This window comes from Diadema antillarum, unplaced genomic scaffold (genome assembly GCF_040938485.1).
Source record: "Diadema antillarum isolate AM-2024a unplaced genomic scaffold, OU_Dant_1.0 scf00000033, whole genome shotgun sequence".
Lineage (NCBI taxonomy): Eukaryota > Metazoa > Echinodermata > Echinoidea > Diadematoida > Diadematidae > Diadema > Diadema antillarum.
In genome coordinates, this window is record NW_027270922.1 from 2,422,568 (window position 1) to 2,494,656 (window position 72,089).

A 72,089-nucleotide genomic window follows, 5' to 3' on the forward strand; every position below is an offset into this window, starting at 1 on the left:
TATCCCCTACCCCATCAGACAGCTGATGCTGTTGCAAGCTGCCTCTTCGACAAATTCATTTGCCATCATGGCATCCCTGAATCCATCTACTCCGATCAGGGTCGTCAATTTGAGTCCCGGGTTATGAGTACATTGTGTCAAAAGCTTGACATCTCTAAGACTCGCACCACCCCATACCATCCTCAGTCTGATGGCATGGTGGAGCGACACAACCGGACCTTGAAACTGGAAATTGGTAAGCGCCTCTCCTCCGCCCTCACTGACTGGGACCTTGTCCTCAGTCAACATCAATTCACATGCAATACGACACATCACTCCACTACTGGCTTCACCCCCTTCTTTCTAGTCCACGGTCGTGAGGCAAGGCTGCCTCTCTCCCTCTTCACATCATCAGACCCCGTTGTCCCTTCTCATACACCAGATGATTATGCGAAGACTCTCCTCATCCGCCTGCACTCTGCATTTGAGCATGCTGACGCCAAAACAGCAAAAGCGCGGAACTCACAAAAGTCCCACTATGACAAGTCAGTGCAATTTGTGCCATACAACATAGGTGATAAGGTACTAATGACAAATCCAACTGCATCACGAGACAAGCTAGGTGAAAAATGGAAAGGCCCATATTGCATTGTGCGTAGAGATGAGCAAGGCATCATATACCACCTTTCGTGCATGTCTTACCCAAACTCCCGTCCAAAGGGCATTCACTACAATCGTCTCAAGCCTTATCTTGAGCCTCCACCATCCCCACCTCAACCTGAAAACCAAGTACCACCAACTACCAATGATCAATCGACATCTGTCCTTGTCCCGGTTTTCACAGACACCACTTTACCATCTCAGGAGTTGCCTACAACCCCTACCCCACCTTCCCCCTCCCAGGATGCTCACTCTCGAAACCATGACCCCAGATATCAAACCTAATCAGGCCGAGTTATGTACGACCGCCTGATTATTTTGGCAATCCAGTTCCCTCCGATTTATAATGTTATTTTTCGTCTATTTCCTTGTATCCCCAGGTAACTTTTTCCTTGGAGTCTCACTTACTAACCTCTTTTCTATAATGTGTCACCCTCTTATTACCTTTCTTTCCCCTTTTTTCTATTTATCCTTACATTCCTATTTCTCATCACACCTTGCAATTCACGTCGACCATTTTTTGATGCTTTATGATTTTTGTAATTGTTTGTGAAGAGCTTTACTTCCAATGTTTTGCATCTCTTTTGAGTTGGTGCAGTAATTGTGTATTTTGGTTATATGAATTTTAATTGATCATACCCATATTATTCGCTGAAGCGCTCATTTCCTCCTGTTTGTTTTTTTGTCAATGGACTAGTGATTAGTACTTTTGTTATGTATAATGTATATATTACATGACTTCACTTTCTCTCATATTTGTACGATAATATTGTTGTGATGTAGGCTTAGAGCACTGTGCATTTTATCATATGATAACAATATTTTTTTTTTCACCAATGCATTGCATTTTTTTTTTGAAGTTATTACAGGCATGCTTTCCTTTGTTGGATTTGCCTGTGTCTTTCATTCGGTGTGATACACACGGACAACATAGTTTGAAAGTTGATTGTTGAACATGTGATATCAACATAATTTATGTTTGAACTGTATCCCACCAAATTTAGTGTCTATCATTTGCCACCACACAACTTCATAATTATATGCTACATATATTTACATTAAACTCTATTTAGAAGTTTTATCTAATAATCATATTATATTTGAGCCTCACCATCTGTCTCGTTTCCATGATACTTTAAGAAGCTGACCTTGCCCAGTACAACTAACCTTTCATTGCTACCTCCTCATGTTTTACCTTTGCCAAGTGATCACAATATGTCTGTTAGTTTACACTGATTTTTTTAATGAATTTTAAGGCAAATCCAGTACTTTTTATTTTTTTGATAACATGAGTACCATATGATTTCTTGTTTCTATTGACTAATTGTTAATAGTTTAATGATGACAATGTTTGTTCTGTAGTTTTTCATTTTAATCACAGTTGATGTTATTTTTTTTTTTTAGTTGAGTATTTTGGTTGTTGGTATTTCTCTCCTGAGAATTCTCATGAATTTTGATATTGCGTTTTAATGTATCCTTTAGTGTTTACCATTTTTTTTAAAAATTCTATATGAGCATTTTCCTCACACTGTTTTTTCCGTCTTGCTACAGACAGTTATTGCCCCAATCTATTCCACTTTTGGTTTTCCTTAGTCCACCAAAGTGATTACCTTCAGTGTTTAATTTCATTTTCGACATTCGTGGATATCTTGGGTTCGTCTGCTTGCGTTCTGTATATCTACATTCATTGCATTCCCTTAATAGGTTGATGGAATGTCTCATAATTATATATACTACATCGGATTCAATTGAATCCTAATTTCTCATAATTTTTATGATTTTAGTTGTGTTTTGTATTTTCCACATCTCCTGTTAATATGTTTTTTTTATTTATTTCCGTTCCTAGTTAGATTTCTTTTGGGCAATGCCCTTATTAAGCGATTTTTTTTCTTCAATATCCATCAGTTTGTAATCATGAAACGAGGACGTTTCTTTTTGAAAGATGGAACGAATGTAAGACGGAACGATGGTACCCTAAACATAGGTTCATTTAGAAATCCAGTCCATCCCAAATCCTGTTTACAATTCCCACAGTTGCAAAGTTCATATATCCTTTCATTAGCAATGTCATGGAACTTCTCAGTAAACTCCTGTTTACAATTCCCACAGTTTAAAAGTTACTATATTCTTTCATTAGCAATGTCAGTGAATTTCCCAACAAACTTGTCAAGTAATAGTCCACCATCACAATATACCATTTCCTCTAGTAAACCCCCATTAAACTGATTCTTAATCCTTTCCTTTGTTCTCCCGGTCAAGCCAAGTCAATCCAGACTCCTGTATTTACAATTCCCACAGTCAGTCCTTTGTCTCATAGTTTTATTACAGGTAACCAAAGTAATTCTTACATCACAGACCCCTTGCTTACTGAACCTGATATATCTGACCCTCACATGTTGAGAGGGATCATTCTGGACGCCCCCGTCTTGGGCAGAAGTCCTCAACTCTGATTCTCCCTGGCCATCAGATATATGGCTTTGTTGTAACCTTATAGGGAGTGCTCTTATATATTCGCTGTCATTTTACGCTGGATATACAGATTGTGTATATCTACTATCAATAAATATACATACGTTATGAACTGAATATCGAACTGTGTACTTCGCATTTCTTCGCGTCTGAATGTACAGTAAGAGTTGTGATTGTACCACGCTACATCACCCGACAAGGGACTCACAATTCACGCTCTTACAGTAATATGTTAGAATGTACTTTACGATACGTTACCCACATACTCAGTTCGCAGCCCTTTACACAGCCTTTGTACAGTGCCAAGATACATAATATACCTTTACTCGTAGTATTGCGATAGCTTATTATTATATTTCATGTTGCGACATTGCATATAAAACCCGCCGCACACTATACGACTCACGACTATACAACCTTAAAGGACAAGTTCACCTTCATAAACATAAGGATTGAGAAAATGCAACAACATTAGTAGAACACATCAGTGAAAGTTTGAGGAAAATTGGACAATCGATGCAAAAGTTATGAATTTTTAAAATTTTTGTGTTGGAACCGCTGGATGAGGAGACTACTACAGCTTGTGAGTCATATGCGTACAACAGGATAAAGAAAATGTAAAGAAAATTCAACATATTTTCACTTTTTTCGCATAATAAAAGAGCACTTGACTTGTCTCTTTCTAAAAGCAGGGGGGATAATATTACCCCTAACATATGTCGGTAACGAGTCAAGGGAATATGTACTTTTTTCAAAAGATGGAATTTTGTGAAATTCTCTTTATATTTTCCTTATATTGTTGTACGCATGTGACATCTGAGTTATTCATACACTGCAGTACTCTTCTCATCCAGCGGTTACTACACAAAAACTTCAAAAATTCATAACTTTTGAACGGGTTGTCCGATTTTCCTCAAACTTTCAATGACGTGTTCTCCTAATATTGCTACATTCTCTCAATCCTTATGTTTATGAGGGTGAACTTGTCCTTTAAGACCATGAGACCCGGTCGTACGACCTAGCAACGCTCTATACGATCAGACCACACAACGAGGCTTACGACCTTTCTGGCTTCATTTTTTTTTTTTTAAACCAATGAATATGGAAGAGTACGCAGTGCCCATTGCGTGCGCTTTTATATTCATTGCATAATACTGTATCGTGACTGGCTGAAAGTCCATGACCGGTCGTGGAAATTCAACATGTCAAATCTCTACGACTGGCGCTAAGACCCAGTCGTACGACTGAAACGGGCAACGCTGGTTACGTCACACTTCCGGTCTTAAGGTCGTACAACCGATCCGAAGCGTCAGATACATATCTCGACCTATTGAAAAGAAACAAAGAAACAAACATTGTACAGATGGACAGTTTACTACTGCGCGCGTAAAAGGTGACCTTACCTCTTTCACTTGACTTCCTCGTCGAAAATCAAATTGTGTGCGCTCAATGGGGCTAGATCTACCGTAACAACATGCATAGTGGAAAACTGTCCATCTGTACAACATTTGTTTGTTTGTTTCTTTTCAATAGGTCGAGATATGTATCTGTATTGTCCGTAGCCTATAGGATGTGGGAAAAAATATACTCGCTTTGATTTCTTTTTATCTATTTATTTTAGTGAATTAATTCATTTATTCATCTATTTATTCATTTATTTATTCATTTATCTATTTATTTATTTATCTATCTATCTATCTATCTATCTATCTATCTATCTATCTATCTATCTATCTATCTATTATCATTATCATTGCAGTGCAAGCACGCGTTATAGCGCATGCGCAAAACGGCCCGCATAATGTTATAGGTGCTGACCTTGGAATGCTTCCCGGGATTTTACCAGCGATGCCTATCATACTACTGCGTCACCCGACAATTCCCGCGAGATCTTGGGTAAAATTTGCGAAGACTGAAAGAGGTGTTAGAGGGCAACGGGCACCAATCGCATTTAATTTGCGGAAGAACAACAATGATTGCCAACAACTGTCAGAGTCGCAAAAAAAAAAAAAACACGGAAAAACCTAAACTATGAGGAACGTAGACGCGCCGGAACACTAGTCAAATTTACCCGAGTGATCTCCCGTAGTGCAGTAGGGATATCATTAGTCTTCATTATCTTAATACCTTACGTCAAACAAACTTAAATTTTCGGTTACCTCTCAAATAAATGATATCGATTATTTTTTCTCTAGTCCAGAAATCAATCATACGTTGCATATACCCAATGTCTGGACTAAACCGCATGCTGAAAACCTATCTGCACACACGTAGACAAGAAATTAAAACCTCTATTGTTGCCTTTCCCTTGCTTAATATATAATTAACCGGGGTAATAATTCTAATGAATATGCAATAAACGGTATACTCCCAGGGAGTATGACCCCAGCTTGAGAAGGATGGGCTTAATCTTAGACTTTTAGTGACTGTATAAGATCTCGATCTCCTGTAGTGTTTTTCTCTCTTGATTGTGTATGGTCATAATATGCAAAGTCGCTACTTTCGTAGATGTTATGACTAGAACATTACTTTTTTTGTTATAGCATTGGCATTTACATCTCGTTTATCTGTTTGTATCTTTTTTTCTGACATACTATGTATCCATTTTCATACAGAATAAAACAAGTCAAATCAAATCAAATCAAACGTAATTTTTATAGAATGTAAGTGTGCCAAACCACTCCTTATATCACCTTATCGTGGTTAAAGCGCATGACATTGAAAAGTTTTACACAATCATTGTATCAAGTCTATGACATCACTGAAGAGTCAGATATTGTCTTGTACGGCAACGAGGAAAAATGAAAACGCTTTATTCAGAGAGCTCTCCATCCAATAAAAGATATGGATTTTCCATGTTATTGATGAAGGGTTGTTTAATGTTTGCCATTAAATCTGGAGCAATCGTTCGTCTTCAAAGGGGCTACATGTGATATTGATTGTTCTTCTGTGCGATGTGTCATTTGGTTACTAATAAAAAAAAATCTCTAATGATGCAAAGTTTGTATATAATATATGTTCGAGAATCGAGCTGGTCAAAACATACGTTACTATAAATTGTGTTTTCGTACGATATCCGTTGTAACATGACATACAACAATCCATTTTCACAATTGTTATTTTCCCAAGTGAAATAGTCCATAAGTAACCAGTGTACAAGTACATGATATCTTACATGTTTTTATTGGTTCCTGTATCATCATTGTACTTGAGCATACATATACATACACTGTTGGGGCCACACATTGTTTATACATAAACATCAGTTGTTAACAAGATATTTTTCTTCATTGTCTTTACACAATGTTAGTACAGCAGAAACGTATCAGCAATACAACCGTACAATGAATGATATGACTACTTGCGTGCAGCCTTCATACATAATACACCTAGAAAAAATAGGAGGGAGGGATGACTTGCGTAGAGATAGGATAGTAGCATAAAGAAATGGGAAGGAGAGGTCTGTCTGCTTTCACTAAAGGCTTACGCAAATTAGTTCACCTGGATCACTCATCAGTAAGGCATGACAAAATATTTCTCACCGAGGTACAGGTGAACAATATTACAGTTCATGGTTGGTTATATGATTACGCAATAGATGAAATGTGGCGAAATTTCTACGAAAGAATTTCGTATATCATACACTAGCAAAATGACAACGAAGTAACTGATATCCAGAGAGCAACATTGTTTTTACAGCTTTCCTAAAAGAGTACATGGACTTTCATCTTCGAATTTCAGAAGGAAGAGAATTCCAAACATCGGATCCAGTGTGTCTGATAGATTTCAGAGCCATCACTGTTTTAGGATTATAAAAATGAAATTTATCAGATTGTCTTGTGGGATAAGAATGACATTGTATGTCCTTGTTTGATTGAAATAGTGAGAAGAAAGAAGATGGCAACTGACCATTATCTAAGCGAAACATAAAGAGTGAGTTTTGCAAAAAATTAATGTAATTTATCTTGAGTCTTTTTATTTCAGCGAATAAAGGATCTGAATGGTCTCGATAACCTGGGCTGGTGCACATACGTATAGCTTTCTTTTGTAGAAGTAATAGTAATGTGACTTTTTGAAGTTGCCCATACAATGTTGCAGTATGAAATGTACGGTGATATCAACGAGTTACATAGCATGAATAAAATATTCTTAGGGACATAATACTTAAAAGGTTATGGAGTATACCAACGTTACGAGACACTTTATCAGAGATGTATTGCACATGAGTGTTCCATTTCATATTTTCATTTACATGATATTCCGAGAAATTTGATACTTTCTTTTTGTTCCAGTGATATACCATCCACCGTAATATTCAAATGTTGCATTTCATTTTTATGCTTCTTATTATGAAAATAAATAAAATTTGTCTTTTCAAGTTAAGTGATAATCTATTACTCTTAAACCATACAGACAATTTCAGTAATTCAGTATTAAGGGTTCTTAGGAGTAAATGAAAATCAGAATTTGAGCAGAATACATACATATCTGCCTGGTGAAACATGAATCATCTTAAAGCTAAAGAGCTGTAGCAGCAATATCTCCTCTGGCATAGTAGTACTAAAACAGTCGAGTAATGTGACGTACATTATCAACTCTAAGAATCTTAGGCATTCTTTGCATTTTATAAAGACTAATACCTATGAAATGGAATTCCTCAATTGTAAAAATGCAAGAGTCTACACTATAGGCTCCTATCTGAGTACGTGACAAGTGAGTTACGATAACTTTTGGAAGAACTTTTGATTTGCCCCCAAAACCAACGATTCCGTGGGATACTATAGATTTGAACATGATAGTACCATGTAGTGATTTAAAATCTGATAGCATCGTAGTCATGGCTGGAATTCATGTCAACCAAACAAAGGAAAAACAAGGTTACCACTATTCCATTTCTGTAAAACACTTTAATATCTATAGCAATTCACATTTTACGTAATTGTATAGCAAGCGGTTGCTACTTAGGTCTAGTTACCCACTATTTAATGAATCTTACGCGTTCAATGGATTTCGTCATGGCTTAATTATGAACTGCATTTCATCGATTTCAGCTAAGAATGGAGAATTCTGCGCTTTGCAAACCTCAATACGTCTTTCTGAGTATGTGGCAAGTAGATACGACTTTTTAAAGAGCTATTGGTCTGTGCCAGAAACCAACAATTTCATGTAATGATATCTTTGAAAATGATATTAATATGATTTCAAATCTGACAGCATTTTAGTCATGGTCACATTGAAACGTGTCTGGAACTCATGTTTAGCAAACGAAGGATGTAACACTACTTCATTCCTGTAATTCATATTCTACGCTCGTATTATAGGAAATTGTCAAGTGGGGGAAATTACATGCACGAGGAATACCACGATTAATGACGCAAACCTAAGTCAATAAGTTTATTTTCTAGCTGAGGTGTAATTACTGTCCCGAACTTACTAAGGTGTTATTCTAAACTTGTACATTTCCTCGTAGTAGGGCATTTCCTTCTCGGCAACCTCCCTGATATCATTTGTCACCCCATCAAGAGAAGCGGAAGTGGAGGAAGGTTTAAAACAAGTACTCTTAAAGGCGTTGGCAAACCACAGGTTATAACGCGGAGCCTCGAGGACGTTCGAACACACACTGTGCCACTTCAGGACCACATCGGATGAGGCGTCCCAAGTTACGTAATCCTCGGAGTACGGGATACCCAGTGCGCGGAAGAGCAGTGGAAGTATGATTGCCGGATCCTCCATGAGTTCATCGATGTCGACAATGACCGGGTTGTTATCGACGTTTTCTCGAATGTGGCACCACAATTTGTGGATTTCCCTAAAAGCGTAAAACGTTCCTTCCTCCGGGGGTGGTGCAAAATCCATAATATGGAAGTTTTCCGGGTCCACTTTCGGTATGCCCCATGGTAGGTCTTCTGGATCCACTCCTTCTACTGATTTCAGGAATGTCTTCCGAAGAGATTTGTACGCCTTCACAGGATGTCGTATGAGGAAGCAATGTCGAAAACCACTGGATGGATCAGGGAGGTACTTGTATCGGCTCGGAGGCATGCCGGTGGCCATGTCTTTGATGAAGACAAATTTCGTGGTGGGAAGAATTGAGTCGAATTTTTGCTTTAGCCTAACAGGTCTGTGGATAAGGACAGGAGTAATTGTAGTAATGAATCCTCTTTGACTTCTCATACACGATTAAAGATCATTAAAATACAACGCTTAAGATGTTGATTATGCAGAATAAGAATATTTGAAGATGAATAACATTTTCACTGCATCCTAATTGATATCGACTTACTTAAAGGGTAATTGTAATTTAGATCAAGTTCGCTTGGTATAGTTCTTTAGGTTTTGTAAGCCATTGGCTGATTGGCATTGTTTGAGTCTAGGAGGAAAGGGAAGTAGTGAGTATTCTACCTCATTCCTAGTTTTGAATTCAATATTTTTATAAGTTGCTGAACGTACTAAACAGAATCGACGCAATCACGCCATTGTCTATTGCAACAAGTGCTTATTTTCTCCAAGGATTTAGGATTAAGGTTAGGGTTGTGATAACGGTTTAGGTTTGGTTTGATGTAATGATTAGGATTGGATTGAAGATTACGTTGGTGGGAAGGATGTTTGGCTTAGCGTGCAGATATTTTATGGGAGCAATTCTCGCAGGAGTTAATGTCATGGAATCCATACAGACATGGTACGTTTCGTGGAAAAAAAAAACCACTTACGACAATAGATCGAGATTGAAGCTCTGTGTGTCGACGCCCAAATTCAAACTTTTTGCAGCATCCAGGTAAACCTCTTCGTTACCAGCAATATCAAGAGGAAGCGGATCGGATTTATATAGTTCCCTGGCAAACCTGGAAATGACATACGGCTCGAGCCAGACTTCGGCGCCGTCAACGAAGCTCATGCATTTTGTCATCGCTGTCGACACCGAGCGGGGAACGCACCACATGATGACTCGTGCACGCCCGTCTTCGGTCGTTTTGGGGTCAGTAGCCATTTTATTGCTCCTACAAAGAGTTTTAAGCAGTTTCAAGAAGATATTGTTACAGAGAGAAGGAAGTGCCTCAAACGCAGTAATAGAAAGTTAACATTCACTAGACAATATTAATGTTGCAATACTGGTTCCTTCAAATGATCGAATAAGTGGTAACCATTTTCAGCATCTAAACTGCACCTTTCATTATCATAATTCGAATAAAGATGTAGAGTTTCACAAATCTAATGAACGTTAGTGATCTAAATAGATACCAGTTTGATCGGTAGTTTTGTTTCGAGCGGCTGATCTCCCAGTAGCAACATTTAGAATTAGGAACGTATATAAACCTGCAAATACACACACACACACACACACACACACACATATATGTATATATATATATATATATATATATATGTATAAATGTACATTCTGAATCGATGACCGAGCCCCTATATCGTCGCTCAAGAAAAGACGAACTTCATCTGCATAGTTTCAAACAAGTGTATCAAATTCTTTGGTGAAGAAGCAAAACTATCTAATGGATATGTAGCAGTAGCTAAGCTCGATATCGTACCATGCGCTGTAAAGCTTACCAGTGCACGCCCTGTTTGCGGGAAAAATTGTCCCTCTTCCCTTTGGGATCTCTTCGTGTCAGCAAACCTCCGACGAATGGTCCGATGTTAATTGTGTCTAGCGTTTTGAGTACAAGTATGTGTGTTCGATGTCTCGCAGTGGTACCTTCTATCAAATCTTGGCTCTTTGTTGTTGACACACAACGATCTTACAAACTTTGTGAAGTGGTTCGGTCTCACGGTGGCGTGATAGTAAAGTCAACGTGATTAACTTGCGATAGCTACAAAGCATTTTTAGTTGTGTACCTGACCTTCGTCCGACATAACGACATGAATGTGTAAACGTCAAGTTATACGACCTTTTCAGAATTCATTAATCATATTCTTGATGGTAATGACAATATCTGAATATGAATGTTTTATCAAATCCGTTTATTTGACATTACTTGTAATATATTTTAACCCTGATTGCAATATCCGCACTAAATGAGATATTTGAAGCGTAATGGAAACAAAGACAACAGCTCTGCTCGGTTTCTCTTTCTTTGCTTGTCTCTGTGATGCCATTAATATCACTGACATTTTCTTTTTTATTGTGAGATAAGAATATGAATTAGACAAACATAGAGCAGTGATTTGGTTCAGTCGGTAGCGCGTTGTGCCTCCAGATAATGGACCCAGGTTTGATTCCCTATAGTCGATCTGAGCAATGCTGTGTGTCATCATATAGTGTGGGAGGGTCCCAACTCATGCACGTAAAAGATCATGATTTTACTTGTCGCCAAGAGCAGGGTGCGCACAACCCATATATATATATATATATATATATATATATATATATATATACATCCTGAATTGCTGACGGAAAAACGAACTTCACCTGTATAATTTACAGGTGAGGAAGCAAAAGTACTCTCTGCTATTCTCTTGATCTCGTGCCATGCGCTATATAGCTTACCGGTACACGGCCTGTTGCGCTAAAAATTGTCCCTCTTTCCTTTTGAGATCTTTTCGTGTCAGCAACCCTCCGACGAATGGTTCGATGTTAATTGTGTCAAGCGTTTTGAATGCAAGTGTGTGTTGATATCTCGCAGTGGTACTTTCTATAATATCTTGGCTCTCTCTCTCTCTCTCTCTCTCTCTCTCTCTTTTGGGCACAAGGTGATCTTACAAACTTTGTGAAATGGTTGGTCTCACGGTGGCGAGATAGTAGAGTCAACGTGATTGATTTGCGAAAGCTACAAAGCATTTTGAGTTGTGTGTCTGAACTTCGTCCGTCATGATGAGATGAATGTGTAAACTTCAAGGTTACAGGACCTTTTCAGAGTACATTAGTTTTCTTCTTTGTGATAAAACAGTGTGTATGTAGATATGTTTGTCAAATTAAAAAAAAAACCTAGAGACAGATTTGCTTGATGCAAATTTCGCTATATCTGCAAGATGTATAATTCATTTCCAATTGACCAAAACACACCACGTGGATACCCCATCATTTACACATCAGTAACGTAGCGGTGTCGGCCTGTCCCAGCCTGTCCCAGCCTGTCCCAGCCTCTACGTTACTGATGTGAAGAGTCTATATGCCTGAAATCCACACACTGTGTTTGATCAAGTGCAAAGGAATTATGTATTGTTCCAGATATAGCGAAAGTTGCATGAGGAAATTCTGTCTCCGGGATTTTTTGATTTGTTCAAATAACTTCTACGAGTTATGTCTGGCCGAATAAACGGTTTTGAAAAGGCTATCTACTCAACATAAAGAAGATGACTAATGTATTCTGAAAAGGTCGTGCAACCTTGGTGTTTACACATTCAATTCATTATGTTGGACGAAGGTCAGGTACACAATTGAATTTTTTTTTTTTTTTGCTTTCCCTATTACAGTAATCACATTGACTTCACTATCACGCCCCCGTGAGGTTGAACCACTTCACAAAGTTGTTAAGATCGCTTTGTGTCAACAAGAAAAAGACAAGCTATGATAGAAAGTACCACCTCGAGATATAGAACACACTTCCATTCAAGACGCTAAACACAATCTGCATCGAACCATTCGTCGGAGGGTTGCTGACGCGAAAAGCTCTCAACGTGAAAGGGTGGCAATTTTAACGCAACAAGGCGTGTACTGGTAAGCATCATAGCGCATGGTACGAGATCAGTCGAATAGGAAAGGCTACTCTTACATCCATAAGATAGTTTTGCTTCTTGATAAAAAGTAATTTATAAGGAGAGAAACTTTGTAGAGTGATGAAGCAGTGTCGTTCGTCAACGACTAAGAAGTAATCTATCTGATAGGCCACTATATGTTTTATACATGGTTGTGTAACTGAACTTTTTTTTTCGAACTGCAAAAATGTAAGAGGAGGTTAGATTCTTAAAATTGTAATTATTTGATCTTTTGAAGAACCATGTTTGCAACTCAACTCTTGTCGGGTGGATGTTAGCTCTTTTTCATTTCGTTTCAATCACTTTCTTTCCTCTGGAACAATATCGTCTTTAACCCGATGACCACCATTTGCAGAAGGAATAAAATGGCCACTGACCCAAGAACGGCAGAAGACGGGCGCGCACGAGTCATCATGTGGTGCGTTCCCCGCTCGGTGTCGACAGCAATGACAAAATGCATGAGCTTCGTTGACGGGGCCGAAATCTGGCTGGAGTCATACGTCATTTCCAGGATGGCCAGAGAATTCCGTAAACTATATAATTCCGACTCCGACTCGCTTCCTGCTGAATTTGATGGTAACGAAGAGGCTTACCTGGATGCAGCAAAAAATTTGAATTTCGGAGGTGACACACAGAACTTCAAACTCGATCTATTGTCGTAAGTGTTATGTTTTATTAAACTTACCATGTCTGTTTGGCAGTGTTTGTGTCAAATTTGTTTAATATACTCAGTAATGAAATAAAGAAACAATATAATGAAAAATAGGAGTGAGGACGAATACTTACGACTTGCCTTTCCTCCTAGACTCAAACAATGTCCAATGGCTTGCAAAACGTAAAGAGCTATGCCAAGTAAACTTGAACTCTTGATCTAAATTACAATTGCTTAATGGTTTTGTTTATCCTATTCGAGAAGTCAATAAAAAACAACAATAACAAAGCATGTCTATGATATCTTTTGTTCTTATCCACAGACCTGTTAGACTGAAGCAAATATTCGACTCGATTCCTCCCACCACGAAATTTGTCTTCGTCAAAGACATGGCCTTTGGTATGCCACCAAGCCGATACCAGTATCTGCCTGATCCATCCAGTGGTTTTCGACATTGCTTCCTTATACGACATCCTGTGAAGGCGTACAAATCCTTTCGGAAGACATTGCTGAAATCAGTAGAAGGAGTGGATCCCAAGGATCTACCACAGGGTATGCCGAAACCAGACCCAGAAAAATTTGATGTTATGGATTTTGCACCGGCACCGGAGGAAGGAACGTTTTACTTTTTCAGGGAAATCCACGAATTGTGGTGCCACATTCGAGAAAACGCCGATAACAACCCGGTCATTGTCGATATCGATGAACTCATGGAGGATCCGGCAACCATACTTCCACTGCTCTTCCGCGCACTCGGTATCCCGTACTCCGAGGATTACCTAACTTGGGACGCCTCATCCGATGTGGTCCTGAAGTGGCATAGTGTCTGTTCGAATGTCCTCGAGGCTCCGCGCTATAAACTGTGGTTTGCCAACGCCTTTAAGAGTACTTGTTTTAAACCTTCCTCTACTTCCGCTTCTCTTGACGGGGTAACAAAGGATATCAGGGATATTGCAGAGAAGGAAATGCCGTACTACGAGGAAATGTACAAGTTTAGAATAACCCCTTAGTAAATTTGGTACACCAATCAAACCCCTACCAGAAGGTCCTCTTTTTGGCGTAAGTTTGCATTAAAAAAAAATCACTGTAATAATATTATGATCGTCCTCGTGTATGCAATTTCAACCACTTGCCACAGAAAATTTCAGTTAGTGTGAACTTAAAATGCAATTTACAGGCATGAAATTGTGGTAACCTGCTGTATCCTTTGTTGACTAGAAGTAAATTCCAGACACTTTTCAATGTGACCATGACTAAAGTGCTGTCAGATTTGAATTCACAAATGTCATTTTCAAATCCATTATCACAGGAAATTGTTTGCTTCCGGAGCAGATCAATAGCTCTTTAGAAAGCTATCGTAACCTACTTGTTCTCATACTCAGACACACGAACTGGCCGTAGGCACAGACTCTTCTATTTTTCACTGAAATCGATGAAATTCAGTTCATAATTCCGTCATTGTGAAATTCTTGAATGCATGCAGTTTATAGAGTTGATAATGTACGTAGCTTTACTCAACCTGAAGGACTAAGAGGAGAAGTTGTTATAAATTAATTTAGAAAGCTTAGCGTGCTCTTTAACTTCGATATGAAATGTATAGAATGCATACATTTCATGGAGTTGAAAATGTACATCACATTACTCAACTATATGAGTACTAACATATCAGAGAAGATGATGCTTTTACAACTTTTAATTTGATAGACATAACATTTTATAATTTTATAGTATTTATGATATAGTATTTATGATACGACGAGTGCCAGGTGACTTTTCACAACTCGTTGAACCATTCCCGGCAAACTCCCCAGTTTCCCCGGAATGCAAAATCGAACTTAATGCTAAACATTTTCGCCCAAAATGAATCGACCCTAAATGTATTACTTTTAAGTCTTACCCCCTGTTCAGACACAAAATTTTCATACCGAAACGTGATAAAGAAACGTCGTATAATTTTTAACCGTAGAGGTAACGGACCATTCGAACACATATCTCGACCTATTAGGGGGGAAAAGAAATTGTATAGATGCTTAGTTTGTCATTTATCATGTTGTCATGGTCGCTGTCACCCCGTGGAGATAAATATGATATCGAACATAAATGTATTAACCTTAGTAAACCCTTAATTTTATACATTTTAACCCTGAATGATTTTTGTGTTTTGTCTCTGTTTGGAAGGGAAGGAAATCTGAGGTCAAATGATATGTTCGGAAAGCTGAGATGAGATTATTGTTATACACTGTATATGAAGAATGGATCGTGGGTGAATGGGCAACTGAAAAGGTAGAATTTTCTGCTTATAATTTTTGTTTTATGTTGAAAATGGTTTATGATATATTTGCAAAGATGGCTTTTGATTATTAATAGGTGGTTGGGGGGGGGGGTATGGGGCACAGAGCCAAATAAAGATTTAAGTTGGTGAAGATGTGATGAGATGATGATGATGATGATGATGATGATAAGGCTTATTTATCATATGTTTGCATTATTTCATCATTTTTAATGAGGATTATTGTATTAATATAAAATTGTGGAATATAATTACACCACTGTTGTTATCATAACGCAGGAACATTATATGTATTGATATTTGATTGACTGATTAATATTTGACTGTTTGTGTGTGATATATGTATATTTTGTGTTGCAGTAATGTAAACTTCAATAGTGTTTTTTTTTTTTGTACACCATGTAGGTGCATTAACCTGCCATTCGTTTTGAATGAAACGATGGACCTGGTTTTTTGTATACATGTCATTCTAACACTTCCTTGAACTCGAATAAAGTCATGATTAAACAAACCTGAGACAACCCTATAAATGTAAGACATTTCACCGCATTAACATCTAAAGAACCATCAATGTAATTAAAAGACAAGGTACCATTTTATAATGTTCTGTTATTGGATTCTTTTTACCCTTTTTTCAGTTTTGGTAATTACAGGCAGCTGTTTTACATGACAGTATTAAAACACGAATATTGTAGTTGGACATATAGGCAACCTTCAAAGGACCTACCGTATGAATTAAAGAAGAATCCGTTGAGTGAAAGAAAAAACCTGCTAGAAAGAACACTGTCCCACAGTGAGAAACACAATGTGAAACACGGAGTGAATATAGAACGAACACAGTGTGGAATCTCGTCACATTCTGTTAAATTAGAGCGTTTTAACGTCATGAGCACATTGTGAATCATCCTTTCACAGTACGGATTCACAGTGTGAAACAACATTACTATGTGAGCTTTCTGTGCAAAAGTACACCACAATTCGCAATCATCTTCACACTGTTGTATTCGAGCGTTTTCGCATAACAGTCGACCATGTAAACACATTGTGAACACACTGTACCGGTAAAACTTACCGGTACGCGGTCTGTTGCGCTAAAAATGTCCCTCTTTCCTTTTGAGATCGTTTTGTGTCAGCAACCCTCCGACGAATGGTTCGATGTTAACTGTGTCTAGCGTTTTGAGTGTAAGTATGTGTTCGATATCTCGCAGTGGTACTTTCTATCATATCTTGGCTCTCTCTTTGTTTTGTTTTGTTTTTTGTTGTTGACACAAGGCGATTTTACAAACTTTGTGAAATGGTTGGTCTCACGGTGGCGAGATAGTAAAGTCAACGTGATTGATTTGCGAGAGCTACAGAGCATTTTCAATAATTGTGTGTCTGAAGTTCGTCCGACATGATGAGATGAATGTGTAAACTTCAAGGTTACACGACCTTTTCAGATATAGTTTTCTCCTTAGTGGTAAAGACAGTGTGTCAGTAGATATGTTTGTCAAATATGGCAAAACCCTAGAGACAGATTTGCTTAATACAAATTTGGCTATATCTGGATGATGTATATTTCATTTCCAATTGACCAAACACACCATGTGGGTAGAAAACTATCCCCTCTACACATCAGTAACGTAGCCGTGTTGCCCAGTTCCACCCATTGAGTCCCGCTCGTTGGGGGCACAATTTCGTGAAAATGACTATGCATCCGCATTTGGGCCAACAGTGAAAAGCGAAGTCACAAGTGTTGCACATTCAGTTCAGTCATTTTCGAGAAATTGTGCTCAACGAATAGAACTCGTTTAAATGGATGGGACAGGCCGACACTTCTACGTTTCTGACGTGAAGAGTGTATATGCCTCAAACCCACACCCTGTGTTTCATCAATTGCAAAGGAATTATGCATGTTCCAGATATAGCGAAAGTTGAATGAGGAAATTCTGTCTCCGGGATTTTTTGATTCGTTCAAATAACTTCTACGAGTTATGTCTGGCCGAATAATCTACTCATACACTGTCATTACCATAACGAAGATGACTAATGCATTCTGAAAAGGTCGTGAAACCTTGGTGTTTACACATTCAATTCATTATGTCGGACAAAGGTCAGGTACACAATTCAAAATATTTTTGTTGCTTTCGCTATTAAAGTAATCACATTGACTTCACTATCACGCCACCGTGAGGTCGAACCACTTCACAAAGTTGTTAAGATCGCTTTGTGTCAACAAGAAAAAGACAAGCTATGATAGAAAGTACCACCTCGAGATGTAGAACACACTTCCATTCAAGACGCTAAACACAATCTGCATCGAACCATTAGTCGGAGGGTTGCTGACGGTCTCAAAAAGGTCTCAAAGTGAAAGAGGGGCAATTTTAACGCAACAAGGCGTGTACTGGTAAGCATCATACCGCATGGTACGAGATCAAGCGAAAAGGAAAGGCTACTATTACATCCATAAGATAGTTTTGCTTCTTGATAATATATATATATATATATATATATGTATATATATATATATATATATATGTATATATACATATATATATGTATGTATGTATATATATATATATATGTATATAAATTATATACTCGTTTTGCATATAAGTAATCTATAAGGAGAGAAACTTACTTGAGTGATGAAGCAGTGTCGTCCGTCAAAGACTAAGAAGTAATCTACCTGATAGGCCCCCATATGCTTTTACTTGATTGTGTAGCTTAACTTCTTTGTTTTTTCAAACTGCAAAAATGCAAAAGCAGTTTAGATGCTGAAAATTGTAATAATTTGATAATAAATTGAAGAATATATTTGCAACATAACTCTTGTTGAGCGGATGTTAGCTCTTTTTCATTTCGTTTCAATCACTTTCTTCCCTCTGGAACAATAATATCGTCTTTAACCGGCTGACCACACTTTGCAGGAGGAATAAAATGGCCACTGCAGAAGACGGGCGTGCACGAGTCATCATGTGGTGCGTTCCCCGCTCGGTGTCGACAGCAATGACAAAATGCATGAGCTTCGTTGACGGGGCCGAAATCTGGCTGGAGTCATATGTCATTTCCAAGATGGCCAGAGAACTCCGTAAACTATATAATTCCGACTCCGACCCGCTTCCTGCTGAATTTGATGGTAACGAAGAGGCTTACATGGATGCAGCAAAAAATTTGAATTTTGGAGGTGACACGCAGAACTTCAAACTCGATCTATTGTCGTAAGTGTTATGTTTCATTAAACGTACCATGTCTGTATGGCAGTGTTTGTGTCATATTTGTTTAATATACTCAGGAATGAATTACAGAAAAAAAGAAGATGTAGTTTAAAAGTAGAAATGAGGACGAATAATTACGATTTGACTTTCCTCCTATGTCAATGTCAATGGCTCGCAAAAGGTAAAGAGCTTTACCAAGTAAACTTGGAACTCTTGATCTAAATTACAATTACACTTAAGTAAAGTGATCGCATACCTACGTTCATACAGGTATATGCTCGTCATTATCCTTCTGTAGTGTTACTCTTTTAAGTCAATTAGGATTTGGTGAAAGGTTCTTCATTTTCACATAAAAAAATCTGTGTAACCAACATCTTTAGCGTGTCATCTTAATTGTTTTGTTAATCGTATATTAGAAGTCAATTTAAAAAAACACACACAATACTATGATATCTTTTGTCCTTATCCACAGACCTGTTAGACTGAAGCAAATATTCGACTCGATTCCTCAAACCACGAAATTTGTCTTTGTCAAAGACATGGCCTTCGGTATGCCACCAAGCCGATACCAGTATCTGCCTGATCCATCCAGTGGTTTTCGACATTGCTTCCTCATACGACATCCTGTGAAGGCATACAAATCCTATCGGAAGACAATGCTGAAAGCAGTAGAAGGAGTGGATCCCAAGGATCTACCACAGGGTCTTCCGAAAGTGGACCCAGAAAACTTCGATGTTATGGATTTCGTGCCGCCACCGGAGGAAGGAACGTTTTACTTTTTCAGGGAAATCCACGAATTGTGGTGCCACATTCGAGAAAACGTCGATAAAAACCCAGTAATTGTCGACATCGATGAACTCATGGAGGATCCGGCAACCTTACTTCCACTGCTCTTCCGGGCACTCGGTATCCCGTACTCCGAGGATTACGTAACTTGGGACGCCTCATCCGATGTGGTCCGTAAGTGGCACAGTGTCTGCTCGAACGTCCTCGACGCTCCACGCTATAACCTGTGGTTTGCCGACGCCTTTAAGAGTACTTGTTTCAAACCTTCCTCTACTTCCGCTTCTCTTGACGGGGCGACAAAGGATATCATCGAGGTTGCCGAGAAGGAAATGCCATACTACGAGGAAATGTACAAGTTTAGAATAACACCTTAGTAAGTTCGGTACACCAATCAATCTTCTGCCAGAGGGTCCGCTTTTTGACTTAAGTTTGCGTTAAAAAATCACTTTAATGATATTATGGTCGTCCTCGTGTATGCAATTTCAACCAATTGCCACAGAAAATTTCATAAGTATGAACTTAAAATCCAATTTACAGGAATGGAAGTGTGGTAACCTGCTATATACTTTGTTTAATAGGAGAAAATTCCAGACACGTTTCAGTGTGACCACGACTAAAGTGCTGCCAGATTTGAATTCACAAATATCATTTTCAAATCTATTTTCACAGGAAATTGTTTGTTTTCGGAGCAGATCAATAACTCTTAAAAAAGATGTCGTAACCTATATACTTGTTCTCATACTCAGACACAAGAACTGGCAGTATTAGCACAGACTCTTCTATTCAAATCGATGAAACTCAGTTCATAATTCCGTCATCGTGAAATTCTTGAATGCATGCCATTTATAGAGTTGATAATGTACGTAGCTTTACTGAACTATTTGAGTACTGGAAGAACTAGGGGAGAAGTTGTTATAACTTTAGTTTAGATAACTTAGCGTGCTCTTTAACTTCGGTATGAAATGTATAGAATGCATACATGTACATGAGTTGAAAATGTACGTCATATTACTCAACTATTTGAGTACTAACATATTAGAGAAGATGATGCTTTTACAACTTTTGATTTGATAGACATAATATTTTATAATTTTATAGTATTTATAATACGAACAGTGCCTGGTGACTTTTCAGAACTCGTTGAACAATTCTTGGCAAACTCCCCAATATCCCCGGGAATGCAATATCGAACGTAATGCTAAACATTTTCACCCAAAATGAATCGACCCTAAATGTATTACATAAGTAAGTCTTACTACTGTTCAGACACAAAATTTTCATACCGAAACTCGATAAAGAAACGTCGTTTAAATTTTAAACGAAGAGGTAACGAACCTTTCAAACACATATATCGACCTATTAAGGAAAAAAGAAATTGTATAGATGCACAGTTTGTCATTTTTCATGTTGTCATGGTCGCTGTCGCCCCATGGAGATAAATAAGATATCGAACATAAATGTATAAACCTTAGTCCACCCTTATTACACATTTTAACCCTGAATGTTATAACCGGAGACAACGCTATAAATGTAAGACATTTCACCTCATTGATATCTAAAGAATCATCAATATGTAATTGAAAAACAAGGTATCATTTTATGATGTTCTATTGTTGGATTCTTTTTTTTCAGTTTTGGTAGTTACAGGCAGCTGGTTTACTTGACAGTATTAAAACAAGAATATTGTAGCTGGACATATAGGCAACCTTCGTAGGACCTACCGTATGAATTAAAGAAGAATCCGTTGAGTGGAAAAAAAAACCTGCTAGAAAGAACACTGTCCCACAGTGAGAAACACCATGTGAAGCACGGAGTGAACATAGAACGAACACAGTGTGGAATCTCGTCACACTCTGTTAAATTAGAGCGTTTTAACGTCATGAGTACATTGCGAATCATCCTTTCACAGTACGGATTCACAGTGTGAAACAACATTACTATGTGAGTTTTCTGTGCAAAAGTACACCACAATGTGCAATCATCTTCACACTGTTGTATTTGAGCGTTTTCACATAATAGTCGACCATGTAACCTCATCGTGAACACCCTGTGGGACACTGTTTTCTTTCCAGCAAGGAATGAGGCTGTTTAACTGATATATCACTTTTCTGCATTAGCAGAATACGGAATTTGGATTGAAGCAAGGCATGATAGATTTATGTCTCCAATATTGCAAACATCGTTAATGTAGCAGAAAAAGTGGGAAGCATTAGTCTATAGCAAAGGAATTGTAGTGATGATTTAGGTGCGTTAACCTGCGGGGGCTAAATAAAAAAAGAAATTAATAGTGCCGTGTTATGTGATATAAATGATCAGGACGTAAAATTTGGAATGATTTTATATCAGAGGGGCTGTAGTACTGGTCAGATTACGTCTCTATATGATTTGTAATTGTAATGCAATGGGCTTACGATGTGCGGTCTGCTTTATTTTCCCGTCCTGAACATTCCTTTTATTTGAAATTGATTAATAACAAACTTGAAAGTTCCATTTTCATTGTATATTCTGATGTTTGAAATATTATTGAAAATGATCAAGCTTTATTTCTTATAGGGATGTTGAAAATACAAAAATAAAACCAAACCACAGCAAATCAATACATGGGCAAGGGAATGAGATTTTGTAGTTTGTCCTTATTTTTTCTGGTACATTTTGTTTTTCCTTCCAATATAATCAGCAATGCATGTATTTAACTTGTGATTCACGTTGAGCTTGTTGGGCAATGTATCGAGACAACAATTCAGACTTCACTCAAAGTCAGTATGTTTGTTTATCTATTTATTTATTTATTTATCTATTTATTTATTTATTTATTTATTTATTTATTTATTCCATGTGAGAAGATGACTGGATAACCAATATTCAGTTGCACTAGCTGGTCTTCCATGGGGTCCAGTTGGATGTGAGGCGGGACCACTTCACCAGGTTATGCACCCTGCTCTTTGCGATGATTGATCTTTTACGTGCCTGAGTTGTGACCCTCTCATACTGTTTGATGACAAGCATCATTGTTCAATTCGACTTGGGAAACAAACCTGGGTCCATTATCTGGAGGCACACGCGCATCCTACCGACTGAACGAAATCACCGCTCTATGTTTGTCTAATTTATATTCTTATCTCACACTATGGTAACACAGAGACAAGCAAAGAAAGAAAAAAAAACGAGGATAGTTCTTGTCTTTGTTTCCTGATACGCTGCCTTTATCACATTATGTGTTGATATTGCAATTAGGATAAATTGTTTTACAAGTAAAGTCAAATGAACGTATTTGATAAAACATTCCTACTCAGAAACTGTCATTACCATGAAAATATGATTAATATAGTCTGAAAAGGACGTATAACCCTTATACGCTACACATTCATGTCATTATATGGGACGAAGGTCAGGTTCACAACTTAAGATGCTTTGTAGCTATCGCAAGTTAATCACGTCGACTTTACTATCACGCCACCGTGAGACAGATCCACTTCACAATGTTTTTAAGATCGCTTTGTGTCAATAAGAAAGAGACAAGCTATGGCAGAAAATGCCACTGCGAGATATCGAACACAATCTGTATACTTGCACTCAAAACAGAGACACAATTAACATCGAACCATTCGTCGGAGAGTTGCTGACACGAAAGGATCTCAAAAGGAAAGAGGAACAATTTTCGCGGAACAAGACGAGCACTGGTAAGCTTTACAGCGCATGGTACGAGATCAAGCATAGCTACTGCTACATATCCATTAGACAGCTTTATTCCTTCTTCACCAAAGAAATTGATACACTTGTTTTGAAACTATGCAGATGAAGTTCGTCTTTCCTTGAGCGACGACATAGGGGCTCGGTCATCGATTCAGAATGTATGTACATGTATATTATACAAATAGTGAATGGTTACGAGTGCGATGGTACAAGATTTCACCGAGTGCGAAATCTTGTTCCATTGCACGAGTAAAGACCATACTATATAGGCCTATATATAGTGTGTGTGTGTAATTTTAAATGTTGCTACGTGGAGATCAGCTGCTCTCAACAAAACTACCATTCAAAATGGTATCTATTTAAATCGCTAACGTTCGTTAGATTTTGTGAAACTCTACATTTTTATTCGAACTACTATAATGAAAGACCAGTTTAGATGCTGAAAACGGTTACCACTTGTTTGATCATTTTGAAGGAACCAGTATATATTGCAATATACCTCTTGTCTAATGAATATTAGCTTTCTATTATTGCGTTTGAGTCACTTCCTTCCCTCTGTAATATTGTCTTCTTTAACCTGCCTAAAAAAAAAAAAATTGTAGGAGGAATAAAATGGCATGTGACGCGAACGTGGCAGGAGGTGACGGAAACGCACGCATCATCATGTGGTGCGTTCCCCGCTCGGTGTCGACAGCAATGACAAAATGCATGAGCTTCGTTGACGGCGCCGAAATCTGGCTAGAGCCGTACGTCTTTTCAAGGATGGCCAGGGAACTATACCATTCCGACTCGCTTCCTCTTGATATTGATGGTAACGAAGAGGTTTACCTGGATGCAGCGAAAAACTTGAATATGGGAGGTGACACACAAAACTTCAAACTCGATCTATTGTCGTAAGTCTTATGTTTTCGAAACGTACCATGTCTGAATGGGTTCCATGACATTAGCTCCTGCGACAATACCCCCCCCCCCATTAAATTCCTGCATGCTAAGCCAAACATAAATTATGTCTACAAACATAACCTAAACCTAAATCTTAATCCTCATATCAAAGTAAACCTAAGCCCCTATCATATCCCTAACTCTAACACTAAGTCATGTTAGAGAAAATAAGACCGGAATAATTGTCGCAGGAGCAAATGCCGTGTCACCATAGTCACTGTCTGTATAAACAGTGTTTTAGTTGCATTTGCTTATTACAGTCAGTAGATATTAAGAGAAAAACTTAATTAAAGATAGGAATGAGGGTGATTCCTTGCGACTTGCCTTAACTATCAATGCCTTAGAAAACTTCAAGAGCTATGCCGAGTAACCTTGAACTCTTGATCTGAACTGCAATTCCCCTTTAAGTAAGTCCATGGTATACACATTTCCATTCGGACGTGGTGAAATGTAGTTGATCTCCATGATTTGTTTTTAAATTCTATCTAGCCAACATCTTAAACCAAGGATTTCATTCATTTTCATTCGTGTATGAGAAGTCAAATAAGATACATCACTGTAATCACTTCTGTCCTTATCCACAGACCTGTTAGACTAAAGCAAATATTCGACTCGATTCCTCCCACCACGAAATTTGTCTTCATCAAAGACATGGCCTTTGGCATGCCACCAAGCCGATACCAGTATCTGCCTGATCCATCCAGTGGTTTTCGACATTGCTTCCTCATACGACATCCTGTGAAGGCATACAAATCCTTTCGGAAGACACTGCAGAAATCAGTAGAAGGAGTGGATCCCAAGGATCTACCACAGGATATGCCGAAACCAGACCCAGAAAACTTCAATGTTATGGATTATGCACAGCCACCGGAGGAAGGAACGCTTTACTTTTTCAGGGAAATCCACAAATTGTGGAGCCACATTCGAGAAAACGTCGATAACGACCCGGTCATTGTCGATATCGATGAACTCATGGAGGATCCGGCAACCTTACTTCCACTGCTCTTCCAGGCACTGGGTATTCCGTACTCCGAAGATTACTTAACTTGGGACGCCTCATCCGATGTGGTCCGTCAGTGGCAAAGTTTCTGTTCGAACGTCCTCGACGCTCCGCGCTATAATATGTGGTTTGCCGACGCCTTTCAGAGTACTTGTTTTAAATCTTCCTCTACTTCCGCTTCTCTTGACGGGGCGACAAAGGATATCAGGGAGGTTGCCGAGATGGAAATGCCGTACTACGAGGAAATGCACAGGTTTAGAATAGCCCCTCCGTAAATTCGGGACACTAATCAAACCTCGGCTAGAAGAGTCAATTTATTGACTTAGATTTGCGTTAAAAAAATCATTACAATAATCATGATAATCTTCCTGTATGCAAGTTTCTCCACTTGCCAAAGAAAATTTGAGTTAATGCATGTATGAACTAAAAATGAGATTTACAGGGATGAAATAGGGATAACCTGCTGCATCCTTTGTTTACTGGAAATAAATTCCAGACACGTTTCAATTTGACCACGACTAAAGTGGTGCCAGATTTGAATTCATAAATTTCATTTTCAAATCTATTATCACAGGCATAATTCCGGAGCAGATCAATAACTCTTTAAAACGCTATCGTAACCTACTTTTCACATATTCAGAAACACATACCGGCGTTAAGCAGAGACTCGTCCATTTTCACTAAAATTGATGAAGTTCAGATCATAATTCTGTCATTGTGAAATGCATTGAATACATGCGATTTATAGATTTGATAGTTTATTAATTTTGATAACGTAACATCACTCAATTATTTGGGCAATAAAGAACTAGGGAGCTGTTGCCATAACTTTTGTTTAGATAGGCTTTGCCTGCTCTTTAACTTTGGTATGAAATGTATAGAATGCCTAAGTTTCATATAAAGTTGAAAACGTACATCACATTACTCAACTACGTGAGTGCTGATATACCTAAATTGTTGCTGTTACAACTTTTGTTTGGATAGACTTATTGAGCTCTTTAGCTTTGAGATGATCCGTGTTTCATCAGTCAGATATGCAAAATATTCTACTTGTATACTTACCTGTATCACTTTTGGACTATTTTAGAAAAGGGATTGTTTTTATATGTCATGTTACAAAGAATACCATACTAAGATACAACTTACAGTATATTTCGGCCAGCTCGATCCTTAAGCAAACTTAATTTGCGATAGTGAGGGAATGACACATCTCAGACAAACAATCAACATGTACCCACCTAATGACAACGATGGCTCCAGTCTTAATGGCAATCATTTACACAATAACCGCTAGACACTCATAACATAGCAAATTCATATCCTAAATAGATGGAAGCTCTTTAAATGACGCGTTTTCGGTTTTGTATATCTCGTTGCCGACATGGTCAAAGTCAACCAAACCACCCGAAGAGAATGACTCTTCACTGATATCATAGACATGACATAATAATGTTCTAAAACTATTCAGTGTTATGACAAGTTGACATTGAAAGTAGATTGCCACACTTACATTTCATACAAATTAAATTTGATTTGATTTGACCTTCTTTTATTTCTGTATAAAAATATATACAAAGTTTTTTTTTTCTAAGAAAAAAAAAATATAAACAGATATATTTACGAGTGGGGCCCATCCTAGTCAAGTTGGGGTTATACTTCCTGATGGGAGTATACTGTTTATTGCATATTCATTTTGAATTATCATCCCTCACAAGTGTAAGGGAAAGACGACCAAATAAGTGGTTTTTATTTTCTTCTTGCTTGTTTCTACAGTTAGGTTTTGGGCGCATCGTTTGTTCCAGACTAGAAAATGTAGATATCGATACCATTCGAATGAGAGGTATACGAAAATTGCAGTTTGTTTGAGATAAGACTTTAAGAAATAAGGCTAATTATATTTCATACTGTCCAACGGGCAATCATTCAGTCCAATTCGACCATCCTTCGTCCGTGCCTACATTAAAAGCGATCGGCACCAGTCGCACTCAAATACCTCTTTGAGGGTGACGATGTGGTATGAAAGGTAAATCCCCAGGTAGCATTCAAGTTTGTATATACTAACAACGTCTTGCGGACCGTGTCGCGCCTGTGCCATAACGTGTGCTTGTACTGCAGAAGACCTGACAAGAAACTCAATCCGGGATTAATTCCCTGTTATATATATATATATATATAAATATATATATATATATATATATATATATATATATATATATATATATATATATTGCAGGTGTTCAAAGTTTGTTTCCCCGGGGAATCCCCCGGGTTATCACCCGAGTAATTAACATGGAAGCGGTCCCGTTATAATTTTCTTGGGACACGGTATAAATACTGACACATACACTAGCTGCCTGTAATTACCAAATATAAAAAAGAGAAATATAATCCAACAATAGTACATTATGATGGTACCTTGTCTTTGATTGTCATTGATTGTTCATTAGATATTGATGATGTAAACGTCTTACTTTATATGGTTGTCTACGGTTATAACATTAAGGGTTAAAATGTGTAACATTAAGGATTGGCTATGGTTAATACATTTATGTTTGATATCTTATTTAGCTCCATGGGACGACAGCGACCATGACAACATGCACAATGGAAAACTGTGCATTCATACAATGCTCTTTTCCCCCTAATCGGTCGAAATATGAATGTGTTTGAATGGTTCGTAGGCTCTTTATTTACGGTGAAAGTTTATACGACGTTTCTTTATCGCTTGGTCGATCTCAACATAGATCTCCCGATAACTCCCGGTTGTAGCTGTAGTACGAAAGGAAACGTGGTATAAAGTGCTGGGTGACTTTTCAGAACTTTCGAACTATTCCTGGCAAACTCCCCAGTATCCTCGGGAATGCAATATCGAACCTAATGCTGAACATTCTTACCCAAAATGCGTCGACCCTTGTAAATATAATGCATTTTAACTGAAAACACCTGTTCAGACACAAAATAATTAGTTCCAAAGCTCGATAGAGAAACGTCGTATAAACTTTAACCGCAAAGTCTACGAACAATGCAAACGCATATCTCAACCCGATTAGGAAAGAAAAAAACATTGTATGTATGCACAGTTGTCCATTGTGCATCAATGTCTTTCTGAAATAAACTTTAAAATTGAAAGAAAAAATGAAATTAATGATAAAGCTGCAATAGCCTGCGGGAGGTTTATTCAGAAATTCGTAGTGCTGTGTTATGTGACGTAAATTATCAGAACGTAATTTTATATCAGAGGGGCTGTAGTACTGGTCAGATTACGTGTCTATATGACTTGTAATGCAACAGGCCTCCGATATGTGCAGCTTGCTACATTTCCCCTTCATGAATATTCCCTATATTTAAAACTGTTTGATAACAAAATTGCAAGTTCCGAAAACATTGTATATTATGTTTCTCGTAATGTTAAGAATGCATTGTAATAATCAATGCTTTTATCTTGTATAGAGATGTTGAAAACGCAAAATCAAATCAATCCAAATCAAAACAATAAATAGGCAATGGCTTGAGAGTTTTGAGTTTGTCCTTGGTTTTCTGGTGTACTTGTTTGTCCGTCCAAGGTGATCATCAGTGCATTTACCTTGAGATTCGCGTTGAGCTTGCTGGGCTACATAACGACGCAACAATTCAGACTTCGCTCACAGCAAGGAGGTTCTAGAGCTGGAGTTCCAACTGAATTATTCAAACAGTTGCCAGATTTCTATGGATGTACAAAAAAAAAAAAATCCACATGTGCATTTTTACATCAGATGTTTGATGTTTGAAGCCGCCATTATTCTGGGCAATAAGAAGAATAATTTTGAACTCTCACATTATATCGGGTATATTTTGCTTGTTTATTCATCAAATGACATGAAATTTCTCCTGATGATAAAACATTTAAAACAAAAATCAAATTCGTCCAGAAATACATGCAAAAGTGTAAATGGGAGCTGTATGTTGTGAAAGTATTTGAAAGTACACCCTCCTTTGATGCCGATTTTATTTTTTTTCGATAGATTCCGACAAATGAAACTGATATGGAATAATCTTCGATAATAGTTCTTTATAAATCAATATATCAGATTTGTGCCCGGACATGCCCATGTCCAGTAAACTTGATTTTCATTTCATCAATTTCTTAGTGATTTCTATGCGCGCATCCCGTGGCCATACCTTTTTGTCCTGCTCATATTCCATAAGTATGGATGGCGAAATGTTATTGCAATCATAATAGTCAAGGCGCAGGGACCCAGAAAAAATGACTTCGTTCAACCCACCCCGCAGAAAAGGTTTGACTGCATGGGGTGGTTGGTTGGACCCTCTGGAACACCCCTATGTAGTATGTGACTCCAAATTGTGGTATCAATAAACTAGTTTCTAGACGTTTTTATTTCGTGTTTATTTCTCCGAGTTGAAGTAAGCAGAGTGAGTGCGCATACCCAGTGATTGCGACGCCACAACCGTTTTTGTCGCAATCACTGGGTATATGCACCCTCACTTGGCTTAGCGCAATACAGCGGGCTTCTGCACAATACACAAGCTGCAACTCAGAGAAATAAAGACGAAATAAAAGCGGCTAGAAATTAAGACTAGGGTCAGTAATGCTTGTCGCTATTGGGGCACTGAAAATGACAAACTTATCACAGTTCTTGCACTTATTTCATGAAAAATTCATCAAAACTGCATAAAACTATATATTTACACGTTGCTAGAGATGTCAGCAAAACAGTGGGATTCATTGTAAGTTATAATATTGTGCATGGTAACCATGGTAACGGGATGCCTACAGGTGATTGGTAACCCCCCCCCCCCAAAAAAAAAAATATATATATATATGTATATACATTATATATATCTGGAATTCAGACAGATTTGTTTCTTTTGCCTTTCGTGCACATCACCCATTGTAGACCTACCTCAACACTGTTAAATTAGCCTGCATAAAAGGGAAAAGACGCCCAAGAGTTTTCCCTCATTGTCTCCTTAGCATTAATTCATTACTGCACGTTTTGATACAAATTTACATATCATGATTTTTTTTTCATTTTATTCTATATATATATATATATATATATATATATATATATGAAGAGTTTGTTTGCAAAAACCAATAAGTCCATATTTGTCAAATGGAGATATTTGCGATTAAAGGTCAAGAAAAATAAAGAGAATAATAAGAAATGTTTTGCTTCTTTTGACCATAACTTCAAAAATATACCTTTATATGTAGTGACCAATATATCATTTGAAAGGTATTATTTTGTACTTTATGACAGAGACCGTATACTTCAAAATCTTCAAAAATGGACTATTCGGTTTTTGCAAACAAACTCTTCATATATATATGTATGTATATATATATATATATATATATATATATATATATATATATATATATATACAAAAGCTAACGAACACAAAAGTACGTTTAATTCTTTGGTGGATAATCCAGCGCACGTGTGTATTCCTTCTTTACAAAGAAATTTATCTGCATTCTTGAATAAACTTCCTTTACGAACATGAACAATTATTGCTTTCCTCTGCTCTCCTCCAGGATTGTTTTGCATAACCATCGCTCTGTTAATGCTCAAAAGAGCTAACATTAGAATATAATTGGCTTTGCTCTCTGTATTCACCTATATTTTTAAGGGAAATTTGTGTCCATACATTACTAAAAACTACATTTGCCTATGTACTTTGAAGTCAAATTTGTGTTGAAAGTACGACGGATGCAACTTTTTCATGCATTTTACTATTCGAAAATAATATCTTTCTTTCAACGGCCCTTTATTATGCCTTTGTTTACAAATATTGCTGTAACTTGAGAATGCTTCAGTATATTCTTCACATAAGTTGTACAAAAAATATGCAAAAGGAAGGACATGCTCATTCAGCTTTTTGAAATTATGGGCTTTAGTTCTTGAGTTATTGACAGCTGAATCATGATTGGATAATAGTTGCCTTGGCAGCAGAAGATTTTTTTTTTTTTTACAATAGTCAATATTTTTTTGTATTGCATCTATAAAATAAAAAAAATCAAAGTTTGCAGCAGTAGGAGGCATTTTGGGGGTTACCAATCACCTGTAGGCATCCGGTTACCATGGTAACCATGTACAATATTATAACTTACATTGAATCCTACTGTATTGCCGATATCTCTAGCAACGTGTACATATAAAGTTTTATGCAGGTTTGATGAATTCTTCATGAAATAAATGCAAAAACTGTGATAAGTTTGGTATTTTCAGTGCCCCAATAGCGACAAGCGTTACCGACCCTAGTCTTTATTCCTAGTCGTTTTTATTTCGTCTTTATTTCTCTGAGTTGCAACTTGTGTATTGGGCAGAAGCCCGCTGTATTGCGCTAAGCCGGGTGAGGGCACATACCCAGTGATTGTGATTCGGGCGTCGCAATCACTGGGTATGCGCTCTCACTCTGCTAACTTCAACTCGGAGAAATAAAGACGAAATAAAAACGTCTAGAAACTACACTATACCGACCCCCAGCTTGGTGTGAAAAGTTAGTTTGCAGGCAAAACCCTTGTTTGTCGAAGAAAAAGTATGCGTGTGCTAAGACTACTACACGCACCACTGCACTGGCGCACGTAGCAGTGCTAATGGTGAGTGTAATAGTCTTGGCGTGCGCAGACCCCTTTGCGTTTGTTCCAACAAATAATGATGAAAAATGGCCTGTAAAATTCTACTGACACAACAATTTGGAACCACATACTGTAAAACATGATATATTCGCGGCACGAAAATTTCGCGAATTGGAGCCGACGGCCTTTTTTGTGGCAAGAAATTTTCGCGAATTGCCTCTTGCGTTCAATGCATATAGTGTAGATAAGAAATTTCGCGTGCATTTTAATTTCGCGAATCTTGGCGCTCGCGAAATTCGCGAAATTAAAATGCACGCGAACATTTCTCGTTTTACAGTACTACCTGGGGATGTTCATGGAGGTCCCATCTACCACCCTGTCTGGTCAAACCTTTTCTGCGGGATGGGTTGAACGAACTCCTTAATTAAGCCTCCTACAGGAATTAGCGCCTTGACTATAAAGACACATCTTTCCTAGAAGGTAGCTGGTCGTTATGCAATGACACATGAATCAAATGTCTTCCTATCTGTGGGCAGCTCCTGTTTGGTACATACTTCAAATGTTTTTGAGTGGGAATCATGCACCCTGTTTTTCGCGATGAATGAACGATCTTTTATTTTCATGAGTTATGACTCACTCACATTTTATGACGACATGCAGTCTTGCTCAGCTAGACTTGCAAAAATCAAATGACATGTTTGTCACAATTAATGTGGTGATTGATTATTTTCCTTGAAGTAGGTCTAATTGGATGTATGGCTATATTGTTTAAGAGAGCAGGTATTAGGGGATTTGACGATTGTTACTTGACCTTTAACCCTTTTACATGCAATGAATAATTTCCAAAGTACGGAGAAAAAAAGTGTAATTTCAGCATTAAATGTTAAAATTTTAGCATTTTAACCTGGCCTTTGACCCTTGACCTTTGACCCCTTAACCCTAAAATTACCCAGAGAATCACTGATAGGCAGTACCTGCATAGATATGTGCGAAGTTTTGTGATGATAACTCGAGCCACTTCCCAGTATGGAGGAAAAAGTGAAATGTAGCCTTTTCACGTGACCTTTAGCCAATTGGCCTTTGATCGTTTGGCCAAAAACTTTCCCAGAGAATTTTTCTAGTTGCTAATACATGTATATACACTGAGTTTCAAGAAAAGTCTTCAACGCATTGCATAGACAAGAGGGAAACTTAGTGAGATTTTAAGGAGTTGGCCTTGACCTTATACTCCCGACCTTTGAACCCGTGACTCAAAAAATTCGGACGGACGGACGGACGGACGGAAAGACGCATGGAAGGACGGACGGAAGGACGGACGGACGGAAAGACGTACGGAAGGACGGACAACCTAAAAACATAATGCCTCTGGCGACACTTTATGGCGGAGGCATAAAACATCGTGCAGCATTAATGTTTACACATTCAATTCAACATATCGGACGAAGGTCAGGTAAACATTTCAAAATATTTTGCTGCTTTAGCTGAGTCATCACGTTGACTTCACTATCACGCCACCGTGAGACCAAACCACTTTACAAAGTTTGTAAGATCGCTGTGTGTCAACAAGAAAGAGCCAAGATTCGATAGAAAGTACCACTGCAAGATATCGAACACATACTTGTACTCAAAACGCTAGACACAATTAACATCGAACCATTCGTCGGAGGGCTGCTGTCTTGAAAAGGTCTCATAGCGAAAGAGGGGTAATTTTAACGCAACAGGGCGTGTATTGGTAAGCTTAATAGCGCATGGTCGGAGATCATGCGAATAGTAAAGACTACTGCTACTTATCCAGAAGACAGTTTTGCTTTTTCACCAATGACATTTATACGCTTGTTTGGAAACTATGTAGATGAAGTTCGTCTTTCTTCGAGCGACGGCGTAGGGGCTCGGTTAGACTATACAATACATACAAGTATATATATGTGCGTGTGTGTGTGTGTGTAATTTCAAATGTTGCTATTGGGAGATCAGCTGCTCCTAACAAAAGCACGGATCAGAATGCCATCTATCTATTCAATGATATCTATATCAATAGCGTTCATTAGATTTGTGAAACTCTACATCATTTACTTAAGCTACAATTATGGAATAATGATAAATGACAAAATAAATAAATGATGAAAGATCAGTTTAGGTGCTGAAAATTGCAATTATTTGATCATTTTGAGGGAATCAGTATTGCAACGTTACTCTTGTCTAATGAATGTTAGATTTCTATTACTGCGTTTGAGGCACTTCCTTCCCTCTGTAACAATATCTTCTTGAAACTGCTTAAAACTCTTTGTAGGAGCAATAAAATGGCCACTGACGCAAACATGGCAGGAGGTGACGGAAACGCACGAGTCATCATGTGGTGCGTTCCCCGTTCGGTATCGACAGCAATGACAAAATGTATGAGCTTCGTTGACGGAGCCGAAATCTGGCTCGAGCCGTATGTCATTTCCAGGTTTGCCAGAGAACTATATAATTCCGATCCGCTTCCTCTTGAAATTGATGGTAACGAAGAGGTTTACCTGGATGCAGCGAAAAATTTGAATATGGGAGGTGACACACAGAACTTCAAACTCGATCTATTGTCGTAAGTCTTACGTTTTTGAAGCGTACCATGTCTGTATGGGTTTTATGACATTTGCTTCTGCGACAATTGCTCCCATGAAATATCTGCACGGTAAGCCAAACATAAATTCTATCCACAAACAAAACCTAAACCTAACCCTAATCTTCATATCAAACTATACCGAAACCCCTATCATAATCCTAATTCTAGCGCTAAGTCTTTAGAGATAATAAGACCGGAATAATTGTCGCAGGAGCAAATGACGACTCACCTTCTGAATGACAGTGCTTTCGTACCATTTGTTTATTAAACTCAGTAGAAATTAAAGAGAAAAAAACAAATTGAAAATAGGAATGAGGGCGAATACTCTCGACTTGATTATCCTCCTAGACTCAAACAATGTCAGTGTCTTGCAATACTTAAAGAGCTATGCCAAGTAAACTAGAACTCTTGATGTAAATTACAATTTTTACACTTTGAGTAGGTAATATGTATGTCAATTATAATGCGGTGAAATGTTATGAATCTTCACATTTCTTTTTAAATTCTATGTAGCTAACATCTAAAAAAAGCATTTCATCTTTTTAATCGTGTATGAGAAGTCAAAGGAGATACGTAACTATAATCACTTCTCCCCTTATCCACAGACCTGTTAGACTAAAGCAAATATTCGACTCGATTCCTCAAACCACGAAATTTGTCTTCGTCAAAGACATGGCCTTCGGCATGCCACCGAGCCGATACAAGTACCTGCCTGATCCATCCAGTGGTTTTCGGCATTGCTTCCTCATACGACATCCTGTGAAGGCGTACAAATCCTTTCGGAAGACTTTGCTGAAATCAGTAGAAGGAGTGGATCCCAAGGATCTACCACAAGGTATGCCGAAACCAGACCCAGAAAACTTCAATGTTATGGATTATGCACAGCCACCGGAGGAAGGAACGCTTTACTTTTTCAAGGAAATCCACGAATTGTGGAGCCACATTCGAGAAAACATCGATAACAACCCGGTCATTGTCGATATCGATGAACTCATGGAGGATCCGGCAACCATACTTCCACCGCTCTTCCGCGCACTGGGTATCCCGTACTCCGAGGATTACGTAACTTGGGACGCCTCATCCGATGTGGTCCTAAAGTGGCACAGTGTGTGTTCGAACGTCCTCGAGGCTCCGCGTTATAACCTGTGGTTTGCCAACGCCTTTAAGAGTACTTGTTTCAAACCTTCCTCCACTTCCGCTTCTCTTGACGGGGCGACAAAAGATATCAAGGAGGTTGCCGAGAAGGAAATGCCGTACTACGAGGAAATGTACAAGTTTAGAGTAACCCCTTCGTAAATTCGGGACACTAATTGAACTTCAGCTAGTGAACCTATATACTCATTGACTAGGTTTGGGTTGAAAATTTATTATAGTGATCTTTGTGTATGCTAACCCCCCCCCCCCCCCCAAAAAAAAAAAACAAACAAACAAACAAACAAACAAACAAACAACAACAACAACAAAACAAAACAAAACAAAGCAAAAAACAAAAACAAAAACAAAACAAAGAAGAACAATTTTCAATCATATTATTGATATGAACTTAGAATATGATTTACGGGATTAGAATAGTAGTAACCTGTTGAATCTTTTTGTTTGTTAGACGTGAGATTCAGACATGTTTTAGCGTAGCCAGACTAAAATGATTTCAGATTAAAAATCACCAACATCATTTTCGAATCCAGCATCACATGAATTTGTTGGTTTCTGGAGCAGAACAAAAGCTCTTTGAAAGGTTATTGTTATCTTTAGGCCTACTTGTCATATACTTAATAGAAAGACGTATACTAGCCCTATAGTTAAAGGTATTGCTTACTATGCATTGGGAGCAATATGTGATTTGAAAAAAAAAAGTTTAAGTTATCACATTTTTATGCATACGTTTAGGTCAGTTGTATCACAAAACATCCTGCCATATAAAATTTTTACAATAAAGCCTGAACTATAATAAGATATCACTATTTTTGTCAATAATTCATAACTGTAGACAGCTTAATCGTTCTAGAATCAATTTCATCGCAACTATATTGTTTATATAATTATCAAATACGTAACAATGACTATGCTGATAAACAATTTTACAATGTTTGTTTCTATCTCTAACCCATATTCTAGAACTATTTTGAAGCACTAAAACTGGGTGTTTGTTTCAACTGCAAACGGTAAATAATGCTTTTAAGCGCAGACTCTTCCATTTTATCTGAATTCAATGAAATTCAGTTCGCGATTCATAAAAATCGTTATAAAATGCATTGGATACATAAAATTCATAGATTTGATACTGAACTATTTGAATACTGAAGTACCACAGGAGGCATTGCCGTTATAACTCCTGTTTGGATATAGACCAATAGCTTGCTCTTTAACTTTTGTATGGGCTGCATGGAATGAATGAGATTCATAGAGTTAATAATGTACGTCACATTGCTCAACTACTTGAGTACACTGAAGTACAAGAGGAGATATTGCTGCAATATCTTTTGTTAGAATGAGCCTGCTCTTTAGCTTAGGGATGAATGATGTGTTATGAGCCACATACTTAATAAGGTATGCTATCTGGTACACTTGTCAATGGTGCATGTACTTTTTTTTTTTAATTGAATTAGGAATAAGTACATGTATAATGTTCTGTCATGTGACACAGAAGACCGTACTAAAATACAGGTTACGTAGATAGTCACGTATGTTTTGTCCAAATTGATACCGAAGAGTAAACATTTTGCATTATTTTTTGAATAAGTAATCCAATCACAAAACCGTAAGAAAAATAATCAATACAACATGTGTCACATTTAATAATGGCTCCAGATATATCAAAAAAAGAATACCCCCTAAACAATATACCGTGGCAAATACCTAGTCAAAGTGAAAGATATTTGACTGGCGCGCTTTCACTTTTGTCTCCCTATAGTAGCATCACATTGCAATGCCATTCAAATCGCGAACAGAATGACTCTTCATAAATAGTTTTACTCACATTGAATAAATAAAATGATGATGGTTTCATGGAATTATTCAATGTTACGCGAATTTACCACCATGAGGTGACATCAGCCATGGTTTGACGCTGTAACATTCCTTGCAAAATAATTGAAATTGAATTTCATTTGAGTTTGCCTCGTTTTATTTCTATGAAATAGGTACAAAATAGCTCTATGCATGAATACAAAAATAAATTATATGAATACCGATACGAGTTGTCGCTTCCGTAACAAAACTGTCCCTTGTCACAAAACACGTAGGAAAATAGTGAATTGGCATAATACGTACATTTATAACCACATAAAATCAAGGGAGAAAACACAACAGGGGACTGCCATCATATTCTAAGAAGATCTCTACTATGGTGGGCTCGATGTTTTACTAAATGTACATTCAGTGAAGATGGGGCCATATCCTATTCAAACTAGTTATACATCCAAGGACAATTCCGTAGCTTGTTCATTTGAATCATAGATTTTTCCTGTCTGATTTGTAAGCTCGCCAGTCGAGCTGATGTGCCAATCATTAAATTCAGGTTTTGACCAGACGTGATGGCTTTATTTCTGTGAAATGTATTTATTGATAACTCTCGGCTGTGTTCATTGGAATCAAATCTGAAATGTTTGTCAGATTCAGAAAAAAAAAGTAATCGGCGAAGCGGTCATTCAAAGTCCGCTTTTCGGTATTAAGTTTCTTTCTATGCACGTTTTGTTCGCAAAAGTTGCCCTAAGCAAGCAAAAAGATTGTCGGGAGCTAGCTCTACCCAGCAACAACTGAGTGAACTGAGTCGATTTCTGCCTAAGGGGCTTAAGATGAAGGGACACGTAAATGAAAGGCCTCGTTACTAAGCTCTATGATCAGAAATATCCACGAACATGATGTGTGTTGTCATACATTGCATAAACGGTGCATTTGTAAAGAAGATAATGTGATTACACAGAACGCAAGTGATACATGGATACGGAAGAGTATACCGGCTATTCAACGGGATGCCTACGGGATGTGCAGCTGTGAAAATAATAATGTATCAAAAAAACAAACAACAAAACAAAACGGAAAATGTGAAAAAAAAACCCAACAGACGTCTAAGAGTAACGAGATCACAGCTAGCTACTAAATCATTTAGGAAAACATGACTTTCATTACTTGAATATACACTCTTAAAACATCCGGTCAGAACTGACCCGGAACTGGGTCCGTTGGGGTCACACACCGTTCCGGGTCAGAAATGACAAGGAATGGGGACAGATATGACCCATTCAGAGTCATGAATTGGGTCAGGGTGACCCCATTCGGGGTCTTCATGACCAAATTCCAAGTCATTTTTGACCCGGAACGGCGTTTGACCCCAACGGACCCAGTTCCGGGTCAGTTCTGACTCGGATATTTTAAGAGTGTAATATTAGAATTTTACGAACGCAAGCAGTTTTTCCATTTCTAGAAATATGGTAACGTTTGAAAAGTCCTACATTATCAGAAGTATTCACAGGGATACCCATGCAGGTACAGCACACGAAATCAGTTAGAATGCCAGATGTATTACCAGCACATTACAATGAAGATGGAGAGGAAACAGACAATCTTTTCAAAAGTACTGATTTTTTTAAAGTTTAATGTTTATGTAAAGAAGATAATCCTTTGATATCCCATATACAAAATGTTTAGAGTAATATCATCCCTCCTGTTTTTCTGAAAGAGTCAAGCCAAGTGCTCTTTCATCATGCAAGAAAATGAAAATAATAAATGTGTTGAAGTAACCGCGTATAGGTTCATGACCCTGGGTGCTATAAAACGTGTGATCCCCTCTGAGTAAGAACAAACAAACAAGCAAACATACAAACAAAACAAATATCATGTGGTACTCTTTCTCCGAAGAGCGGTTGAACGTTCCAAATATGGCATGATATGGTGTCACATTGGCTGCTTTGGTTCGCTTTTGAGAGCTCGACGCGACCTGTGTCCGACTTTAATCCATCTCAGAAAACAAAGGATGTAAAATTCCAAAGAATCGGAGATGATATCCTCAGTGGCTAAATGTGGTATGTAGAGTAAAAAAATGCGACATAGTCGCAAAAGATGTCAGGAACATTGTTAGACGATAATCCTAAGTGGAATAACTTGCATGGTCGAAGGATTTGGGGCAGCTGGAAGCTGTGCCCACCAAGGCAAAAAGTATCAATACCCACTGCCCAGGTTACAGACCTTGTAGAGTTGTGATTTGTCTCAGTCGATAACGCGTCTGTCTCCAAATCTAAGGACCAGGGTTCGATTCCCAGTTGTAACTGTGCGATGTTGTGTGTGATAGTCTCATCAAGTAAGATGCCAAACACCCCAATATAAAATGGAGGTCCGATGTGAGCAACAGTCACAACTCATGTATAGGCCTACATGAAAACATCCCGCTTCATTTATCGCATAGAGGAAGGTGTCTATAAACCGATGAAGTGGTCCCGCTTCATATCCAACTAGATCCCATGGAAGACCAGCTAGAACAGCTAAATATGGGCTGTCTAGCCATCTTCCTAGATGGAAAATGAAAAAAAAAATAGATAAAAAATATCTAACCCCAGGAATCAAGGATCTGCAGTGAGCGGATATCATGATTCAAGTTGTTGAATAAAGTCCGGAAATTACTTTATTCAGAAACCCTGTGTTGTAGCAATTTAGGAACCCTTATAGAAAACAACAAGATTTGCCATCCAGAATATGCTGTCATTATCTTGGCAAAAATGTACCCAGCCAATGGAGTTCATTGGGTAGAACAGTTTGACATCTACTCGTTAAATTGTTACTGCCTATAATACGTAGAGTGGATATGCCCACCGGATATGCCCACCGGTGCTTTGTGGTCAGTTAAAAAGAATGATAGATATTACAGAATTTCGGACAAAGTTCAGGTAAACAGAGATCAAACTTTATCAGCGGCGAAGCCAGGACATGGGGGGGGGGGGGGGTTAGGATGGGTCGTCCGTCTCCTACAGTTAAAACTTTTTGATAGAAATAGAAATATCTAATTTTCAAACCACTTTTCTTTCTTCTTCTTCTTTTTTTTTTGGCCAATTTGATTGCAGGGAGGAACAGTATTAAAACATTTTCATTTCCATATTAATTTCCTTTAATTAATGCTTGTACATTGTATCTCTTTGTTGAAAATAAAATAAAAGAAACGAAACGAAAGACCGAGAAAAGGAAAGGATTCATGCAAGGACATGTATGTGTGTATATTCCTCCAGTGTGTGTGTGTGTGTGTGTGTGTGTGTGTGTGTGTATGTGCTTTCTTGTCAGAAACATGCAATTGATATATAAGGTCCAATTAACGTAAAAATTAATATGAGCTCAAAATATTACAATCGTCTGGCGTCAATCCGTTTTCATAATTGTCATTCCAAAAAATGTACTAACTCTATACAGAGGACCAACTAATATCTCTCCCGTATCAATTTTGAGGGAGCTTTTGTACTGAAATTCAACGATCTGGCCAACACGTTTTAGTTGAATATTGAGAAAGTTTTCAATGAAGAACAGTAAGTCTGTGGAGGGAGACCAAGCAGCAGAAAGATGGCAGGAGGTAAACGCTGTTCCCCTCCCACAAGAGGGAGATTATTTGTAATTCAATTCAATGATCTGGTGCATACATTTTGTGGAATATTTGGAAAATTGTCAATCTTCAGAGTGTAGCCTTATAGTGTATAGATGGAGGGGGACGAGTATACAGGGGGACGCTGTGGGGAGGGCTATCAGCAAACCTTCCAATACGAGGGGTACGTGTGTACATACGAACGCACGCGTAATACTCAGGATAGGCTTAACACGCGGGGTCTGCTAAACTTGTCACCGTAGTTTGATCACTTCTCACTTAATTTTATTTCATCCTGAAAATAAAAAAGAATGAAAAATTCTAACAGGGAAAAAAAAAGGAGGAAAGGGTTTCAAATATCTCTGGGATTTCTTCTTGTATCTAAAGTTTATGGGATAATCTCACTTCTAAATCCTGGGGGTTAGGGGCGAGCCCACCCCCCCCCCCCCCGGCTACGCCGGTGAATTCTATTGTAAGCTTTGGAAAAACGACTTAACTATCACGCCATCACGAGACCGACCTACTTTACAAAGTTTGTAAAATCTCTTTGTGTCAACAAAAGAGAGGTTTAGATAGATAGATAATAGTGGCAAGATATCGAATACACACTGGCATTTACAACACGACACGCATAAGATTTGAACTAAATTCGGGTTGCTAACACGAAAAACGTATCGAAGGGTATAGAGGGTCCGTTTTCAGCTAAATGCTACGTGTATAGGTAAGCACCAACTATTATATTACGCGTAAGACATTGCTACTGTTGACCTAGTACCGAACTGCTCTGCAAGTATAATGTTTGTACTTGTACAAAAAAAATTCAGAAATTTGTTTCCGATATTTCAAAGTCAAAACATTACATAACTAAATACTTAAAGCTCGCTTTTCAATGATAGATAACTATAATGGATGGATCCGTCATTGCCTAATGCTATTGTACTTTGCCTTGAGAGTTTCTGTTTAAAACTTTGGGCAGAGGTGACGCCAAAATAATACTATTCACTGAAGGGCACACCCCCGAAGTAAAGAATATTTTTGGAGGCACCGAGGCTTAAAGTTGTGACGAGAATACCTTAAATGGAGTTTATACTTGTATATATATATATATATATATATATATATATATATAGTTAACAACAACATTATTATTCCTACCCTGAGAAATTATTAGTTTTGAGCCGATTTCTTACAAGTGAAGGATGGAGTGATGGTGATGGGGTGTTAACTTTTTACTCTTATTCGTCCTCTATAAATTGACATTAATTACAGTTTCACATCATTTGTATAACAATAGAAATGTTAGGATATAACACCCAATCACATCATTCAATCCTTTACTTGGGAGAAATCTGCTCAAAACTAAACATTTCCCAGGGGTATGACTAATGTTGTTGTTAACTGTATATATATATATATATCTATATATATATTTCGGATCTGATACTTTAACAAAAGAAGAGAAAAGTGATAGGCGAGAAGTCGTGTGGTTGATGTGATGTTGCGGAGGGATCCTACACTGACCGTACGCAGCAGCCAACGATGTCAGTATTGCTTTTTTATGTCGCTTTTTTTTGTGCGAAATTGTAACAATTCACAGAGTGACGTTACGAAGCAGCACACAATGTCATCATTGCTTTGTTATGCCCCATTGTTTTTTTTCCGAAATTGTACATTTCATAGAGGGACGTTTCGGAGCAGTGCGCGATGTCAGAAGTGCTTTGTTATGTCACAATTGTTTTATTCGAAATTGTAATATTTCACCGAGTGACGTTACGAAGCAGTGCGCGATGTCAGCATTGCTTTGTTATGTCACAATTGTTTTGTTCGAAATGGTAACATTTCACAGAGTGACGTTTTGAAGCAGCGCACGATGTCACCATTGCTTTATTATGTCACAGTTGTTTTGTTCGAAATTGTAACATTTCACAGAATGACGTTACGAAGCAGCGCACGATGTCAGCATTGCTTTGTTATGTCACAATTGTTGTGTTCGAAATGGTAACATTTCGCAGACTGACGTTACAAACCAGTGCGCGATGTCAGAAGTGATATGTGACGTCATAGCTTTTTGTTAGAAATTGTTATACTATTTTCACAGAGCGATGGTATACGAAGCAGCGCACGATGTCTCGCTTTGTGATGTCACGATCGCTTTATGACATCGTTTTTTTTATAGTACAGTGTATTATACTCTTTACAAAATATCGTCATAAAGTGACGAGATTTTGCAAATGGTGTGCCATGGAGTGACAAACATGCCAACATTCTGACATACCATGATCAGGTGAAGCTCTCTCAACAAAATCAGTCTTTAAAAAATTATATTGATTTGAGCAACGTTATCGATGAAATATGTGTATCTGCTTTCCATAACCCGTTAGCCATCCTCTAGGAGAAATAAAATGGCCACTGACGCAGAAGCTGCATACGACGAACCAGCACGGGTTATCATGTGGTGCTCTCCCCGGTCGGTGTCGACAGGAATGACAAAATGCTTGAGTTTTGTTGACGGGGCAGAAGTCTGGCTGGAGCCGTACGTTATTTCCAGGATTGCCAGAGAAATTTGTGAAGAATATCTTTCCGTCCCGCTTCCTGCTGATATTGATGGTAACGAGGAGATCTACGTTGAAACAGCAAAGAACTTAAATTTGGGTGTTGACACAAAGTCCTTCAAGCTCGACCTGCTGTCGTAAGTGTCTTGTTTACAAACAAATCATTACCGTATGATAGTAGGTGTATGTCCTACTTGTCTCAGAATTGTGTAGAGCCTAATGTACATTATGAAAATTTTTTGAAAGTACAAATATAGGAATGGGAAAAATGTTTTGTATTACAACTTGGTCCGCTTATGCTAAAACAATCTCAAATGTTTGCACAACTTACACGACTTTACAAATACACTCAAAGAAAATGATTGTTACATTCTTTGTACCCCAAATCTGAAGTGTATTACTTCATAATGATATTAGAAATTCAAAGCGTACACAAAAATATATAGAAACTAGAAAACTCATCAATCATTATCTCTATCCCCATATCCATAGACCTGCTAAACTGAAGCAAATATTCGACTCGATTCCTCCAACCAAGAAATTTGTCTTCATCAAAGACATGGCCTTCGGCATGCCACCAAGCCGATACAAGTACCTGCCTGATCCATCCAGTGGTTTTCGACATTGCTTCCTCATACGACATCCTGTGAAGACGTACAAATCTTTTAGGAAAACACTGCTGAAAACAGTAGAGGGATCAGATCCCGATCAAGTACTATGGAATATGACGAAACCGGACCCAGAAACCTTCAATGTTATGAATTATGCACCGGCGCCCGAGGAAGGAACGCTTTACTTTTTCAAGGCAATCCACGAATTATGGTGCCACATTCGAGAAAACGTCGATGACAACCCGGTCATTGTCGACATCGATGAACTCGTGGATGATCCGGCAACATTACTTCCACTGCTCTTCCGGGCACTGGGTATTCCGTACTCAGAGGATTACGTAACTTGGGACGCCTCATCCGATGTGGTCCGTACGTGGCAGAATGTCTGTTCAAATGTACTTGAGGCTCCACGCTATAATGTGTGGTTTGCCAATGCCTTTAAGAGTACTTGTTTCAAACCTTCTCCCACTTCCGCTTCTCTTGACGGGGCGACAAAGGATATCAGGGAGGTTGCCGAGAAAGAAATGCCGTACTACGAGGAAATGTACAAGTTTAGAATAACCCCTTCGTAAATTCTAAAGACACTAGTTTATTCTTTATAAATACCTCAGGTAGAGAACCCACTTATTGATTTAGGTTTACTTTTAAAATATGGTTACCCTCGGGTATACAAGTTTATCCACTTGTCACACAATTACGTAATCACGCAAAGTGATTTAACGGGAATAGCTCGTCTCTTTTCTTTCCTAGACATGAGTTCTTAACATTAAATTTTGAAAGCCGTCCAGAAGTAAATTGACTTGGTGTTATACTGAGGTAATTACATTTCAGTGCGACCATAAGTAAAATGTGTCAGATCTTATACGCGTTACTGCTACGAAAGCAAAACATACACAAGTCAGTGTAGTGAATTTAAAATCAATACTTCTATTCGTCAGTGTACCATGGCAAGAAAGTATTGATTCCTCAGCAAATCAATAATTCTTCTTCAAAATTTTATCAGAAACAAAATGTTTCTGCTTGCAGTTTGGCAAATATTGAAAATATTCTTCCTTTTTTTCAGCGAACCCCCCCCCCCCCCCAACAAAAAAGCATAAAAGACCCCAAGTCATGAAGTACATTTTCTGCAAAGATATGCTAGCGAAAGGATAAGAAATTGAATTCCAAATGTTTTTGATAGAATATTTTGTGGTATGGAAGTATGGTCCTTCATTGTTTAATAGTTGAGGATCGAATTTAACAACTACAAATGAAATGGATATGTCTTGTCGCGAAGAGGAAAGCTTTCGATACATATATCAAATTTAACCCACGTATACTAGATTGTTCGTTCTGAAATGACAAGTAGTTGCGATATTTACACCTACAGATGATTAAGTCCATGTAAACTATTGAAGTAGTTTGTTATAATATTATGATTCATGAATCTAATGCCCCAGTCACATATAAACACGGATGCTCAAGGATCTACACGGTGAATCGGGGAAATCCGGGGACGTCCGGGGAGATTCGGGGAGATCCGGGATTTTGGTATGACTGTACACACGGTATCAACACAGCAGCTACACGGATAAGGCCGGAAGAGCGCTGCGTCTACACGGACAAACACGGCATCTACACAGATCAACACGGCAGCTACACGGATCAACACGGCATCTACACGGCAGCCACACGGACCACCCGGATTGCTCTGCCAACACGGCAATTCCCGGATGACGCCGGATGTTTTGACATCCAAAAGTTGCCGTGTTGGCCTCCCGGTGTCAACACGGATTTCTCCCCGGATCAGATCCGGGTTGGTCCGGGGTGATCCGGGATGTCTATGTGACTGGGGCATAACGTTTTGTAAGAAATTCAACATTATCGATGGAGGTGTTGTCAGCAAAGAGAATATGATTGACAAGGTTGAGGAATGTTGGTGATTTTATGATTCATATCATTAACTGTTGAATAGCAACGGCTCCTAGATAGAAATTTAAAGTATCCCACATTATCATGATATGGTGATAAGGATCCTTTTTATAATGAAATATCTGGATGAGTATTACCCTTTTTATTTCAACTTAAAGACCATACCTACTGTTCACTTAGCTTAAGTTTGATAATGCCTGGTAATCATAACCTGATGATATGGATCCTAATCAAATGATGGTGTAGTGTAAAAAGTTTGTTTGTTTGTTTTTAAAATCCAGTTTCTCGGTTTTTATGGTTACGGATGTAGCCACGAAGCCGGAGCAGATCTTCTTTCTCCATAGCTTGGAATCGATCAAAATGATAATGACAATGTCATCAAAGTCTCTCTTTATTCTTCATTTTGATTTCTCACTAGCTTAGGGTTAAGACAAATTCAGAAAAAAACAGATGAATTACTCTACAGTTGTTTTTATCTTATAGTCCTTAGTCGGAGGAATAGGTTTCCGTTACTGTCGTTGACAGGAACATGATATTCACGATTGAAGGTTAAAGTTCGTGTGTGTGTGTGTGTGTGTTGTGTGTGTGTGTGTGCGTGCGTTTAAGTGCGTACAAATCTACATTCCTAATCCAAGGGAGAGTTGTACGGAAACGATATCATTCGCAAAGAAAAGATCACTTCAAGCATGCGCGATACAAATTTCCGAAGAAAGGTTTAAAAATAGTGCCCATGTATAAATTGGTACTAAAAATTTTAGAGCTGGTACGAGCTCACATGCCTTTAGGCACGACAAATGCACAATTAGATTCTTTCAAGAAGGCACTGAAAACTTATCTGTTTAAGTACTGATGATTGTATATGTTATGTCAAGCGCACGGAGAATTTTGTTGTGAATTATTATAACCATTATTAGACATTACACATAGATGATATATTGTGATATTAATCACAGATCAGTGTCTTGTTTTGACAATCATTAATTTTCAATAGTTACAAGAAAAAGATCATAAAGCGCATTTACAATTAAGTTTTTCATCTGTACCATTGATAGTTGCTAGGCTTTTCTTATATCATCTTTGGTGTTATCATGATATTAATGGTAATAGTTCTATTTTGCTGGTTGGAGTGCATTAATAACATAATTCATTAAATGTTTACAGACATTTTCACAGCACTGGACTGGATTCTGCGAGTACTTTCTTTCCAAGATCTTTGTACTGTGACTCATTTTGTATCGATCTTTTCCATTTTTCGTTGCTTTTAGGTATCTAAGATTTATGTCGTATAACCCTGAATCAGTCATTCAAATTTCTTGATATCTTTGTAATCAGTCCTTGAACCACAATACAGAATTTGTATGAGGTTACATCAATTATACACATACTCTAAAGGAACATTTAGACGTGTCGGGCTAAATTGTTAGACAAAAATAGAAAGTGCAAAAGCGGGTAAATAATTACTGAATAATTATGGATACCTAAGGTTGAAAATGTCTGTTACAAAAGAAAACGAAAAAAAAATCACAAAATCACAAAAGAGAGTAGCACAAAGTGGTTCATAATGAGAGGATGATAACAAAAAAGTAATTTGTCAAAGATTTCAAAATGTTCCAACTTTAATATGTTATGAGTTAATATTCAACATGTGCAAGTAATAACGCTCATTTTAAGACTTCCATGTCACCATGTATATTGACGTTTAATCCACCTTTAATACCATCAACATAGTTATTGTTGACCCTTCGTACCATTCAAAAGGGCTAAACATCCAGATCCAGGATGTATAATAATTGTATTTAAAAAAAAAACTGTACAAAAGATAATATCGAAGATGATTTCCCCCTGGTCAAATGCAGTTGGTAATACAAAAGTCAATGGGGAAGATTCCTTACAATGAAGTCACTGTTATGCAGTCAATTATTATAATGCCCTCTTGTGCTAAGAAACGGGACAGTCATGAGGATTGTTTTAAGGCAGCTCCAAGCAGACGTTTAAAGGGATAAGTACAGTATTGGTGGAGATGAGAATTGGGCTTTCAACTTTTTGCAAGATACCAAGAAAACACTTATGATATAGTACAGAGCATACCATTTTAAGAGGAATTCAAAGTTTATTTGATGGAAATCGGGTTTGGAATGACTGAAACATCCAAAAACAAAGTAAAACAAAGCAATTGTAATGAAGTGTGGGTCCTACACTTTATTAGAATCGCTCTTTTTTGGATATCTCAGCCATTTCAAAACCAATTTTCATCAAATAAACGTTGAATTAATCATAGAATTACATGCTCTTTCATATTTCATAAGAAGTTTCGCATTATTTCACCAAAAAAATGTTAGAAACCTGAAATTAGGTCTGAACCAAAACTGTATGATCCCCTTAAGGTCCTGTCACACCTTTCAGCGTCAGGGTGTAAGCCATGCGTATGACTTGTCGTAGGCATTTTATTTTTGCTTTCCGGAGGTTCTCGCAGATGGCCCGCACATGACAGTGCCTAGTACGTATCTTTTTCAATTCAATTTATTTTCATATTTCTCAATGGAGGAATGTACATCAAATATAATAAAAACATAGTGAATCATAATATCCGGCTTGGATGCACAGTAAGTTAATGTAAACATATAAAACATAGCGGTCAATCATCGTACGTTTGCTCTATGTATAACGCTAAAGAAATATGATGGAACCTACTTAAAAGCGAGCTTGTTAAGCGTAGGTCCCAAATTCTGAATAGAGTGCAAGATACATATGAGGAGCACGGATGCAACGTAGGACCAAAATAAATAAAAACAAAAATGAAAGGCAAAATACCCGGGGCAATAACAGAATCTTCTCGATACAAAATAGTGATATACAGACAACCACATTCTGCAGACGTAAGAACAGTTGATTTAGCAATGTTCACAATAGTGTAATAATACGATTTGAATAATGCTGAAAAAAAAAACAACTCGACATGCGAGTCCTCGGAAGAGATACGGGAAGCCTAAAGAGTGAACATACAAGTACTAACATTCAAAGAAAAATTAGAATTAGAATTAGAATTACCAGCCATAGTGTGCACGCAAGTCCTATTTCTCCTCAGTCAAGTTTAAAGGCAGTGCCACACCTTTCCGGGCACGCCTTGCGTGCGACTTGCGAAGAACAATTTTGACTACCCGGAGGTCCCCGCAGATGACCCGCACATGACAGTACCTAGCACGTATCTCACCCGTAGTCGCCCGGAGGTGCGCACGTCAATCTTTTTACTCGCAAACATGTTTAGGCCCTGTCACATCTTTCCGGGCAAGCTACGTGGGATTGTTGCGTGTAGGAATTTTCCAGCATACCAGACAATTTTCCGAGGGCGGACAAGGATTTGGGCGAGTCAGTGCATGTGTCTTAGTTGCTAGACGCGTTCTACTTAAATTCTATACTTGCGGGTATACTGTGTGACCTGTGTTCCAGGCACGTGGGGGCTGACAACTCAGTGATGGAATTCCTCTGAAGGAATGGCATAAGTCTGACAAAATGTCATTATTTTGACTGCATATATGGGGACTGCGAAGTACCTGCGTGGGAGTTGCCTGCGAGATGCCTCCGCTCAGGGCCTCCTACTGGCGTTTTGAGTGGACCTCTCCGGGCATCCCCGCGACTCACCCGGAAAAAGTTTTGGTCATGCTCAAAACTTGGCTGAGGTTAAATCGGACTTCGTTCGCACATCCGGGCAACTACAGGCGAGATATGCGCTAGATACTGTCAGGTGCGGACCAACTGCGGAGAGCTCCAGGTAGCAAATTTGTTTCCTCGCAAGTCAAGCCGCAAAACTTCCCCAGATACGGTATGATAAGGCCTTGAGTATGCTCAAAACTTGTTCCGAGTGAGTCGTGGGGGTACGCTCGCAGAGGTTAACGCAGAACACCAGTAGGAGACCCATACCGGCATCATCTCTCAGGCAACTCCAACGCAAGTACTTCTCAGTACCTGTAAGTCGCTCGTAACAGAAAACGGATCGGTCTCAAAGCTCTCACGTAAGTCATTACCTACTTACCTTCTACTTGCGTGTATCCCAGTTGACCTGCGTGAGAGCTTCGAAGCCGATCCATTTTCAGTTCCGAGTGACATACGGGCACTGCGAAGTACCTGCGTTACAGCTGCGTGGTAACTGCGTGGGTGTTGCCTGAGAGGTGCTGCCGCCAAGGGCCTCTTACTCGTGTTCTACGTTGACCTCTGCGGGCAAACCCCCGCTACTCATCTTTAACAAGTTTTGAGCGTGCTTAAGGCCTTGTCACATCGTGTCTGGGGAAGCCTTGTGTGTTGACTTGCGGAAAACAACATTATTTTGCTACCCCGAGCTCCCCGCAGATGGCCTGCACCTAACAGTACCTAGCACGTATCTTGCCCTTCGTTGTCTGAGATGTCATGCTCAAAACTTGTTCCTGGTGAGTCGCGCGTATTGCCTTGCAAAGGTCCACGCAGAACACCAGTATGAGACCCGTACTTGCCGCAGGTCACAGGCAGTCAATCCGCTTGAAATACGTAAGTTGCCCGTGGGTTTATGCCTACGCGCCAGACACACACGTCATCTGCCGGCATTCTTCGAGCATAATAAGGGTGTTTTACTGGCAAGGAATGGTGTCGATACTGTTAACATCCGTGAAGCTGGTGTGGAGCCAGCTATGCGAGCAAATTGCGTGGACGCTGAGGGTCAGTTATATACTGCCTTTCTGCTGGTTTACTTGAGAGTCGGCTGCTACCAAGATAATGACATTCTGTGCTACCTCTGGCATATTATATTCCTTCAGAGGGATTCCTTCAGCGAGTTGTCAGCCCTCACTCCATACTCATCCGCCTGACACGCAGGTCACACGGAATACATTAAGTACATAGATTGTAAGTAGCACTGGTCCAACAGGTAAGGTGCATGCGAAACGCCCCCAGATCCTTGCCCGCCCGCCCGCAAAAAAAATAAATAAATGAATAAAAATTGTCCATCATGGTGGAAAATCCCCACATAACAAGCCCGTGTAGCTTGCCCGGAAAGGTGTGACAGCTAGGGCCTAAACTTGGCTGCAGGTAAATGGGACTTGCTTGCTCAACTCAGGGCAACTACAGGCGAGATACGTGGAAGGTACTGTCATGTGCGGGCCATCTGCGGGGACATTCGGATGGCAAACATTGTTCTTCGCAAGGCTTGCACCGGAAAGGTGTGACAGAGCCCACCAATCTCGAAGTCATATAAATCGTGGTCATGCATGGTTTTGATAGTTACGTGACAAAACTTTATACAACCAAGAGGAACACAATGGGTTAGACAGCCCGACACCACATTTATTGGCTTGTTGCGTATCAGCAGGGTAACCCCTGAGGACAATTATCCCCCCCCCCCTCCCCGGCTAAATACGGGTTAGTGATAAGGTCAGAGCAAAGATTAGGGTTAGGGTTAGATTAAGGGTTAGAGTTTGGGTTACGGTTAGGATTAAGTTCAGGACTGGGATAAGGGTTTAGTGTCAGGGGAAGGGTCTGGGGTATATTTAATTGCCAAGGGGGTAATTGCCCTAAACACGCTTGTTGATGTGAGCAGTTGATATCCCCGAAAGCAACATGCACCGCGTGCAAGCTCAATTTCAAGGGAATAATGCACATTAGTTTAGAGACAGTGCAGTATAAGTTACACTCTGGAAATCTTTCCAGAGTGTACTTTAACTAATGCAAATAACTTGCATTGGCAATATCACATTTATATCATAGAACACTCCAGTTAAAACAGTCCATTCCATTGACAAGAGGACTGACGCATTCAGAAAGAAGGTCTTGTAATATAACCTTGAAGTTCATACATTCATTTCTTAATGTCGGACGAAGGTCAGGTTTACAATTTAAACTGCTTTCCTAAGATTCGCAAGCCAAATATTGACTTACATACCACGCCACCGTAAGACTGGGCCACTTTACACAGTTTGTAAGATCGGTTTGTGTCAATAATATAGGGATACCACAGCAAGATATCGAACACACATTTGCATTCGAAGCGCCGAACGCATCGCCGTATTTGATCGTTCGTCCGAGGGCTGTTGACGCCAATACGTCTCAGAGGGAAAAACTAGAACATTTTGAGCGGAACACGTTGTGCACTGGTAAGCTTAATGATAAATGTTATGAGATCAAGCAAAAAGCAAAGTTATGTATCGATATGACAGTTTTGCTTCGTTAGCGAAGAATATGCATCTGTGTTACAAGTCATTTATAAAAATAGAAGCTATGCATAATAACGCTTGTCTTTTAATTATCGGTAAAGCAGTGTGGTCCGTCATTGAGTAATGTGGAAGAGAAACCACATGAGTTTAAAGCTTGGTAATTTCAAGAGAGATTAGCTGGTCTACACAAAATCATTATCCAAAATAATTTGTACAGTAATTGAATAGAGACTCTTATTTTTTCTTTTCTAGGAAGGGATTAATGTATCGTAAGTCCAGGTATTGAAAAATGTTAATCTTTTCTCTCGAATGTTAAAGAACCAATGATTATATCAACGTAACTTGTAGTTTGAATTTTGGAATTTCTTTCACTTCATACAAAATGTTCCTCCCTCTAGAGTAAAATTTTAGACGGTCTGTTAATCACCCTTTGTAGGAGGGATAAGATGGCCACTGACGCACGAACTGGGGGCGACGGACCCGCAAGAGTCATCATGTGGTGCGTTCCCCGCTCGGTGTCGACAGCAATGACAAAATGCATGAGCTTCGTTGACGGGGCGGAAGTCTGGTTGGAGCCGTACGTCATTTCCAAAGTAGCCAAGGACGTCCGTAAACTGTATCATGCTGACTCCGACCCGTTTCCTCTTGATATTGATGGCAACGAAGAGGTCTACCACGAGACAGCAAAAGATTTAAACTTGGGAGGTGACCTACAGAACTTCAAACTCGACCTGCTGTCGTAAGTAATACTTTTTCCAGACGGATCATGACTTTAATATTAATGTTCGTGATACACGTAAAACTGTCTTGTATACATAAAGACGAAACTTGGACCTTAGATACAGGAATGGGAACAAAAATACCCTGTTACAACTTGTTCCTTCTTGACTGAACTGATGTCAATCGCCTGCAAAACCTTAAGAGCTGAAGTATGAAAACTGAACTTGAACTTGATTTTAATGTACAATTATGCGTTGAGTACATTGCATACAATGCTCACCATTTGCCATTCCGTAGGATTGCTTTTCTTAGATCAATGCCGATGCAACGAACAGGCTATTTGTCACATAATTGCAAAATATCAATTAAAACATGCTCGATTTATAATCATTAATAAGGGGAAGGATGAGGCTGTTTCAAATGAGATATTAGTTCCATCATAGATTGTTAGTGACAGAAACTAAAAAATAAAAATGATTGCTGGCTATATATTCCGCTAGCAAGAACCTTTTGATTAGATGAATCTTCATAGGAGAAATGAGATGCATACTGTTTTTAGTTCATCAGGTAAGTTCTTCTAGAAGGTCTGCTTAAATTCTGGGCTAGAACAGTTTTTGGGTTAATGAGAGGATAGTCTTTCGAACAGCGAATAAGATTATGATTGTATGGATGTTGAGTTTGCGCGAAATAATGTTGCAAAAGAATGAGGGCAGTAGATTTGATTTGTACTTTAAACATGAACGTGCATGGTTCTTAAACATGAATTCAATGAAGCTTTATGATGTTGCGATAAAAATGAGTTTCCTCGTGAGAAATACAATATTTAGATACATGGTGAGATAGTATTTAAGAATTTCAGAAAATAACCACTTTGTTCAGATAAAAGATCTTTTAGCTTTAACAGTACATAATTCACTATTCAAGCGATTAGCAAGAATTCCTAAATCTCAATATGAAGAAATGGCGAATGTATCGTCAGCAAGGAATTACGGATGAGAATTAGGGAAGACTTGATTATATCGTTTACGTAACTATTGAATAATAAATAAGCTCCTTCATAGAACCTCACAATACCACACAACGTCCAGTCTGCAATACTTTGATATGAAACTGAAAAGCAAAGAATTGTTGATGCTATACTGTATTGCAAACACCCTGTCAACCAAAACGGAGCGTGAGACTTTCCTCGTACAAATCAGGTTTATGGATTATTACAAAAGTGGTATTTCGTAACCAGTCTTTCATTTGCCTATTACGGCAAAATATTCTTTTCACCCGGCATTAGTTCACTCATGACTGGCATTTTAAAATGGAATACGGATCCTAATCAAAATTACTAATATAATGTTATCAGTTCTATACTTTGCCTAAAGACCTAAATTTACTTTTCACTGGGCATTAATATGCTAATGTCCGGTAGTTATGACTTGTCGTATTATGTATGGATTGCAATTGCTTTTGTACTTTATCTACTAGTATATGAAATACTATTACTGCTGAGTTAGCGAGAACAAGTATAGGTAAGAATCTTGAATGGAAATACAGTGGCAGTGAACATAATGAAGATGAATATTGATAAGTATCGTAAAGAGCTATATGAGCATGCACAAGTGGCATGATTATGTCATAAGCTATAGACGCCAGTGCTGGCGATAAAAAAGAGAATGGGAGTATGACATTAATACTAGTATATAGATAATGACTGGCGGGGGAGGGAACATACCGAATGTTCCACCCGAAGGGTTTGAAATGCTGTTGAGGGAGGTTATAAGTCCCGAGACGAAGTCGAGGGACTTATAGCCTCCCGAAATAGCATTTTAAACCCTGAGGGTGGAACGTTTGGTACATGTTCCCGACAACAAAAGTCATCATCTGTTATCATATAGTTTAGTCAAATACGTCAACGTCAATCACCAAAGATCGTAGAGATTCAGTGTACGATCTTTACAACCACAGCATGCATGCAGCACAACGCACTCGATCGCTCGCTCGAGCAGAGCCAAATTCACTGTGCGCGCGCGGTCCTAGGCCTTCTGTCATTGCTACGTGAAAATTTTTCCCATGGGAGAACATTACCAAGAATGTTCGCCCATGGGAGAACATAACGAATGTAGGCGCCTACCTCCATCACGTGACTTTGTTTAGCCAATCACTAATCGGTATTTGACTAACCCATTTAATATTGCACATTGATATCCTCATTGGAGTGCTCTCAGGAACCATACAGGGGCCGCGGAACGCTTTTCAGTGTGTGTGTGGGGGGGGGGGGGGGGGGGGGGGGGATTGCGGGACCGGGGGTGGAAATTATCCCCCCCAAAAAAATGATTGGGGAACTGAGAGAGGAGAGGGTTGTTTAAAAGGGGATATTCCCCTTGTACATGAGGGAACTATTGATTTTTCGGAATGTAAGTGATAAGTCTTGTGCACTCAGAATTATTCAGAATCTTAAGGAGGGCGACCGCACCCATTGCCCCCTCCCCCTCCCCCTTTGCTGCGCCGCCGGTGCTTAGACGGGAACTTTATGTAAGGGCTGAATCTTTGGAAATTTAAATTCATGGGTGTTGTGATTTTTGCCCCGATTTTTTCCTCTTTTTTTTCTTTTTTTTTCACGAACCAAAAGTTAGTGTGTGTGTGTGGGGGGGGGGGGGAGGGGGCTGCACTCCCCCCCCCCCCCCCCCCCCGTTCCGCGGCCCCTGCCATATTACCAGGCCAGGAAGCCTACCTTGTACTAGCGAACGACGTAATCACAATAAGAATAACATGCAACAGGATAAGACGGTGGACGAATAATCATTCCGTCCAGCAGTTCCACCATTGGTTGGACGTGCCTGCATTCTTCATCATGTTTCGCCAATGTAATTCTGGCTGCCAAATTGTTGTGCATGCAGGTCTTAATTAATGCACTTGTTGGCGTTCGACCATTATTTCTATCTTCATCCTTAATTATGAGGATCCTTCAAGAACGAGATGGGCCTGGCGCCTGGAGAGACGGAGAGGTAAGCGGTTTACCCCTGGAGGAACCGGTTGCCTATGGGTCTACTCATATACGGAGTTGGTATTCTCTATAGGCCTGCAGTAGTTTATCATGGTCTATCATTCAAGAGAGTCTCATAATCGTCTTGATGCTAAAGTCAGATTTTAGACCAAACCATGTTTTACCCTCCCCCAAATGTTTTTTTGATGGTCTTAGACTATTTCTAGGGTCTTAGGATACTATGGCTGCCAAACTCTGAAATTCTTATACATAGGCCTACCGGTACATTTCCTTATACGCTCTAAGAAAAAAAAAAGTATCCCATCTTTGCACTTTTTTCAATGTCACGCTTGGAGTAAGGTTGTTTGTTGTCTTTTGTGTTGCAGTAACGACTGAATAAAGGAATAACATGATTTTGAATGTTACAAGTCTTACTGAATTTGTCATTTCAACAGGAAGAGAGTTCCAAATTTTGGGTGCACGGTAAATAAACGTATTTTAGGCAAAAAAAAAACAACACCCAAACAAACACATAAACAAACAAAAAACTATGTTCACTTAAAGGGTAGATGGTTGCAGCTAGAATGTCTTGAGGGGTATTTTTGTATTTAGTTATTAAAGGGGAAGGCTAGTAACTGTTCAGTGGGAATCAGTGCGAATGCTGGGGGATGATTGTTCCAATTCTTGCGGGATTCATTTAAGAGTGCATTATATATCCATTGTTGTGTGAAAATTATTTGCTTCAGAACGGTCTCATATTCAAGTGATGTGCAGCTTAATACCCCGTCACTGACCAGGCATGCTAACATGGAAACATTAAACTGCCCATTACTTGAATATGAGACCATTCTGAAGCAAATGATTTTCACACAACAATAGATATATAATGTACTCTTGATTGAATCCCATAAGGATTGGAACAATCATCATCTCCCAGCATTTCCGCTGATTCCTACTGATCAGTTACTAGCCTTCCCCTTTAAGGACAAATGAATTACTGATGGAACATTATTGTTGTGAAGGTTGTATATGGATTAATAGTGTTGCATCTGATAAATATCAATTATTTTAACGGTTTTATTATGAATAAACAAATTATGAGTGAGTGCCTAAATAGCCATAAGATTTTGAAGAATCTTCTTCTGTGACAATAAGATCCTCTCGAGTAATACGGAGAAATTAATGTAGAATAAAACAATAAAATTTTGCTGTTGGCAAGACATATTCAAGTTTAGCTGTTATTCCTATATAAACGAGAAATCACTTACAAATGTCATTAATACGAGCTTCTAAGGAAGTACCTGGAAAAACACCAAGACATTCAGAGAAAGTGAAAGCAACCTTTGTAAAAGGAATATCATCTAATCATACTGGATTGGAAAGATGTTCTGAAAGTCGTATTGGAAGTCTTTTCAAATTAATTGATAACTTGTTAGCTTTCATTCAAGCAATAACATGAAAAAGTGCGCATTGTTTAATTTGGTAACGAGTTGAAAATGGTCGGAATAGGATTAGAATATGCTGGAATCATCAGTAAATGATAAACTGCAATATATTTGAGGATATTTGAACGTCGTTCATAATGTGGCCGAAGTGAGCTGCGTTCAGGTACACGGAAAGAGATAAATTGCTTGAAAGAAGAGAAACCGTTAACGTTTACATGATATTGCTTGTGGTTTGATAAATAATTTCTAAACCACTCTAAGGCCCTTCCTAGAATCCCATAGTGACATAATTTGTGGAGAAGTATTGCATGGTTTATGGTATTGACGGCCTTGGAGAGACGAATACACTGAATTATCAATTTGGTTAATAAATGTCAGAAGGGTATATTATGTAGTGTTGTGTTTCTGGCGAAAGATAAACTCTTTATTGCTTACAATGCTATGTTTTATATTTTTCAAGTACTTTAGACTAAGAAGTAAGTAACGATATTGGTCTCTAATTACTCACTGATTATTATCTTCTCATTGTTATCATATTCATGACTGTGATTGTGAACAAAATATCACCACGAGCGCTCGATAGTTACATTCATTTTCGTGCTAAAAGTACTGCATTACACAGGAGACAATAAATGACGTTAAAATAAGTGTTGCTCTTTATGAATTTCTAGCCAATGATGAAAGATCTTATCATAATTTTAAGGCATATTTCATCAACATGTCAAAAGCAACTTGTCATGTTAAAGGTCAAGAAGTTCTAGCATTTTGTAGAGTACCCGCGCCTGCGGATGATAGCGCGCGTCCTGCTTGGAAGAGTCACCTATACAGACCACGCGGTGTTTCTTGGGTGATGCTGCTTTCGGTCCTGCAGATAGAGCGGGACGAAAACCTCCTTGGTGGATGGTCGGTGGTTGGTGAGGGCTCACTTGAAGTCATCCCGCAGATTCTCTATCCGGTTAGCATCTGGTGATTGTACCGGGCACCTCATCCTGTTGACGCCATTTTCGTCATTACTACCGGTCTTTCTGGGCAACACTGTGCGGCGTTGCGTTATCATCCAGGAGTTGATTCGTGGGAGCCTGCAGCAATGACACTGGTATCAGTCGCGATGATATCAGTGTCAACACCCACTGCCAAAGGAATGTGCCCTTGGATCACTTGCGTAGGAGCGATCTCGAATGCATGTACATGGTCATTCGATAAAAAACAAGGAAAAGTAGAAATTACGCGGTGCGTAATATATGTCCCCGCCGGAAGTAGCATTTTGTAGTAAGATGTACAATATAGGTCAAAAATCAAGGTCAAAGGTCAAAGAAGTCAAAGGTCAAAATTCTGTGTAGAAGTTTTGAAGCGCTCACCTAGTGCCATCACATAAAGCAAACGGAATCGAAATCGGGTTAGAAATGGCGAAGGAGTAGCATTTTGTAGCAAAATGTACAACAAAATGTAGGTCAAAAATTAAGGTCAAAGGTCAAAGAAGCCAAAGGTCAAAATTCTGTGTAGAAGTTTTGAAGCCCTCACCTAGTGCCATCACATAAAGCAAACAGAATCGAAATTGGGTAAGAAATGGCGAAGGAGTAGCATTTTGTAGCAAAATGTACAATACAGGTCAAAAATCAAGGTCAAAGGTCAAAGAAGTCAAAGGTCAAAATTCTATGTAAAAGTTTTGAAGCCCTCACCTAGTGCCATCACATAAAGCAAACAGAATCGAAATCGGGTTAGAAATGGCGGAGTAGCATTTTGTAGCCAATGTACAATATGGGTCAAAAATCAAGGTCAAAGGTCAAAGAAGTCAAAGGTCAAAATTCTGTGTAGAAGTTTTGAAGCCCTCACCTAGTGCCATCACATAAAGCAAACGGAATCGAAATCGGGTAAGAAATGGCGGAGTAGCATTTTGTAGCAAAATGTACAATACAGGTCAAAAATCAAGGTCAAAGGTCAAAGAAGTCAAAGGTCAAAATTCTGTGTAGAAGTTTTGAAGCCCTCACCTAGTGCCATCACATAAAGCAAACAGAATCGAAATCGGGTTAGAAATGGCGGAGTAGCATTTTGTAGCCAATGTACAATATGGGTCAAAAATCAAGGTCAAAGGTCAAAGAAGTCAAAGGTCAAAATTCTGTGTAGAAGTTTTGAAGCCCTCACCTAGTGCCATCACATAAAGCAAACGGAATCGAAATCGGGTAAGAAATGGCGGAGTAGCATTTTGTAGCAAAATGTACAATACAGGTCAAAAATCAAGGTCAAAGAAGTCAAAGGTCAAAATTCTGTGTAGAAGTTTTGAAGCCCTCACCTAGTGCCATCACATAAAGCAAACGGAATCAAAATCAGGTTAGAAATGGCGAAGGAGTAGCATTTTGTAGCAATATGTACAATATAGGTCAAAGGTCAAGGTCAAAGGTCACGACTGAAATTCTGTGTAGAAGTCTCAAAGCTCCCATGTAGTGCTATCATATAAAGCAAACAGAATCAAAATTGGCTCATAAATGACAGAGAAGTAGCAAATTGAAGATTTTGATCACACACGGACGCACACACGGACGGACACACGGACGGACACACGGACGGACGGACGGACACACGGACACACACACGTACGGAGCCCGTTTCATAGTCCCCTGCTCGAACTCGTTCGGCGGGGACAACTATACGCAACCAACCGAACGCAATGGGGAAGGCCGACTCTGCTTTGCTACTGACTTGCTACTGCAATACATGTATATCCTTATGCAGCTGCTAGCCCCCAACCCAAATGCACTGTGTGGTAGATCAATATTGCTAACGGCCCTGTCACACATTGCCGGGTGAGCTACGGGGGCTTGTTGCGAGTAGGGATTTTGCAGTACGCAGGAGAATTTTCTGCGGGCGTACAAGGATGTTGGCGAGTTCCGTACTTGCGTCTTACTGCTAAGATGTGTGATATTTACCTGCTACTTGCGTGTATTACGTGTGACCTGCGTGAGAGCTTTGAAACCGATCAATTTTTAGCTATACGAATGACTGCGAAGTACTGCCGCTAAGGGCCTCCTACTGATTGTTCATCTGCGGACAAACCACCGCGACTCGTCCGGAACGAGTTTTGAGCATGCTCACGGCCTTGTCACACCGTGTCTTGGGAGGCCTTGCGGGGAAAGATTTTACCCGGACCTCCCAGCAGTTGGTCCGCACCTGAAAGTACCTAGCGCGTATCTCGCCCATTGTTGCTCGGAGGTACGCACGCAAGTCCGATTTAAAGGTGTGACAGGTCCTAAACTTGACTGCGGGTGAATGGGACTTGCGTGAATAACTCCGCGTAACTAAGGGGTAAGTGCTAGTAACTGTCATGTGCGGGTCATCTGCGGGGACCTCCTTGTAGTAAAAAATTTTCTTCGCAAGTCGCACGCAAGGCTTGCCCGGAAAGGTGTGATGCGGCCTTAAGGAATGATATATAATATTTTACATCGGTGATGCTGGTTATTCCGAAGGTTCGTTGATCTAAAAATGAAATAAGGTCGTTATTCCGAAGGTGCGTTATTCCGAAAATGAAATAAGGTAGTAACGAACCTTCGGAATTACAATTATTGTACGAACCTTATTTCATTTTCGGATTAACTCGCCTTTGTAATCATAAACCTTATTTCATTTTTACATTAACGAACCTTCGAAAATGAAATAGAATTGAATGAAAATAAAATGAAATGAATAAATAACCGTATGTCATATTCAGATTACCGAACCTTCTAAAAAACGGATCTTCCGAATAGCGAACTGTAACCATTCCAGATGCAGCAAAAGTTACAGAAAGACAATTTTTCTGAGGTCATCATACTTTAATTTGTGCCAATAACTTGTATCAGCAATGTTGTTAAACGGATGTAATAAAACACTTTCACAGAGACTCCAACCCAAAGCACCTTCTGATCTGGAGATTCTCCCGCCTGAAACCCCTAGCAAACGGGAGATTCCAAGTTGATGTGTGCGAAGCGCGAAATTCCCAGGTTCTAGATGCTCTTTAGTGCTATCTAAGGCTTATTTTTTTCAACATACAATAGCAATAAGTAAGAAATCCTTTCCAAAGGGAGACACAGAGCCAGGGCGGGAGAAATTAAATCATAATCGGGAGAACGGGAGATTTTGCAAAAATAGGTTTTCGGCGGGAGATCTCCCGTCGAAAACGGGAGAGTTGGAGTCTCTGCTTTCACACACTGCCATTTTCATTGAAGAGGACTGACGCAAAAGGTCTTATAACCTCGAAGTTTATGCATTCATGTCATAATGCTCTACAAAGGTCAGGTACACAAAATAAAATGTTTGCACTAATCACGTTGATTTATCTATCACGCCACTTTGAGACCGAACCACTTCAGAAAGTTCACAAAGGATCGGTGTGTGTCTGAACGACTGAAAATACTACGGCAAGATATCGAACATACACTTACATTCTCAACGTGAAACGCATTGCCGCATTTGACCGTTCGTCCGAGGACTATTGATGCCAAAACGTCTCGAAGGGAAAGAGAGAACAGTTTTAACGGAACACGGCGTGTACAGTCTGGTAAGCTTATGACGCATGTTATGAGATCAAGCAAAAGTGAAACGCTAAAACTACGTATCCACAAGTCAGTTTGAGAAATAAAAGTTATTTTACAAATGTAGAGAAAGAAATCATCTTTCAATGGTTGGTGACTCAGTGTGGTGCGTCGTCGAGTACTGATAATGAAGAATAACTATGGTTTTAAAGACCTAATAAAATGGTTTAGACATTTTTTTCTCAATGATATAACAATATCAAATGTTAAATTCTAAGTAATTCTATGGTTGTGCGGGTTTTTTTACTGTTCTGAATTTTGTTCTATATTTGTTAACATAATGGATGCAATTTCCTCGGTTTTGGAAAACTTTCTATACTTTCGCCGCATGCGGCGCACTATCACTTCTAAATTGTGATGACGTCTAAGAACGGAGTCGTCGATATTGACTGTCCGACCAGCCTAGCCATAGCCAGCGAGCTGGCAAGGCTATGCTAGCGCAGCGCAGCGACAGCCGGCCGGCGGCTAGCGCTGGCGGGGGAGCGAGCTAGCGAGTGCATAGCAGGTGCTGCGCTGCACTATTGTCATTGGCTAAGCCTTAAGACCAAAGAATATTTAATGAATTGTATCGGATTTAATACTGCCAATAATACAGATTACAACTGTGGTACGCTTGGATATCCATTATTTTCGGCAAACACGTGAAATGGGCCTCACCACTGCGTGCCTGTACTAATACTACGGCGTCTCGCCAGTTTAGATACTCGTGAATTCAGCCCCACCGTGTGGCGTTCATCGGTAGGTAAGCACGGGGGTGGGGCTGCCTTCCACAGTCAATACTCGTGAATGCGGCGAAAATATGACTTCCTATGATGTCCCTCGACTAATTTAACGGCCAATTTAACCATAAATACAACCCTAACTAACCCTAAACCCCAGGAGGACCTACCCTTGCTTGCTATAAACGCACGGGTACTGTGCACGCGCACTGCGGTGGGGCCTATTTCACGATAGCCTCACCACCACTGCGTGTCGGCGACTCGCCTGCTTTATAGGCCTAGACCTACTCGTGAATTCAACCCCACCGTGGCGTTCATCGGTAGATAAGCACGGCGTTGGGGCTTCCTTCCACAGTATGATTTGTAGCATAAAACAAAAACTACTCGACCAAAATTGACGATCATTCTTGGTATCGTTCTTCTTATAGAAAATGGCGCATCTAATTTACTGATGATAAATATTGCAGAAACTGACCATGGGAAACTGGTTAGGTCTTTTTTTTTTTCTTTTTTCTTTTTTGAGCCACGACCCACCCTGTAACATACTGTATCCCCCTAGAGTGTAGCCTCTGTACTACTACCACAGATTCTGCTATTACTACTTACTAGTCTACTAGACCTAGTGGTAATAGTACTACTACTAGTAGTACTAGTAGACTACTACTACTAGTAGACTACTACTACTAGTAGACTGCTACTAGATCTACTACTAGACTACTACTAGTAGTTTAACTTGTTAGCGCCGGCCGACGGGCCAGGCCACGGCCGGAGTAGCCGCTCACTTTGTGAGCGAGCTGGGTCTGTTCTTCTAGTCTACTACTTACTAGACAAACAGTTACAACTTACAATGTCAATCATGTAGAATACAGTATATCCTTTCTAACGTTAAACTATATGGGGGCATACCAGACATACCACTCTGTATTTCCCAGGCGATAGTTTCCGTGAGGTCTATTCTCGGACTTGGTGCCATGTTCATACGCTCTTGCACTGGCAGCGGTTAAGATGCAGCTGGTTCATATTGGTAAGGTGCAGCCCCACGATAACGTTCTGGTTCATCGGCTGCCTCTCCCTCCCCATCTTCCCCTTCAACTTCATGTGCCTCCTCTTCTTCTCCGCTATCGTCAGAGCTGCAGTCTTCATCATCATCATCATCATCAATGTCGAAGTTTACCCATATAGGGGAAGACATTATGCTTGAGGTACCAGGTATTTGTGCAAGCTAACTTAGTGATAATGTACGTGGCACTAATGCGTACATGTCGACAGTCAGTGGGTCGACCGGGAGCGCACATCCCGCGGGGCCCGGGCCTGGCCGGGCTAGCTAACGTGTACGCGCGTGTACCAAGCTAGTAATCTTAGTGCTTGTACTGAGCGGCGTCTGCTAACTGAGCACAACTCCGTGCTTATACGTCATCAATCGGTTCAGGGGTGTTGGTCACGTGACTATCTTTTTCGCAAAAGCTGCAACCAGGTCCTCCAAAAATGTGATATTTGGGGGAGTTTCTAGAAGTGATAAAAACCGGAACGACACTGACAACATGTTTACATTGATAATCATGACATATATTTACATTTCTTTTGCATATTAAAACATTTTGCAAGCATTTTATTAGGTCTTTAAAGCTTGCTAATGTCTTGAAAGACCAGCTGCTCAAACTAAAATCCTCAATCTGTTTATTTTTTTCCTATCGTAATGAAGAGATCTATTTTCTTTCTTTTTGGTTCAAAGGAAGATAATGAAAAGTCTATCTAAATGTTGACAATGGTAGGAGATATACATAAGAAATGTAATTGCTGCGTGAATGTAGAAACTTCTTTTATCTCATGTAGAATATTATTCTCTTTGAAACAATGCAACGTGCTGTTCGCCCTTTGTAGGAAGACGGAAATGACCACAGACGCAAAATTCACAAGCGACGGAAACGCACGAGTCATCATGTGGTGCGTTCCCCGCTCGGTGTCGACAGCAATGACAAAATGCATGAGCTTCGTTGACGGCGCCGAAATCTGGTTGGAGCCGTATGTCGTTTCCAAAATCGCCAAAGACTTTCGAGAACTATATTACACCGACTTCGAGCAGCTTCCTATTGATATTGACGGTAACGAGGAGGTTTACTTAGACGCAGTAAAGAAATTGAATTTGGGATGTGACACGCAGAGCTTCAAACTCGACCTACTGTCGTAAGTGTTATAGTGTTTTTCAAACGTACCATGACTTCATCAAAGTATTTGCGACAAAATTGTCCAATATAAACATATACAAAAATTTCGACTTTTATTATAGGAATGTTAACGGAAATGCCTTGGATTACAACTTGTTTCTCCCTGAACGATTTAAACGCTCGCAAAAACCGAAGGGGCTATGCAAAATAAAATTGAAATTTTGATGTAAATCAAAATTGACCTTAAAGTACATGGCTAATACTGTGGTGCTTTTGTTAGATCTACCAGGATTTCGCGACCAGGTGATTCATGTTTTTCTGTGTTACCACAATCTGAAGAGCACTAATTTTAATCAGTTGTTTTGGGCGTGCATAAGAGTATAACGGAGCTTGAAGATTCATTAATAACTAACATTAACATAGTTCTGTCCTTATACCCGCAGACCTATTAAACTGAAGCAAAAATTCGACTCGATTCCTTCTACCACAAAATTCGTCTTCGTCAAAGACATGGCCAGCGGCATGCCACCAAGCCGATACAAGTACCTACCTGATCCATCCAGTGGTTTTCGACATTTCTTCCTCATACGACATCCTGTGAAGGCGTACAAATCCTTTCGGAAGACAATGCTGGAAGCAATAGAAGGAGCGGATCCCAAGGATCTACCACCAGGTTTCTCGAAACCGGATCCAGAAACCTTCCACATTATAGATTATGCACCTCCACCAAAAGAAGGAACGCCCTACTTTTTCAAAGCAATCCACGAATTATGGTGCTACGTTCGAGAAAACGTTGATAGCAACCCGGTCATTGTCGACATCGATGAACTCATGGAGGATCCGGCAACCATACTTCCACTGCTCTTCCGGGCACTGGGTATCCCGTACTCCGAGGATTACGTAACTTGGGACGCCTCATCCGATGTGGTCCGTAAGTGGCAAAGTGTCTGTTCAAACGTCCTCGACGCTCCGCGCTATAACATGTGGTTTGCCAACGCCTTTAAGAGTACTTGTTTTAAACCTTCATCTACTTCCGCTTCTCTTGACGGGGTAACAAAGGATATCAGGGAGGTTGCCGAGAAAGAAATGCCGTACTACGAGGAAATGCATAAGCTTAGAATAACCCCTTAAAATCGTTTGCTCGGGACACTCGTTGTTTCTTATTTTTCTATTTCAGCTAATAGATACCCAACTTCTTGACTCAGATATCCATTGCATGATAACTCTCGTGAAGGTTAGTCTCGGATGCAATAACACCCACTTGATGGTGTTACATTACTGAAATGATGATAAAGTCGTCTGTATCTGTTTGTTTGCTGGACGTGCGTTCAAGAAATTTGACAGACGTTCTATTTAGCAAAGTGGTTTGGCTTACTGATGTAATAACGTTTCAGTGTGACCTTGACTTGAATGCTGCTGTCTTATATTATACGCAATTTCCGATGAGCAAATGTACACATATCACTTTGGTGAGCTTAAAATAACTGCTTTCGTTTTTTCTTTAATCCATTATAACAATAAGTTGCCGATTCCTTGGGAAAACCAATACTTCTTCAAAAAAGATATCGGAATCTACACGATACATACTCAGGAAGATCGTATAGTAAAGTTCGGATTCTGTATTTTCGAGCAAAAACCGAGAAAACCATTACGCTTGTTTGCTCCGAGCAGATGCGAAAATGGCTAATATTAATATCAGTCATGAAAACATGTTGTTTTTTGCATATAATTTTGAATTTCCACTGTTGATGATTGTACGTTTATAACCATTACTCCATTGCATGCAGTTAACATTGTTAGGGCTTGTTCGACAGTATTATTGTGTTCTCCAGAATAGTGAAGAATATTGGTACCCCATAACAGCTCACAGCCGTTATCACCTTGTCTTATCTCTGCAAACATTTGACGTAGGATATAAGTTTGCATGTTAATGATTGAAGATCGGAGCAAGACATGAGGCTGGAAGTACTGGGACTACCCTCAGATCTTAAACCTTGCATGTACATCATTGCTCCATCGAACATAATACACGGAGAACATAACACCTTGTTGACATCGCATAATACACAGAGGATGCAATGCCTATAATATCCTATGAAATGTAACCAAATCACGAAAAGCTACCATAGGGGAGTGATCATCACTTTCCTATGGCTACCAGAAGATTCTTAATGAATCTTCCAGCTTGTACAATATCTTTAAAATCTTGTATAACTTTTTAGAGTAATTAAAGGAAATTAGAAGATCTTTCTTATAATGTATACCGTATAGCCACAAGCAATTCACTTTTTTTTTTTGCTACAGCTGTACAAAGTTTATGCTTTATACTCTCATCTTCTCCGCCTATCTTTCTCGTATGTTGTTGATACTGCTATGAAAGATAATGAAGATATCTAAAGCGTATAACAGGCTAAACGGTTGAATAGACAGAAGTTCTGAACGTCATTTTATTATAGAGGGATTTATGTAGATTATACATATAGTGAAGTAGACCATTTCAGTAAGCCTTTTAAAGGACACTACCTTCTCTTTTTACGCTGAATAGTGAGATAATGACAGCGTAAGCTCGAGCCTACGCTGTCATTGAGTGCACTCATTTACATAATTTCTATTATTCATGATGATCATTTTAAAGAGCTGTTTGACAAGAAAAAGAACTACAGTTAACATTGAACATATATTATCATTATGTCCTTATTTAATACGATCTTGAAATAATTGCGCTGCTGTTTTTTTTTCATTCTTTTGATAGCAAGTTTTGTTTACTTCTAGAATATTGTCTTTAGAACGTACTTCAGTGTAAATACTGTTAATTAAGATCAGAATGATAATGCAAATGTACGTCTCCCTATTGTTTTATTTAGTACCATCATGCAATGCTATATGTAAATTTGGATAAAAAAGTGCTAATGTAAATGTGAATGTACATCTTTCTGTTCAGTGCCACGAACCGAAATACCATTAGTCATCACGTTTCATAAAGCCAGAATCAAAAGCGTGGTGTTTATCTGGAAGAGATGATTACCTTGATAAACATAGGCCTATAACCATGCAAACATACACAAGCATAGGTTGCTTCTTTTCTCTTTGTATTCAAGGTTTCATCGCATTTTTCCAAGGTACAGTAAGAAGCAAGAACAACGAATATTATCTTTGTGACCTCAGTAACATGTGCTGACATTAAAGGACAAGTTCACCTTCATAGACATGTGGGTTGAGTGAATGGAGCAATATTAGTAGAACACATCAATGAGAGTTTGAGGAAAATCGGACAATCCGTTCAAAAGTTATGAATTTTTGAAGTTTCTGCTCAGTCACGGCTGGATGAGAAGACTACTATAGCTTGTGATGTCATAGGAGTACAACTATATAAGGAAAGTATAAAGAAAATCAAAGATATTCTCACTTTTCTCACATAATAAAAGAACACTCGACTTCTCTTTTTCAGAAGTCAGGGGGAATAATATTACCCCTAACATAAGTCAGTAACAAGTCGAGGAAATGTGCACTTTAGTCAAAAAGTCAAGTTTTGTGGAATTCCCTTTTTATTTTCCTTATATTGTTGTACGCATGTGACATCATACACTGCAGTAGTCTTCTCATCCAGCGGTGACTGCACAAAGACTTCAACAATTCTTAACTTTTGAACGGATAGTCCGACTTTCCTCAAACTTTCAATGATGTGTTCTACAAATATTGCTACATTCTCTCAATCCTTATATTAATGAAGATGAACTTGTCCTTTAAACGAGATCAAGTATTGTCCGTCCTCGCCTTGTGTACCCTAATCCTTCCCCACCTCACTTGTATAATTGATTATATGGAATGCGTGTGTCTAATTGCCAACTGTATAATTGTCGAGATAATAAGAAAGAGCAAACAATCGTTTCTCTCCCAAGAACCTCCCTAAGACCAGGCGTCCACTAGGGCGCGGACAAGTCGCGGACAAGCCCCGGAATGCAAATTTGGTATTCCGCACTCCTTCGGGAACCTGTCCGCACGTTCCTGAACGTGTCCGCTCACTGTCCTAAACATGTCCGGGCGTTTCTGCGCCTTCGGGAGAGAGAAAAATTTCCGCGTCCAAATTTTGATCGAGACCAAAATCTGGACGCGGAAATGAACTTCCTGACACCTTCGGCGACTTGTCCTGACGATGTCCTGACGATGTCCCGCTTGTCCGGAACCCTTCCGCTCCTTCCGCATACGCTCCGGAAAGAATTCCGCGGTGTGGGGAAGCTTCGCGAATGAAAGCGGAAGACACCAGGAATGTTTCAGGACAGCGCGGAGCCGATGCGGATCTATATATGCCAGTGTCCGGAACCGATGCGGAAATTTTGTGATCCAGACACGAAAATGTCGACACTTTCCGCGAGCGTCATGCCAATGAAACGCAAAATGAGCTAGAAGGGAGGCGAGGCCCCCATGCAAATATCCCCATCACAGGCACACCTTTCGTCTAGTGATGAAGAACAGGTAAATCTAAGGAATTTCCGGTCTCAGAAGGCAAAGAAGAAGGTAGTAGAGACTGTGCCAAAAGCAACCAGAAAGAAGTGAAATCAGCCCCCTAACTTCCTAGTAAGTTTATGTTGATTAAATCTTTTCAGAAATTATTTTTCATCTGAGTGACTTTCCTGGTTCCTATTACTTACTATGGTACATTTTCCTTTATGTTGTTTTCGTATTTTATTTGCAAACAAACTAGGTTGTCCCATGGAACAGCCCAGCTGAAAAATCACAAAAGTAGGTGGAAGTACACTCAGAAAAAAAAAGCATAGAATTTTTGGCTAAATGTTAATGTATGATATAAACATGAATAAGTTGTTATTCATACGTAAATGCTTTCTAATGATACAACATATTAGAACAAAAGACGAATTCATCACCCTAAAAAGCATGAATTCAATGGCAAAGATATACCTGTGGTCTCATTACAATGCAATATCTTTGAAGCCCAAAATAACAATGAAAGCTAAAGATAATGGAGGAAAATGAAGAATTTTCTGTCAAACCAAAATTCAAGTGAAATGAGAGAAAAAGCAATAAATCATGAACTCGAAAAAGTATTAGATTTCTGTCTGTCTTTTTTTTTGCTGAGTGTATATATTTAAGTACACATTAAGAATCAAAAATCATTTCAGAAATATTCTTTACCTAAATGATTTTCGAAGTTGTTATTACCTAATAATTTTATCTTCTCTTTTTGTTTTAGTTGCAAATAAACTCGATTGTCCAATTTGACAGCCCAGCTGAACCCCCCCCCCAAAAAAAAAAACCCACTTTATTGACAATAGGCTAGTAAGCTCTAAGCATGAAAAAAAAAACACTTCTTGGACTTGAATCATTGCAAAATGTTCAAAAGTGATCAAAATAAGAGAGATTTAGAGATGCACAAGGGTACAAATGAGAGAAAGAAAAAAAATAATGATTGGGATCATTTTGGCATGCTCTGCAGAAGTATCAAACAAAACATGTATATACTTCACGATGGATAAAGCACATGTGTAAAAAAGGGAATAAAGAATATATATATATATATAATATATATATATATATATATATATATATATATATATATATATATATATATATATATATATAAGTAACAAAACTGCAACAAAGTTCATGCTGTATTCACCACCGGTTTTTTATTTCTTGTGAAGAAATAAACCGTTGGTGGTGAATACAGCATGAACTTTGTTGCAGTTTTGTTACTTATCTTTTTATCTTGCCAACACGTGGACTACCTTATCAACATATATATATATATATATATATATATACATACATATATATGTATATAAATTTACATTTTTATGTATATCATAATATACATATATATATTTATATATATACATATATATGTATATAAATTTACATTTTTATGTATATTATAATATACACATATATATATATATATATATATATACATATATATATATATATATATGTGTGTGTGTGTGTGTGTGTGTGTATGGTTCAAAAATTTTGCGAATATCATCCATGTGACTGTAGGCAGAGACAAGATTGTTCTCCCAGATGAGACAAATTAAAAAAAAAATGAGTCGTCAGCCGACATGCAGACAATCCTATTCTTCGACTTTTGGTGATCACATTTATAAAATGATATTGACATATCATATCAATATAATATCAGCAGCTACTGCGGAAGCACAACAAGGAGCATCAATGACGGCTAGCAGTCAAATGAGGGAAAGTCAAAATCAGTGCCAAATTTATACCTTTCCATTTTCCTGGTATTGTCCGCAGTTTGTCCGCATGCCTAACTGACATTGTCCGGAAGGCATCCTGATTGTCCGCGTTCATTCCTGGTGTAATCCTAGATGTTTCCGCGCTGCCCGGCTACGATTAGCATATTCCGAGGTATTTCGCGCTCTTCCGGAGTGATTCCTAGGAATGTCCGCAGTCAGTCCGCGGACTGTCCGCGGACTGACTGCGGACATTCCTAGGAATCACTCCGGAAGAGCGCGAAATACCTCGGAATATGCTAATTGTAGCCGTGCAGAGCGGAAACATCTAGGATTACACCAGGAATGAACGCGGACAATCAGGATGCCTTCCGGACAACACAAGTTAGGCATGCGGACAAACTGCGGACAATACCAGGAAAATGGAAAGGTATAAATTTGGCGCTGACTTTGACTTTTCCTCATTTGACTGCTAGCCGTCATTGATGCTCCTTGTTGTGCTTCCGCAGTGGCTGATGATATTATATTAATATGATTGGTCAATATTATTTGATAAATGTGACCACCAAAAGTCGAAGAATAGGATTGTCTGCATGTGGGCTGACGACTCATTTCTTTTTAATTTGTCTCATCTGGGAGAACAATTTTTTCTCTGCCTACAGTCACATGGATGATATTCAAAAACTTTTTGAACCATATATACATAAAAATGTAAATGTATACATATATATATATATACACATAATATATCATGTTGATAAGGTAGTCCACGTGTTGGCAAGATAAAAAGGTAAGTAACAAAACTGCAACAAAGTTCATGTTGTATTCACCAACGGTTTATTTCTTCACAAGAAATAAACCGTTGGTGAATACAGCATGAACTTTGTTGCAGTTTTGTTACTTATGTATATATACATATATACAT

The 72,089-nt window shown here is 38.9% G+C and overlaps 7 protein-coding genes across 7 annotated transcripts; 6 read left to right on the forward strand and 1 right to left on the reverse strand.

Annotated features, from left to right (window-relative positions):
- Positions 1 to 5,916: 5,916 nt before the first annotated feature.
- On the reverse strand, positions 5,917 to 10,096 carry LOC139742863 (uncharacterized). Its single transcript, XM_071653378.1, has 2 exons — positions 9,819 to 10,096; positions 5,917 to 9,229 (listed from the first exon to the last, which is right to left on the reverse strand). The coding sequence occupies exons 1-2, from the start codon at positions 10,094 to 10,096 to the stop codon at positions 8,542 to 8,544; spliced, it is 966 nt and encodes a 321-aa protein (XP_071509479.1). The 3' UTR covers positions 5,917 to 8,541.
- Positions 10,097 to 12,673: 2,577 nt separating this feature from the next.
- On the forward strand, positions 12,674 to 15,812 carry LOC139742873 (uncharacterized). Its single transcript, XM_071653388.1, has 3 exons — positions 12,674 to 12,778; positions 13,172 to 13,474; positions 13,791 to 15,812. The coding sequence occupies exons 2-3, from the start codon at positions 13,182 to 13,184 to the stop codon at positions 14,476 to 14,478; spliced, it is 981 nt and encodes a 326-aa protein (XP_071509489.1). The 5' UTR covers positions 12,674 to 12,778; positions 13,172 to 13,181; the 3' UTR covers positions 14,479 to 15,812.
- Positions 15,813 to 18,689: 2,877 nt separating this feature from the next.
- Positions 18,690 to 20,824, forward strand: LOC139742896 (uncharacterized). The gene is made up of 2 exons (XM_071653406.1): positions 18,690 to 18,958; positions 19,428 to 20,824. Exons 1-2 carry the CDS (start codon positions 18,714 to 18,716, stop codon positions 20,113 to 20,115), a joined length of 933 nt encoding a protein of 310 aa, XP_071509507.1. The 5' UTR covers positions 18,690 to 18,713; the 3' UTR covers positions 20,116 to 20,824.
- A 2,977-nt stretch (positions 20,825 to 23,801) lies between these two features.
- Positions 23,802 to 27,496, forward strand: LOC139742885 (uncharacterized). The gene is made up of 2 exons (XM_071653396.1): positions 23,802 to 24,327; positions 24,961 to 27,496. Exons 1-2 carry the CDS (start codon positions 24,047 to 24,049, stop codon positions 25,649 to 25,651), a joined length of 972 nt encoding a protein of 323 aa, XP_071509497.1. The 5' UTR covers positions 23,802 to 24,046; the 3' UTR covers positions 25,652 to 27,496.
- A 5,770-nt stretch (positions 27,497 to 33,266) lies between these two features.
- LOC139742904 (uncharacterized) lies at positions 33,267 to 35,950 on the forward strand. The gene is made up of 3 exons (XM_071653415.1): positions 33,267 to 33,691; positions 34,250 to 34,540; positions 35,167 to 35,950. The coding sequence occupies exons 2-3, from the start codon at positions 34,260 to 34,262 to the stop codon at positions 35,855 to 35,857; spliced, it is 972 nt and encodes a 323-aa protein (XP_071509516.1). The 5' UTR covers positions 33,267 to 33,691; positions 34,250 to 34,259; the 3' UTR covers positions 35,858 to 35,950.
- Positions 35,951 to 43,522: 7,572 nt separating this feature from the next.
- On the forward strand, positions 43,523 to 44,855 carry LOC139743232 (uncharacterized). The gene is made up of 2 exons (XM_071653729.1): positions 43,523 to 43,809; positions 44,165 to 44,855. The coding sequence occupies exons 1-2, from the start codon at positions 43,523 to 43,525 to the stop codon at positions 44,853 to 44,855; spliced, it is 978 nt and encodes a 325-aa protein (XP_071509830.1).
- A 7,961-nt stretch (positions 44,856 to 52,816) lies between these two features.
- On the forward strand, positions 52,817 to 66,089 carry LOC139743241 (uncharacterized). Its single transcript, XM_071653741.1, has 3 exons — positions 52,817 to 53,109; positions 64,675 to 64,977; positions 65,402 to 66,089. Exons 1-3 carry the CDS (start codon positions 52,817 to 52,819, stop codon positions 66,087 to 66,089), a joined length of 1,284 nt encoding a protein of 427 aa, XP_071509842.1.
- Positions 66,090 to 72,089: the final 6,000 nt, after the last annotated feature.

What these genes read in the sequence shown, in the direction of transcription:
- LOC139742873 (XM_071653388.1), top strand. Translation starts at nt 13,182, where the DNA reads ATGGCCACTGACCCAAGAACGGCAGAAGACGGGCGCGCACGAGTCATC. An exon ending in TTCAAACTCGATCTATTGTC is followed by an intron (nt 13,475 to 13,790) that starts GTAAGTGTTATG and finishes TCTTATCCACAG; the next exon opens with ACCTGTTAGACTGAAGCAAA.
- LOC139742896 (XM_071653406.1), top strand. Translation starts at nt 18,714, where the DNA reads ATGTGGTGCGTTCCCCGCTCGGTGTCGACAGCAATGACAAAATGCATG. An exon ending in TTCAAACTCGATCTATTGTC is followed by an intron (nt 18,959 to 19,427) that starts GTAAGTGTTATG and finishes CCTTATCCACAG; the next exon opens with ACCTGTTAGACTGAAGCAAA.
- LOC139742904 (XM_071653415.1), top strand. Translation starts at nt 34,260, where the DNA reads ATGGCCACTGACGCAAACATGGCAGGAGGTGACGGAAACGCACGAGTC. An exon ending in TTCAAACTCGATCTATTGTC is followed by an intron (nt 34,541 to 35,166) that starts GTAAGTCTTACG and finishes CCTTATCCACAG; the next exon opens with ACCTGTTAGACTAAAGCAAA.
- LOC139742885 (XM_071653396.1), top strand. Translation starts at nt 24,047, where the DNA reads ATGGCATGTGACGCGAACGTGGCAGGAGGTGACGGAAACGCACGCATC. An exon ending in TTCAAACTCGATCTATTGTC is followed by an intron (nt 24,328 to 24,960) that starts GTAAGTCTTATG and finishes CCTTATCCACAG; the next exon opens with ACCTGTTAGACTAAAGCAAA.
- LOC139743241 (XM_071653741.1), top strand. Translation starts at nt 52,817, where the DNA reads ATGGCCACTGACGCACGAACTGGGGGCGACGGACCCGCAAGAGTCATC. An exon ending in TTCAAACTCGACCTGCTGTC is followed by an intron (nt 53,110 to 64,674) that starts GTAAGTAATACT and finishes CGCCCTTTGTAG; the next exon opens with GAAGACGGAAATGACCACAG. An exon ending in TTCAAACTCGACCTACTGTC is followed by an intron (nt 64,978 to 65,401) that starts GTAAGTGTTATA and finishes TTATACCCGCAG; the next exon opens with ACCTATTAAACTGAAGCAAA.
- LOC139743232 (XM_071653729.1), top strand. Translation starts at nt 43,523, where the DNA reads ATGGCCACTGACGCAGAAGCTGCATACGACGAACCAGCACGGGTTATC. An exon ending in TTCAAGCTCGACCTGCTGTC is followed by an intron (nt 43,810 to 44,164) that starts GTAAGTGTCTTG and finishes CCATATCCATAG; the next exon opens with ACCTGCTAAACTGAAGCAAA.
- LOC139742863 (XM_071653378.1), bottom strand. Translation starts at nt 10,096, where the DNA reads ATGGCTACTGACCCCAAAACGACCGAAGACGGGCGTGCACGAGTCATC. An exon ending in TTCAATCTCGATCTATTGTC is followed by an intron (nt 9,230 to 9,818) that starts GTAAGTGGTTTT and finishes CCTTATCCACAG; the next exon opens with ACCTGTTAGGCTAAAGCAAA.